The sequence below is a fragment of the Spinacia oleracea genome, chromosome 6, assembly GCF_020520425.1.
Source record: "Spinacia oleracea cultivar Varoflay chromosome 6, BTI_SOV_V1, whole genome shotgun sequence".
NCBI classification, from domain to species: Eukaryota; Viridiplantae; Streptophyta; class Magnoliopsida; order Caryophyllales; family Amaranthaceae; genus Spinacia; species Spinacia oleracea.
In genome coordinates, this window is record NC_079492.1 from 70808341 (window position 1) to 70880429 (window position 72089).

Consider the following 72089-nt stretch of genomic DNA (forward strand, 5'->3'; position numbering starts at 1 on the left):
GGAGGAAGATATTGCTGACCGCCTGTCTAGGCTACGCCTTAAGAAAGCCAAACAAACCACCCTCCTTCCCCCATATCAAAGGACCCTTAACCGGATGTTCGTTCGGGAAGGAGAAGAACACCCATGCTGTGATTTCCCTGAACCCTTCGTTCAGGACGGCTTGCTAAAACCCGGATTTGAAATTTTCCATGAATGCCACACCTTGGATGAGGCACCCCACCTCACCAAGACTAAAACAGCTGAAATATTGGACAACCAGGCTCTATGGACATTGTTTAACGAATCGAGGCCTATGGAGAACGAGACTGCGATGACTACCCTACCTCTACAAGATGAAGGTTTCGATCCAACCCGGTTAATCTCTCCTGCATCAACACTAGAAGAGGTCGTGAACAGATGGGTGAAGACATATCAGTGGGTCAGTGCAAAAGGAATGGAATTCAAGATGAGTACCGGTGAAGGACCGAAGTTTTATGAGACTAAACCCCAGGCTTGAGCCACATAGAGCACCATTAGTAAAAAGCGCCTAGTAGTTCTTTAGATTGATAGAAAAAAAATAATAGAGACTTTAGATGGTCCTAAGGCCCCTTAGAATATGGGTCAGTTTTATTTCAGTGTGTTTTCCTTACTTTCCGAATCAATAAAGGCGTAACATTTCTCCTAAATTTTTTATTCTAACACTAAATAAACACCAAATGTACTTGCAAAATACAAAAATAAAGAGGCGGCCCACTCCAGGCCCAACAAACAAAGCCCACTCGGTTTTGAAATAGTGCCATGGGAACCAAATCCCGAAACCCACAAAATAAACCACACCATCCCATTCATATCCCCACAACCTAAAAAGCCAAACCAGTGTCATCATAAGAGTCAATCCATGCAACCCAGAGTCAAAGGAAATCAAAATCCAAAACAATACAAATGTTACCAAAAAAACAGATTCATAAAACATAGATTCCATCATACCCTTCACTAACAACACCTCAAAAACCTACACAAAGATCTTCATAACTTCCGCACCCTAACCCCATTTTCAAAACTGTTTCGAGTCACGAATAGAAAAAATTGATTCGGACAAAAATGCATTTCACGCTAACAGTCAAAAAGCCTCCAAAGTAGCCTCAAAATTGGCCTTTAAATACGAGCAAAATATCAAGGCACAAAAAAAGAAAGAGAAAGAAATGCAAGAACATGTGAAGCAAAGCGTCAAAAATTGACCGCCCAAGTCATTTTCAGTGCTCAGGGCTGGGCGCCGAAATTTCTGACGCCCCAGCCTGGGCGTTGAAACTCTCTGCCTGACAAAATTTTTTTTTTCAGAAGTGCTCGTCATTTTATCCGCACACAACGGAAAAATAACGAACACTTGGGGGGTACAGTACGTATCCAAATAGGCTTACCAACCAAGAATATAGCCATACAAATTAGTCGAATTTCGAATTTCATATTTTACACGACTTATGGCAAAAAAATGGCAGATGAAAATAATGATAATACTTCACTCATTTGACCGACTAAGTAATATGTTTCCACCTCAGGGCATATCTACCGAAATCCGGCATACTAGAACTAATTCAAAAGCTAGAACTACGCGCGACCTGATTCTGACAAGATACGTAGGCAATCCTTACCAAGGATTCGGTCCAAATAAAAAAAATATATCTTTGTGCAAAAAGTGTTAGACATATAAAATACATAAAAAAGAGGAGAAACAAAAATGAAAATGAAAACTAAAAATACGCCTTTATTAAAATATAATAAGAAGGAAAACAGAGTGCTAAAGATAAAAACAAACACGACTGAAATAAATGGAGGGCACCTACACCCTAGCAAGAACTACACTACTCTAATTCTTCTGGATCATCAAATAAAGTCTTGTAGAGGGCAATATTCGCAGGATCCACCCCCACAGTCTTCTGCGCTGCCCCAATGTCAATCTCCATAAGAACCGGCTCCTGGACACTAACTTCCAAAGATGCCAAGGCTTCAGAAACGTTCTCAGTTATAGCCCGCTCAGCCTCGAGGGCACAGGCAATGGTGGGAGAAGGATTATTATCATCAACTAGACTAGCCACTGTTTCTACAGGCGGCTGAGCCTTCCTAACTCATACATTGTTCCGGCGACGATCTCCGCGAGAGCTTGCATTTCTTTTAACAACAGCAGGCCCCTTCATGTTAGGCATCTTTTTAGGCCTGAAACTGGAACGGGGAGGAACTTCCTTTCGCTTTCGATCAGGACGAGATTTCACAGTCTTAACACTATAGGTACGAGGTTTGGCAGAATCAGAACCCTCATACTTAACACGAATACGAGGTATCAAAAGCTCAGCCGGCTCCCCATTACGAGCCTCGGTCCTCACATCTTTGTCATCGGAGCTCATCCACAACTTGTAGTTTTCAGAAAGACCCACAAAGCCATTTGTAGCTACGGCCCAACGCGGGAGACCATCATAATACTTAGCCCACGCTAAGACCCGTGTTTGTGAAAAGGCCGCTACCTTAGGTGGTACCGTATCAGAAAAGGGGATAGTCTGCCTTAAACCATATTGACGCATCACTCGATAGGGGAAAATATAAATGGGACGAGATAGCCCCAACAAAGAAACATAAACCGATACATCAGAACCCCCTGTCATAGTAGTCAAACCCCACCATGGTACCACCCACTTAATAGAACAAATGCCATAGGTAAAAAAGGAGGTCCATTCGGCCTCGTCCTGGCCTTGGTGCAAGTATTTTCGGTTACCCAAGGCTATAGGGCGATAATGTTTAGGATCGGCAGGAGCTTCCAAAAGTCTAAGCCGTTCCGCAAGCCAAATCTGCAAAAACAGGTACGATCGAATCAAAAGAATGAAAAAATGGTCCCTGGGGCGCAGTTTCAACGCCCAGGACCAGGCGCCGAAAACTCCAGCGCCCAGCCCTGGGCGCTGAAACTCAGCCCCAGGCAAAAAAAAATATATGGCAAAGGGACGTATACGTGCGCAAGAAAAAAATCGATCACCTGCAGTAATAGGGGGCTTCCCTTGAAATGTTCGGATTTGGCATCCTTCTTCAACTCATCCGCACTCAGCAAAGTCTCGGCAACAACCAACGGCATGATAGAATAGCAACTTTCCATCTGGCTAATCAAGGGGATCAACCTTATGTCACCGAACTCACCATTGTTATTCGATAGCAAATAATGATTCAACAAGCAGAATGCAAGGGCTCGAATATTCAATTTATGTTCGGTCATATTCTTACTAGGCCTAAAGTGATGTTTTACAAGTTTTGCCAAGTTAACCTTATCATCTACAATAATTTCAGCAAACATGTTATCATCTAGCCCTAGGAAAGCCCTTATGGTTGTTTTACCCTCTTCAATAGTGCCAGGGGTAACAGGAGTAGCATTAGTAGGATAACCAAGGATCGCAGCAAATTCATCGGGCAAAGGACATATTTCGTTGCCCCGAAAGGCAAAAACATGATGATCGGAGTCCCAAAAGCTTAGGGCAGCATGCAGAAAGTTATAATCAATATTAATTTGTTGTAAGCCTAAAAGTGCCTCTAAGTGGTATTCTTTTAACAAAGCTTTTTCTGTGGGAGTAAGGGCCCGTAGCCAACGCCTAACAGTCCGTTGGAGTGAGAAAGTAGAGATCGACATGGCAAAAGCAATGAATAATTAAAGCACAACAAAAAGAAAAGAAAGAATTTGAGAGTAGTAGAAAATAGGGACGTATCTAGCCCCTATATATAGCTGAACGCACCCAATGACATCCTGATCCCATTCGGAAACGTGTTAGGAAATCCGAAAGTCAAATATTACCAGGAAAGGACTTTCAGCGCCCACGGCTGGGCGCCGAAATGTTTAACGCCTGGCCAAGGCCCAGATTTCACAAAACACGGAACAGGAAAGGACTTAAGACCGTGTTGCTAAACACGAGGCCCTATTGCAAGTAGGATCAAGCCCAAAGCACCTTTAGCTCCCAAATAAGCAAAAAAAAAAAGAACATTAAAACTTGGTCGAAACTTAGACTCGTCTCAGAAAATTCTTATGTACACTTTTCAAAAAAAACAAGTTAAATATCATGGTCATTCTTCGAAACACCAAAAATATGTGTCGTCAAGTCATTGGTTTTCCAAATAAAAAATGTTTGTCTGTCAAAGGGTTAATCCGGGCCAAGCTAAAACCGGATGTCGCCTGAAAACTAAAGTCGCACTCCATGGCTTCGCTAAAGTAGCACACTACTATAAAAGGTCGCTCGCACATACGAGCATGACCCCAAACATGATTACAAGATGCGAAAAACAACCGACGAGCCCCAGTGCTTGGGGGCTCGCGAAAAAAATAGACTCCAACAAGGAGCGCGCGATCAAAATCACATTCTCGGACTACGCCATACACCATATCATGTTTGGATATCTCAAAAAAGAACAACAATAGGTTCGACCTCATCGAAAGAACGTCATTGACACTTGTGCACGGTCCTCTGATCAAAGACCAAGTCGAGCCGTAAAGACTAGCTCAAAATCATGAAAGCAGACGGCCGCAAGACAAAGATCCGTCTGAACACGTTGTCAGCCCACGTTCAGGTTACAACTAAATTCGAGCGTCCCTCGAAAGAATTCGCTCTTGCAAGAATGAATAAAAAGAAATTCTCAAATGAAATCACAAAGAACCAAAGAAATAGGAACTTGCCCATCTTCAGTCGGCAAGATCACGTCACCAACCGCGCGAGTTCCCAAATCGAAAAAACGAATTCAGGGACGTCCACCGGACAGGGCTCACCCACACTCAGCGGGCGGGGTCTGCGTCACTAGCTGCGTAGGTCCTCAGTTTCCGAAAAAATAAAGTCTTCAAAATTAAAACAGTCTCGCCATCTTCAGCCGGCGGGGTCTATGTCACAAACCGCGTAGGTCCTTATTTTCGAAAAAGAAAAACAAATTTCAAAATAGATTCGTCCACTTCTATCGGACGGGGTGTCCACCCTTAGCGGACAAGGTTCGCCATCTTTAGCCGGCGGGGTCTACGTCACAAACCGCGTAGGTCCTTATTTTCAAATTTCAAAAACAGATTCGTCCACTTCTATCGGACGGGGTGTCCACCCTTAGCGGACAGGCTCGCCATCTTTAGCCGGCGGGGTCTGCATCACTAACTGTGCAGGTCCTTAGTCGCTGCAGCGATAACTTTTTCTGGTTTTCCCTTTTCCAAAATTAAAAGGATTGGTTTTCCGTTTTTTCCAAAAAAGAGCGATGTGCTGGATTTTCCTTCGTTTTACATCCCATAAAAACAAGGGGGTTTTCTCGTTTAGCTAGCCCTGAAAATGAGAATCTTTAAAAACACTTTTACCTCGTGATTGGGCTTGGCCAGGCCCAATTACACTTTATATCTTTGATTTCGAAAACATCTGTAGCTACTCCCAATGACAAAGTGAGGGAGTTTCTACGCACCTTTAGATCCTTCCAATGACAAAGTGAGGAAGTTTCTATACTATCAGTTGACAAATCCCAATGACACGTGAGGGATATGTCGACACTTCAAGTGATGACCCTTAAGTCAAATGTTATCACTCAGGGGCTCGTGAGACCCTCGCAAAACAGGTCACATACACCATGGCTTGTGTGACGCACTCCGTCTAATACTTTGACCATCGTCTTACTCCAAGACTCAGTCAAAGTGGGGGCTAACTGTAGACACCTACTTTTGTCCCCATTCCCGAAAGGGAAAGGTTCGATGATGAAAGCATAAATCTCCACTTGACAACACATCTCCTATAAAATAAACGAATCTCAATTCCCCTTTTCATTTAACCCGAAACCTGCTATTTATGGAAACCTGCTAAAAATAGTAACTGCCGTAAAAGGTAGCTTCTAAAAGTGGCAAATCATAAAGGATAGAAACCTGTCAGAATTAGGTGTTGCATTCCAACATAAATCCTAAATGAGATAGAAAAATGCGAGAATCCTATTCCTAATATGATTCAGAAATAAGAGTTACGTATTAATTAAAATCCTAACGAGCCTAGAGTTCGTAACGGGCCCAGACGCATTCAGTCATAAAATTGATACGCGCTAAAAGACTCGATTAAGTCTCAAACTCTACGGGTTTCAGGAATCCGAATCTGACTAAAGAAAACAGCCCAGACCCTATTTTCAACGCCTGGCTCTGGGCGCCGAAATCTTCGGTGCCCAGGCCTGGGCGCTGAAAATACCTGGGTACGTGTTTTTTCCTAATTCTTTGTGGATTAGAACTCTGCAATTCTATCTTTCCACGAACTCTTCCCTATAAATAGACCCCTAAATTCGACGTGAAAAGGACATACAACACACACAATTATATTCTGAGTATTGACTCTAAACCCCTAAGCCTAAGCCTCACGCTGCAAAACTGATCACGCGTTCTGTCGCAATCGATCCATAAATCGAACAGAACGTATCCCGTCCCATAATTTGAGATTCGTTAAATAAAAGGAGAAATAGCAAAGTCAAAGTGGTTAGTTTTCTGAGAACCGTGACGCACCTCTCAAGGGTGCGTCGTAATGTGTCCCTTCTCGATGATTTATTTGCTTTCCTCGCCCTTGAACTGTTAAACTAACTAAATCTGATTGTTCCATCACGCCTAACAAATATAATATTTTTGGGAAATTGGATTATCATGCTAGGTCCCTTAATGCTATTTAAATCAGATAATCACGATCGAATTAGTATTATATGTTACATATTGCTAAAATCAACTCAGATTAGTTTAAAAGTTAACGCATGTTCCTTCAATTATTTATGCTGAGCTAGTAAGGATATCCTGCCTCTGGAGTTATCGACGAGCGAAGTACTCCTCTCGGTAGTTACAGTCCCCCGAACCCTCAATCTCTACCTTGCGGGTGTATGTTGAGAGATCCCCACACCAGGGATCACAAGGGAACCTACGGCCGTCGTGGTCAAACATAATTGCACTCCCTTTATGTCACGATAACCGGGTTTTGTCAGTTTTTCTCATTGTCGTTAAAAACTGAATGGCGACTCCTATATTACTAGTCAATTGGGTGTATACTCACAGGAAATCCAATTACACTTGATTGAATAAAAGAATCGTCACACCCACGAGGGACGAGGTCACGCATTAGCCTCGTGCTTTTTCGACCCCCTCACAGATGGTTCTTCATTGCAAAATGTGTAGAACCACTCTTGTAGCTAGAAAGAATAGATCACAAACTAAACACACTCAAAAGATCTTATCATCCTATCTCGAAAAGACATTCGATGAAAAGGATATTAAGATTGGAAAAGCATGATAACTAAACCTATGCAACAAGTGAAAAGCAACACTCACATTGTAGCACTGGAAATCAAGCATAGCTTTGAATTCCATTAAATGTTTTAAAGATGGGTTAGAGGCCCATGGTTGTAAAACATTGGGGTTGAACATTTATCATATATGAAATATATTTTCATATTCCATTTAATCTTGGTTTAGTATTAAATGATGAGTCCCTTCAATTTGACGATTGTCAGGACTAGTCCTGTGACTAAGAAATGTCTATCAAGTGAATTTGAATGTCAAAAGTTGAAAATGGTCCCTGGTCGGAGTTTTCTATAAAATTGGACGCATAGAAAACGTTAGACGACTAGAATGCAAGATGACTAGTAGTTCTGTTTCTTGAACTATGTGGACATGGCAATGTCATAATCATTTGCACAGATACTTACTTTGGGAAGACTAGTATCGGACAGACCTATGAAACTTTACTGTAAGAGATGAAAATCTGTCATAAGTAAATTTCATTAAAATTATTAGACACTAAATCCTCAATACCTGAGTGATTTGAGATTACTTGTTTGAGAACTGGTTGCTTTGACGTTGACCAACCGTCGCACCGTAAAAGGAGGCTATAAAGGCAACGCTCAGGTAATCACCTATCAAACGAAGTCTAATCTCAAGATCGCAAGATTGGGATTGTCCTCCCATAAATCGGGATGAGATGCTTAAAAGTTGTACAAGGCCACTCGGAGAGCTAGAAAATGTGAAATATTTTCACACACACACAATTAGTTTTTCCACAACCCTAAACCTGATTCTAAATTACGTTGTCCAGTTTTGCTCTCGATCTACTCAAAATTGTTCATCCCGAAAAAGCAAACACTCTTGAACGTTGTCTAAGCTACAATTATCAAGACGGTTCTGAATGTGTCGGTGAACCAAATAGAGGAATGACAATTGGAGTTCTTTGTTCGTGTTCGTTGATACAATACTCGGGAAAACACGCTTCAAATGTTAGTATGCTTAATATGCGCTTTAATCATGTTTCCTGGCTTTGGGGTTGTTCCGCACATGTTATGTATGTTTAACTGTATTCCCCTACAGTTGTGGACGCACTTCTGACTCGTCCTCTGACTCGTAGTACGTCGTGGAGGTTATCTCTTCTTGGTTGAAAAGTGGTGGTGTTTTCAAGGCTTTGTAGTATCATCCCCACAAACGGCGCCAAATTGTTCTAGTGTTTAAACAATGGGCTTCGGATTGAAGGACCTTTAGTTGATGTGGAAGATCTAGCTTGATTGATTGTGTATAATCCAAATATACCAGCACAATGAACAAAGTAACCAGCCTCGGGGTGTTCCGAGGAAAGCCCCTCCGATTCCTAAGTAAGTACTTGGTTCAGATTCTAGAGAGAGTTCTCCAGAGAGTAAGTGTTAAGGCAATAATTTGGACGTACCTTGAGTTATGCTCCTTGACGGCTTATTTGTAGTATTTGTGTTGTAAATGCTACGTAGGGCATTTATTATTTGGTGGGTCGTGGGACGTTTAGATTGGCTGGTCAGCCCTCGATGGGCCTCTTTGATCGACTTTTACACTACAAAATAATCATTTTATAGACACGAGGAATTTCGTCTCTATATAGTCCAAATCCGTCTCAAAATTATGTTTAGAGACAGATTTGAGACATAAATAGGGCGTCTCTATAGAGGGCGTCTCAAAAAAATTTGAGACGGAAATTTTGCGAATCCATTACAAACTTGAGATGGAATTTTTGAAACACTATGTACAATTTCATCTCAATTTTAATTTAGAGACCAAGTTTTAGTAACTCGTCTCAAGTTTGAGACGTTTATTGTATCCGTCTCAAAATCCATCTCTAATTGATGCATAATTTTGTAGTGTTATGTTGATTATAGCCTATTAGGCCTTTGGGCTAAAGTCAATTGGGTACCCAAACAGTAACTTACGGGTGATAATCAAGTTGTCCGGTCGACAAATTCATTCAAACATAAATTTTTCTTTATGTGCCTAACTGTAGGCGTTTTTAAATCCAGATTAATAGTAGTTAAGTACATTAATTAACGTGTGATTTTTTAAAACACACATTCGTAATAGCTTTTCCACTCCGATAATATCCTTTTAGTGATCATACGAAGTATATAATTACTATCTTAAAGAATGTTTTGCTACACTATGTTTTTTTTAATAACATTCTACAATAGAACTAGGAGATTTTGATATTTACTACCTTTTAAGTTTCAGATTTTTGTATTTACCATTTTATAAAATGTAATTTTATATTTACCACCTTAATTTTATAAATGTTTTAAATTCACCACCTTTATTGGGTTTTGTCCAATTTTCGGTCCATGTGAACCCTATTGAAAACCAGATGAATAGGAGGGAAATTAAAGAAGTCGGTTAAGTAGAGCTCACATAGATATAAATCAGACGAAATCATTAAAAAGTGGTGAACACGAAATTTTTCATAAAAATAAGGTAATAAATATGAAAATATATTTTATAAGTTAGTAAATACAAAAATCTGAAAAAGTTGGTAAATATGATAGAACTAAGATACATGTGACTTTCCAATGAAGGGTGTGATTATTAGAGCTCAATATTGCTCATTACATGATAGAGTATCAAATCAATGATTGTTATCCAACTAACTCAAAGTTTCTTGATCACACAACTATACAAATAATTAATTTCGAATCGCATTGTTGTTTTCTGATAATCTCAATCAATTTCTCTATCTTGCTCTTTATTTATCTAATAATAATCTAATATATATATATAAAGGGGAGTTTTTTTGGAGAGCATTTAGAGCGTCTACGTAGGATTTGCACGTCATCACATATAATTAACTTATTAACTGATTAAATAAATTATATTAGAGTCTTGCCATGATTGAACGCTTAATATGATAAGATAGTAAATAATATGATAAAGATAGATTCCAACTAAAATTTATCCTATTTCTCTTCTACTTTTTTGTATATAAATACATATAAGCTTTTGATGGGAATTTATCCTACTTCTGAAATATTAACGCCTGAAAAAAAAAATGTGATGAAATATTGATGGGCAAATATTCAAGTAGGGTTGTAAACTTGTAATGGATATAGACATATTCGGAGTTGTATTGGTGGTGGATGTTGAAGATTGTATAATAATTTTTTGACACGTCTTGCTAACCTGCTCAGAACGACTATGCGAAATATGCATTTGAACATGCTTACTTGAACAACAGAAAGAAAGTGACTGTTGTGCATAAAGCCAACATCATGAAACTTGCAGATGGGCTTTTCTTAAAATCTTGCCGGGAGATTGCAGCACAGTACCTTACCATTGAGTATAACAAGATCATCGTGGACAATTGCTGCATGCAGCTTGTATCCAAGCCTGAACAATTTGGTGTGATGGTATGTCGTACTATTAGAATTAACAAGATGAAAGGAGAGTTTATTTGGATTTTAGTTTAATCTCGATGGATAGAAAGCTAGAAGCTTACCGATATTAGCAATACTCACATACAACTCAAAATACTAATGCATATTCGTAATAGAGTTTATGCATATTCGTAATAATATAAAACACTCTATGCGTAGGTAATTATCAAATATGTAATAGAGTTTTAGTTATCACAAATTCTTATTTACATAGGGCTTTGTTTAATTATTTACATTAAACCTTTGATATTTGGATTAATTCACATCATAACTATTATTAAGTATACAATATAATTCTGTATAATTTATCAAACACCTATCTGTATACGATCATATAAATACTAGTTCTAACCTATTTTCTAATCAATTAGTCATTTATACAATATTATGTTTATTACATATTTGTTTTCAACATGATTAACCACACCCGATTACGTTTAAGTCAATCACAAATTCTTATTTACATCGAGTGTACGATAAATATTGTACACCGAAGTTAAAGTTAACGTAAAAAGCTTAAAAGTTACCCTTATATACGTAAAAGTTATCTATTTTTTACTGATAATTTTTTCATTTTAATAAAAAAATATTTTTTCAAAATCACTAATAATGTATAAAATTTATCATTTAGCCTTTTAAAAAATTTATCTATCAACTTTTTTTAATAATATAACAATTAGAGAAAATTGGGTAAAAGTTAAAGAAAACTGGGTAAAAGTTATGCATATAAATCTTATAAAGTTATGCATGCAAGACCTCTTGTAAATCAATCTTATAATGTTTTAACTTTAAAGCATGGATATAACTATATTATGTTAAAGTCAATCTTATTCATCCTAAAGAAATTTAAATAACTAGAGAAGTTTGGTTGTTAATAAATATTACAATTACCCCGAGAAACTAATAGGACGACGCTAACAACCGATTTGGCGGGCAAATTTTTTGTCGCCCTTATAGCTTAAGAGGACGAGATTTTGTATCACAACTTTCACGCGCTTTAATCTGTTGTACTCCCTCCTTTCTTGAATGTTAGTTCTGTTTCTGTATTGATTTGTTTTTATTTGTTAGTTTCCCTTAAAACTTTTTCTTATTTGTCCAACATTTATCCCCGTTATATACCTTTGTAAATATTGAAATGACTCATTTGTTTACTCTCAAGTAAACCTTTATCTCATGATACCAATTAATTAATTATCTCTCCTGCCCACATGAGTTAAATTTTATTAAGATTCATGTCAAGTGTGCTTAAGTTGTTGTAGAGTTAGTTGCAAAGTTAGTTGGCAACTTGAAATTTGCTTGTATAAATTTATATTAATTTTCCAAATTAGTTATCAACTTTTAATTAAAAAAATAGTTATGGACACTAAAGGAACATTGATCCCCTAATTATACGCATTAATTTTCGCGCTAAAATTGAACATCCGTAGCACTATGTTAGTCAATGCATGCAAAAGCAACAAGTACTATAGTTTGTACGAAAACAACAAGTTGATGCTTCATCTATAATTGGCTTTTGATTAAATGAATTAAGTTAGGTCAAACGTATAATAAAATTTATTGAGTGAATGATCTTCTCTTTCCTATGACTTTTCCATTTCATTAATTTGAAGTTTAATCCATTATCCAACTTGTTTTATTTATTTAGTCAATTGATTCTAACCTCTTTCTCCCTTGTTTTTGTCGGCAGCTAAAGCCGGTGAGCCGTGATAAAATGACGACTTGATGAAACACTTGTTCTTCCTCATATTAATTATAAAAAAATGAATTGTGTTTAATTCCGGGACGATAACATATATGCTTAAACAGGTTAGGTTGCGCCTCTTATTTGTTAAGGAGTGATTGTTAAGTACTACGTAACTTACAATGGTGGCTCTGTTCGTTTTGGGTTAATTACAGTTTCATAGCTTATTTTTCAGTTCAGTTATGTTTAGTTCAGGAGCATTCAGTTCAGTTCAATTATGATAGAAAAAATGATATGCGTTATTTTTGTAAAAAAACTATTCTTATACTCCCTCCGTATTTATTTCAGGGATATACTTGCCTTCTCCGACCGTATTAAGTGTATCTCTTAAGTAAATACGGATGAAGCATAACAATAATTTTTTTTTACAAAATAACACACATCATCGGTTTTCTATCATAATACCATGTTTTTTTAGCCATGCACTTGTACTCTTTTGACGCACGGCCGTGAGAATCGAGCACAAAGAGTTCATGGGCTAGGCTATCTAGGGATGTACTCCCTCCGTCCCGGAATACTTGACCTGTTTTTCTTATCGGGCCGTCCCTTAATACTTGACCTGTTTCTAAAAATGGAAATATTCTAACAATATTATATTATTTCTCACTCCACCCCTATTAACCCACCTACCTCCTACTCCATACAAAAATAATTAAAAATTCAACCCCTACTCTCCCCCAACACAGGATTCTATCTTCCAAACTTGTTATGGTTCGTACCTTTCCCACACCAAGTTTGAAGGCGGGGGTGTTGGTGTACAGAGTTCAAGATCAACAGCTAATCTCCTCACTTCGATTGTCCTCAGTTGCATCAGTTCTACACAGAGGAAGCCACCCCTTATTCAAGCACATCAGTATGCTGACAAGCCTAACCATCTTCTAGAAGCTATGACATCAGCTCTAACTACCTATCCTATATTTTAGGAATTCTGTTAGAAGTTTGTTAGGTGATCTCAGTTGTAATAATGTTGCACTGACAATTGTAATTGCTGATGTGTAAGTTTGTAGCTCTCTCATTGGTTGGAACACATCACCAATCACATTGTATTTATAGTTTACTCAGCTGCTGTAATTCATTCAATTCATTCTTTCAGAAATAAATAAAATTCTCTCTAAAGTTTTCTGATCTCTTTCTCTTTCAATGCTTACTGATAATCAGTTTCAAGCAACAAACTCAACCTAATGGTGAGTTCTAACACCATGTTTTTATAATTTTTACGAATACAAAACTAGAGACATTAATGTCCAAACATTTACATTGGCATGCGTGAAAAGGTAAACTGTCCCCTTATTTCAAAACGGATGGAGTAATTAATACACAAGTTATGTGTTTTTTATACAGCAATAGTTTTTTTTTTTTACGCACGGCCGTGAGAATCGAGCACAAAGAGTTCATGGGCACAAAGTTATCTAGGGATGTAGTACACAATAATTCATCTGAAAGTTGAACAAAAGTAAAAACAGAGTAGATAAAAGTAGTATCTATTTTTTATTGACATTGTATTGAGGTAGGACAAGATTTGAATTCACAAACAAGCAATTGAATTCAATCACTGCCACTAAGTAATCACACAAAAGAAATTACAAAAGATTTTGTATAATTTGTATATGGTAAAAGCAACATATTAATTATAGTTGCTATTACAAATGATAGATTTGGCGGGCAGCTTCAGTGAGAAAAAAAAGAAAAGAAATGAGCACACCTCTGCCTATCATAATCCTGGCTTATTAAACCCACACAGTTCATACTTGATACTTCATGTACTGCAAGCGCGAATATTACTTGAATTGTACACGACTCGAAAATGTTTGACCAAACCTCCAATTAGCAGGAATTACATTATTAAAAGTTTGTGTTTGGCCATCAGTAATGGTGACTCTGAAGGACAAAGATTGTCCATTAAGGTAAGCTAATGACTGCCAATTAGCCCCCCAGTTTCTTGACATACCCATCCAGTTTGTTTTCGATCCCTTTATCGATACAGATTTAATGGATCCTGCTCCGCCTACATTACTAATCAATACAAGCTCAAAGTAGTCTCTTCCATTGATGCTGAATCTAACTCCTCCTCTCTTTATACAAGGAACCCTGCAACAAAATAATAAACTGTTCAACATTTTGAAAAAATAGTGAAAGTTTAACCTGATTAATAAGTATGACAACATTCTAATCAAATAAAAGGTTCAAACCTTTGGAACATGACAGGAATGATTCCACCTCTATAGATGCCAATCTTTTCCCAGATAGGTTGTGCCATGTCGAAGTGCTGGCGAGGTGGGTTACACCAGCCTCCAGCATTGTTTGGCAATGCATAGTTAGGAGGGCAGAAGTTTGTGGCTGTAATAGTGACAGAAGTTCCTTTCCTGCACCACTTGGGATCAGTCTTATAGTCGCACATGATCTTATAGCATTGCCCACAGGCAGCACCGTTGTTGAATAATGCAGTACTCAGAGCCGCAGTACTAGTCCCATAGCCATTAGAGTACAGGTTTCCGTACCCACAAGCTCCCCCTGCATAAAAATATAAACATTCAGTCCTATGTCACTTTAACCTATTAATTTTATCACCTAAATATTTTTGTACGTGCCATTTATTTGACTTCATTATACAAATTATGTTATGTAACTTTTGAATTCTAGCTTAAAACCGAAAATTGAAAACTGAAAACTGAAAATAGACAATGACATACATGATATTGACTAATGAGTAATGAAGTAAATAGTATACACGTACCCATGGTTCCAGAAGCATCACTACCGCCATAAAATGTGGCATGAGCCTTTTGCCAGCCCGAAGCCACAAAGGCGTGAACACTGATGTTTAAGAAACATAATCCTAGCAAAATAGTAGATATGGCTAATGCTAATTTGCTCATTTTAGTTAGCTTCAAAAACAGAGAAAGCGGAAGAAGCTTATTGAATAATGAAAAAGGTTAATAGAATAGAGAATGAATGTTGTTGTATTTTGATGAAATGACTGTTTGAGTAACACTTAGTTATATAGGCGACTAAGGCGAGTTGTGTATTAGCGGTAGCCAAGTACGTAGTACAACGTAAGTCCATAGTAACAACCTCACATGGAAGTGTGGAACGAATATAGCGGTAGGAGAAAGGTCTGATCAATTAAAAACGTTTTAAACTAACAACTGCTGTGTTTGAAAATTGAAGTTAAACACCAACTTCTTTAAATTATTAAATTATCTTTCCAAATTAACTTTTTTTTTCCCAGTAGCATGAATTCTGTTTATGCCAAATTTCGTCTAGGGGCGATCTTTGGCTTAGGTCGACACTAACTAAGCGATAATTAAATAAGGGAAGGCAAAAAGAGACACGACACAGAGAAGTGTTGACGCGGAAAACCCAGGAATAAGGTAAAAAACCGCGGATAGCTATGAGGCTATCAATCCACTAAGTTTCCTATATGATTGTTTGTATCTTATTCTAGAAATCAATGTAACAAAATATAAATAACGAATACAAGAATGATTTGAATGCTTTTATGGCTTGAGAGTATGAGAGCTTGAATTCACGTGTCCTTCGCTTGTCTTCGTCTTCCTCTTCGTCCTTTTATAGGAGATTTCCAACGGTCTAGTTGGTTGAGAGAATCCCACAAAGATAGGGATATCTTTGTCGCACGTCCCTTTGGTCTTCAACTAACTCCACGTTTCTCGCGCGTGCCTTGGACTCGTTCCTGCTGTCATGACGGCGCTGCCCATCGTGGGCTTTAGGTTAGCTTATCTTTATGGGCCTGCCCAGAGACGACGTGTCTCTACGTCTTGCGCTTTGTCGTCTGTCCTTCGTCGTCTATGCCTCGTCATACGACGCCACGTCGGACGTATCTCCCTGGAACTATGCTTACCTGCGACACGACAGAACCTGGTTGACACGACATGATCAAACGTTAGTGCGGTTATGTCGTTAGTCCAAAAAGTGGGATAACAGTTTGCCCCCAATTGTGAATTTGCGGAGTCATACAGAGCGAAAGAAACAATTCAAATTTAAAAAACAAAAAACCGTCTTCAACTGCCTAGTTCGTGGGACAAAACCGTTCAGAATTCCAGAGTAATAAATATCGATTCGCGACATGCAATAAAGTTCTTCACACCAAGATTTTTCAAAAACATTTCTAGATCCGAAAGCAGGAGAGAAAAGAGGGAGAAAGTGAAGTCGATTTTCGCACTGAGTTTGCTCGATTTCAGGTAAAATTTGCTTTCTTTTTTCGATTTTCTTGTAGATTTCTGTAAGTGAGATGGGTAGATCTAAGTCGGTTGTGGTGAGAGGAAAGGGGGAGTCGGGATCCACTCGGGTTAAGTCCCTTAACCCGATATATTCTACTGTGGTGGACCCGGCGGCGTTTGTTGAACTTGCTGGTTTGCCTTCGTCGGCGGAAGTGAAGATTCCCGGCTCGGACGAGGAAGCCTTTGACTGTCCAGAGGGGTATGTGGTTATGTATGAGTATCCGTTCACAATTGGCTTCAAATTCCCTTTCACTCCTCTAGTTAGGTCCTTTATCGAGGTTTTCCATTTGAGCCCGGGTTAGTTGATGCCCCAGATATGGCGGGTTTTCACGGTGGTGCACGGAGTCACTGCAAACTGGCGAGCGCCGTTTGATCTGTCTGACTTGATGTATACTTACGACCTAGCGCTGCAGAAGTGTTGTAAGTATACCTTGGTCACGAAGAAGGGGAAGACGAACTTAGGTGTTGGTTTAGGTGTGAACGACAGGGGTTGGCAGAGTCGTTTTGTCTTCGTAGGCAAAGATTCTCTGGGAGATAAAGGGCGGTTTCTGGTCGAGGGATGGACGACGGAAGGTAAATGTGTTGTTTTGTCTTTGTTTCTCGTCGTTTTACTGAACGTCGCCTTACTTGGTTTTGTTTTGCAGTTGTCAAGGCGTCGTCGTTGACAGAGTTGAACGCTGATTCTGAGGATAAGTATCAGAAATTCTTGGGTTATTCTGTCGAGGATAGGTCTTTTAGTCGTGACGGGGAGTTTTTAGACGAGCAAGAGGTGAACCGGTCAGGCGACGTCGCCGAGGAGGAGGAAGTAGACGAGGAATCAGGTCAACTGACTCGTCGTCGGAAAAGGTTGGATTTGCTTGAAGAGGTAGTGGAAAACTCGTCGTCCGCCGAAGGTGAAGTAGGTGATATGGCTGACAACTCAGGTATTTGTCGTTTGTTTATTTTGGGGTTTGTATATATTTTTTCTTTTTGCTTTGGATAGTGTTTGACCTTGATCTTTTGTATTGGGTGTAGAGCACACTTTGTCGTCTAGGCCTGTGTCGAGGATGTCTCAGAGCGAGATTCAGGAGCGTGCGAGGAAGCGATTGAGGTCGTCCTCGACTTCTGGTGGACAAGGTATGACGGTCGTACCTCGGTTTTCTGCGATAGGTTCGTCGGTTGAGACGCCTGTCGTCATAGGAGCCGAAGGCTTTCATCCGATTGCTTCGCCGTCGCCCCCGCAGCCGTTCAAGGCGTCGTCTGCTGCTGTCGACGTTGGTAAAGTGTCTGCTTCGTCGGCCAAGAAGCGTCCTGCTGAGACGAATCCCGTCGAGGATACGGTTATCACTTTGCCCCCAGGCTTCTTGGGTGATGAAGAGGCGTCTGTTATATGGCCTTTCGCTGATCGCTTGATCTTGCCTATGACGTATCGACGATATCACGAGGTGGATCCTCTTCCTGTTGCGTCGGACGCCGCTGAACTTAGCCTGCGGGTGAGTTTTATTTAGTTTTTTCTTCTTTTCTTTTTTGTTTGCAAAAGATGTGTGTTGTGTAAATCTGTTATGGCATTGGTTTTGCGCAGGCGTCGCAGGCTGCCTTGGCTGTGCGTAGGCAATGTTCGTTGCTGTGCGACGAGGTGACGAATGCGAGGCAGCTGGCGGCGACGGCGAAGAAGGCGGCCGTGTCCTGGGAGGCGAAGTGGAAGGCTGCTGAGAAGAAGGTCGTGGACCTCGCTGCGGTGGTTAAGGCCAAGGGTGATCAATTGAAAGGTAAGGATAAGCAGTTAGCCGACGTGGCTAAAGATTTGGAGAAAGTGAAGGGAGAGCTGGCCTCGACGACGGAGGAGTTGGATGGATTGAGGAGCCTGTACGACGCCCTGCAGGAGGAGGCGAAGGACGTCGAGGCTCTCGCTATATGGAGGACGCGGGCGCAAATGATGTACTCCTGCTTGATTGGGGAGACTAGCATTTGGCCGTGTCAGAAGGAGGTGGACGACTACCTGGCCAATGGCGGTACCATGGCTGATCTGTCGGTGCCCGTGGTGGATTCGGAAGAGTTAGTGAAGACGGCTGACACCGCCAGTACTGAGGCGACAGAGGTGGACGCTGCCTTGTTGGTGGTGGACGCGCCTGTTCTGGAGCAAGAGGGGGAGGTGTTAGCTGTTGGGCGCGAAGAGGAGGCTCTTGTCGTCGTTTCTCAAGACGAGGCGTTGGGCGTGACGTCGGTGGAGGTGCCCGTCGTGGCTGACGTCGTCGTGCCCCTAGAGCAGGAGTCGGAGCAGGAGATCGTGGCCTCTACTCAGGAAGAAGGGATGTAATAGTTTGTAGTTTTTGAATTTCTGTTGGTTTTTGTGTTTTGTTTGTGAATTTCTTTACTCGTCGTCGATGGCGACGACGAGGTGGTTAGGATGACTTGTGTTTTGTTTTCGTGTTTTGGATGTTTTTACTCGTCGTCGGTGGCGGCGGCGAGGTGTTTGGATAATGTTTTGTGTTTGAATTTCAGAAGTCGTGGCCTCAGGGGTCGCGCAATTTGTATTTTGCTATATAAGTGTGTTCCTCTCTTTTTCTTACTTGTATGTTTTTTGTGACTTTTGTGTTTCGAAGCTTTTGTCGTGCGTCGTGTGGCATGTGTTTTACGGGTAACAAATATCGAAATGGTGGCATTACATGTATGTAAAACCGTACCTGCTTCGGTTGCTCGTTGTTAATCACTTGGGATTCATTTTCTGTCATGCGTCGTGTGTTATCTTCTGCAAAAGAAAACATGGGTTGCTAGGAGGATTGGCCGTTGGGGATGCCAACGGCCCTCCGATGCCTAAGTTAGTAACAATTCCAAACAAATAAAGCGATAAAAAATAAGGAAGAAGGTAGAAACGATGGTACGACAATTGATAAAATTGGCTACGACGGATATTTTAAAAGTGATAGAGTTTAAGATGTGTAGCGTTCCAGCTTCGGGGGACCGACTTGCCGTCTTTGGTGACGAGCCTTTATGCCCCCTTTCCGACGATTTTATCGATCAAGTATGGTCCTTCCCAAGCTGGCGCGAGTTTACCTGCGTTTAATTCTTTTGTGTTTTGGAACACTTTGCGCAACACCCAGTCGCCCTCCTTGAACACTTTTACTTTGACGTTTTTGTTGAAGCATTTTGCCACAATCTGTTGTTGCGACGCCATTCTTATCAACGTTGCTTCTCTGAAGTGTTCTGTGTTGTCGAGGTTTTCACTAAGTTCGACGTCGTTCTGCTCTGGCGTCATGAGTCCAAATCGTGCACTGGGCAGCGTCACTTCAGGGGGTAGTACTGCTTCGCACCCGTAAACGAGTGAGAAGGGAGTTTGTCCCGTCGCCGTCCTAGGCGTCGTCCTGTTGGCCCATAAGATGGATGGCAGCTCTTCTGCCCATCGTCCCTTCTTATCGTCCAGCCGCTTTTTTAGCGACGCGATGATTGTTTTGTTGCTGGATTCCGCCTGTCCATTTGCTTGGGGGTATCTTGGCGTTGACGTCTTTAGCTCAATGTTCCACGTCTTGCAGAAAGCCCTGGTCTTGTCGCTGATGAATTGGGATCTGTTGTCGCATATGATTTCTGATGGCACTCCGAATCTGCATATAATGTTAGTCCATATGAACGAACATACCTCTTTGTCTCTTACCTGTTGGAACGCACCTGCTTCTATCCACTTAGAAAAATAATCTGTTAGAGCTAGCATGAAGACCTTTTGTCCTGGGGCGACGGGTAATTTACCGACGATGTCCATTCCCCATTTCATGAAAGGCCACGGAGTTAAGGTGGGGTGTAAGAATTCAGATGGTTTATGTGTCATACCTGCGTGTCGTTGACATTTGTCGCACTTAGCTACGTACCTCATTGCGTCTTTGAGCATCGTTGGCCAATAGTATCCGTTTCTTTTGATTCTGGTTGACAGGCTTCGTCCTCCTTCATGTCCGCCACATTCTCCTTCGTGGTATTGCTTTTGTAGTCTTTCCCATTCTGTTTTTTCTGCGCATCGCATCAACATTCCGTTCGCTGATCTTTTAAATAGTATACCCTGCAAAATAACATATCGTGAAGCTTTGAAAAGTATTTTCCTGGCCCCGAGCTTGTCGTCGGGTAGGGTTTCATGTGTTAGGTAGTCGAGGATGGGCTTGGTCCAGCTGTCGGTGTTTGTGGTTGATAGGACGAGGCTGGCATCTTGTGGTATGTCTTTTTTAATAGCGGGTGACAATAGGTGTACTAGAGGTATGGTCGAGAATGGTGACTTTCTGAGTGCGGATCCTAGGTTGGCAAGGACGTCGGCTTGCGTGTTCAAGTCTCGTGGAACTTGTTTAATGGAGAGGGGTTTGAATTTGGAGGCTAGCTTTTTTGCTTTTTCGAGGTACAAGGTCATTTTCAGGTCTTTAGCCTCGTAGTCGCCGTTGATCTGGTTGACGATTAATTGTGAGTCGCTAAAGATGTTGAGTCCACTTGCCCCCAATTTTTCAGCTAGCGTCAATCCGGCGATTAATGCCTCGTATTCTGCTTCGTTGTTTGTCGCTTTGAAGTCGCAGCATATGGCTTGTGCTATCATGTCCCCTTGTGGTGACTTTAGCACGACGCCTAGACCTGCACCGCGAAAGTTAGACGAACCGTCGACGAAGAGCGTCCATATCTCTTCTACGTTATTGATGAGTTTGACTTCGTCGTCCGCTATTTTCTCCAAGTCGGGGCTAAAGTCTGCCACAAAGTCTGCTAGTGCCTGCGATTTCACCGCCGTTCTTGGTTGGTATTTGATGTCGAAGCTTCCTAGCGCCATCGTCCATTTCTCCATTCGACCTGTTAGTTCTGGTCTACGCATCACAGACTTGATTGGATAATTAGTCATCACCACTATTTGGTGAGTTTCGAAATAATGCCTTAGTTTTCTAGCTGCAGTAACGAGTGCCAAAACGAGTTTTTCGAGGGAGGAATACCTGGTTTCCACTTCTAGTAGTGACTTACTTATGTAGTAAATAGGTAGCTGTTGCGTTTCGTCTTCTCGGGCTAGGACCGCGCTGACTGCTGTGGAGCTGACGGCTAGGTACAATTGTAGGACTTCGCCTTCTTTGGGTTTGGACAGGAGGGGTGGCGACATCATGTATTTTTTGAGGTTTTGCAAGGCTGCTTCGTGGTCGTCGGACCAGTCAAAACCTTTATTTTTGCGCAAGACGTCGTAGAATAGACGACACTTGTCCGACGACCGCGAGATAAAACGATTTAGCGCCGCCACTCTTCCTGTCAAGCGTTGTACCTCTTTTATGTTCCTGGGGGATTGAATGTTGATGATTGCGCGCACCTGGTCGGGGCTAGCCTCGATTCCTCTTTGGGTGACGATGTAACCTAAGAATTTCCCTGCAGACACTCCGAAAGAACATTTAGTTGGGTTAAGTTTCATACCGTATTTTCTCAATATGTCGAAGGATTGTCGTAGGTGTTCGACATGGTCGTCGGCCTTCCTTGATTTTACTAGCATGTCGTCGATGTAGACCTCCATCGTGTCTCCAAGTTGGTCTTTGAACATTTTGTTGACCAATCGTTGGTACGTTGCACCTGCATTTTTAAGACCAAAAGGCATGACTTTATAACAATAAATTCCTCTGTCTGTTACAAAAGATGTTTTCTCCTGGTCGTCTGGGTGCATAAGGATCTGGTTGTATCCGGAGTAGGCGTCCATAAATATTAGTAGCTCGTGTCCAGCAGTGGCGTCGACTAGGGCGTCGATGTGCGGCAGCGGGAATGGGTCTTTAGGGCATGCTTTGTTGATGTCTGTGAAGTCGATACAGACTCTCCACTTTCCGTTCTTTTTACTGACTACGACGACATTTGCTAACCAATCTGGATACTTGACTTCTCTGATTTTCCCGGAGTCTATCAGTTTTTGGACTTCTTCATCTATGATTTTATTTCTCTCAGGTGCGAATTTTCGCCGTTTCTGTTTCACTGGTTTGAAGTTGGGGTCGACATTGAGTTTGTGGGTGATGACGTCTGAACTGATTCCTGTCATGTCCTCGTGCGACCAAGCGAAGCAGTCCGAGTTTTCTCTTAGGAATGACACTATCTGACTTCTGATGTTGTCAGGCAGCGAAGCTCCGATCCTTACTACTTGGTCTGGCTTTGCCTGATCTAGTATAATCTCATCAATCTGTTGGTCGTCGGGGTCATCTACCGTCGACCCTGGCTGTAATTGCTAGATGGATGACTTTGATGGTTTCAGCGCCGTTTCATAACATTTCTTTGCGTCCCTTTGTTATCCTTTGATTTCCATGACTCCCCATTTGGTTGGGAACTTGATTGACTGGTGGTATGTCGACGGCACCGCCTTCATTTTGTGGATCCATGGTCGTCCCAAAATGACGTTGTATGCTGATGGGCAGTCGACGACGTTGAACTTGGTCATCACATTGACACCTTCTGCGTACGTAGGCAGCGATATCTCTCCTACTGTTCGTAGCGATTCTCCACTGAATCCTACTAGGACTGTCGACCTTCTGATTATACTCTTTTCATCTAGTCCCATTTCCTGCAGAGCCTCTAGGAACAATACGTTTGCTGAACTGCCGTTGTCGATCAATATCCTTTTGATGAGAGCGTTGCCTATTGGGAGCGATATGACTAGCCCGTCATGATGTTCCTGTATTGTGTCGGTTGAATCTGAGTCGTTGAAGGTTATTATCATCGCTGCTAATGACTTGTCGAGTGCTACTTCGTCTTCGGCCTGCCCCTCTTTGACGGCTTCAGATTCGCCCCTGTTGATTTTTTTAGCTGCAGAAGAAGTTAGTCCACATATATCTGAACCACCAGAAATAACGTTTACCACTTTTTCGAACGTGGGCGGGGCCGGTCGGTCGCCGCTTGGTGCTGGGTTGGGTTGGGAGCTGCTATCCTTGTTGTACGTCTCCTTTCCTTTGTCGCTCAGTAGGTCCTTCAGGTGGCCTCTTTTCAATAGATACGCCACCTCCTTTTTGAGGGAGATGCATTCCTCGGTTGTGTGGCCATTGTCGCGGTGGAAGTCGCACCACCTGCTCATGTCCTTCGTAGAGTCTGGTCTGTCGCTCTTCTTAGGCCATCTGACGGTACCACCTACATTTTGAAGGGCGTTTACCACGCCTCCGATGTCGACGTTGAAGCCATACTCGGAGATGGGGGGATAAACGACCCGTTCATTCCTGTAAACACTGTTAGTATCATCATATTGATTGACATTTTGTACCTGACTCTGGCGGTTGTATGGTTGGTGTCTCCAGCCGTTGTTCCTTGGGGTGTACGACCTCCTGTCGCTGCTGCCCCCTGTTGGTCGCTGAGAAACCATTCGTGTAATCTCGTCGTCTTCAATCCGCATCTGGGCAGTAGCCCTCGATCTGACTTCTTCGAAGGTTGCACAGGGATATTTGGTTAGTTCCCGGTACAGCTCCGAGTTGGGGACGAGACCTCTCTTGAATGCTTCGATGGCTGTCCTGACATCACAGTTTTTTATGCTAATTTTTTCACAATTAAAACGGTTAAAATAATCGCGTACCGACTCGGTAGGTCCTTGGACCAACCGATAGAGGTCACTTGTTTGTTTCTCCAACTGGCGACTGCTGGCGAATTGTTGGTAGAAGGTGTTGATGAGGTCGGACAGGCAGAAGATAGATCCAGGTGTTATGTTCATGAGCCATTCCAGGGCTGCTCCGTCGAGGATTCCTCCGAAGGATTTGCACATGACGGGCTCGACCAGGTCGTAGGGGATGCCGATCTGCCACATACGCTGCTTGTAGAAGTTGACGTGTCGGTATGGATCAGACGTTCCGTCATACAGGGTGGTCCAGGTAGGGAGTCGGAGCTGGTGTGGTACCGTCACCCTAGCGATCGCTTCACAGAACGGCGATGCTGCATACCCGTCGGTGGGCTCGGTTTCCACGGGCGTGGGTGCCCCGGACAGTTTGGTCATCAGCTTCATCATCAACGAGCATCGCTTCTTCATGTGATTTTCCATCTTATTTAGGCGCTTGGTGACGGGGTCTGGTGTTGCTTCATCCTCTTCCCCATGTGGCTCCTCGCCGTCGGACAGGTCCTCAGAGTCGTCAGTCATCTCGAATATCAACTTCTTCGGTTTTGCACCTGGCTTGTAACGCGATTGATACTTGGTACTTTTCACAGATTCGAGCTCCTTCTGAAGGTTTTCAATGGAGGCCCTTTCTTGGGCCAGCTCTGCTTGGGCCTTCTCGTAGGCCGCTTTCATTTCTGCGAGCGTCATCTCTTCAGTAGTCATGGTGTGTAGGGTGATTTTGTGTGAAACCTAGTTAATGTCACCACAGACAGCGCCAAACTGTTTATGCCAAATTTCGTCTAGGGGCGATCTTTGGCTTAGGTCGACACTAACTAAGCGATAATTAAATAAGGGAAGGCAAAAAGAGACACGACACAGAGAAGTGTTGACGCGGAAAACCCAGGAATAAGGTAAAAAACCGCGGATAGCTATGAGGCTATCAATCCACTAAGTTTCCTATATGATTGTTTGTATCTTATTCTAGAAATCAATGTAACAAAATATAAATAACGAATACAAGAATGATTTGAATGCTTTTATGGCTTGAGAGTATGAGAGCTTGAATTCACGTGTCCTTCGCTTGTCTTCGTCTTCGTCCTTTTAAAGGAGATTTCCAACGGTCTAGTTGGTTGAGAGAATCCCACAAAGATAGGGATATCTTTGTCGCACCTCCCTTTGGTCTTCAACTAACTCCACGTTTCTCGCGCGTGCCTTGGACTCGTTCTTGCTGTCATGACGGCGCTGCCCATCGTGGGCTTTAGGTTAGCTTATCTTTATGGGCCTGCCAGAGACAACGTGTCTCTACGTCTTGCGCTTTGTCGTCTGTCCTTCGTCGTCTATGCCTCGTCATACGACGCCACGTCGGACGTATCTCCCTGGAACTATGCTTACCTGCGACACGACAGAACCTGGTTGACACGACATGATCAAACGTTAGTGCGGTTATATCGTTAGTCCAAAAAGTGGGATAACAAATTCCCAACTAACTTTTGCGTGGATTATTCTTCAAAGTACTGTAACGAGTTTGATTAGTGTTCCTACACTAGTTTTATTTAGATGACTTTTTAAGTTTTATGTTCTAACTTGTGCTACACATGGGTTAAATTTTAAAAAAAAACTCATTCCCTATCCCGATCTCTTTTCTTACATATTTTCGCTCTTTTAGTTCAGTTTAAAATTCTCTATTACATAATTTGTATATCTCACTAAAAGAAATTGTACTATTAACGACGGAAAATTCCGTCGCGAAAGGTCAATAATCGTTGATTAACGACGGGATTTCCTGTCGCGAACCCGTCATAAAAGGGGGTCGTCGTTAATAGAAATTCCGTCGTAAATTTGTCGTAAACCCGTCGTAAAAGACATTTGCGACGGTTATTCCCGTCATTGTTTGGTTGTTATCCCCGTCGCAAATGTCTTTTACGACGGGATTTTTGACCCGTCGTAATTAGTTGTCGTTAAAGATACAAATTCTTGTAGTGTCTCTTATGTCACTTTTTTCTTTAAGTTCATATTTGAAATTAGTAGATCACTTTAATTTTCTCATTTAAAATAAGATTAGAATTAACCAAGAGGAAAAAGTAGCACACACATATACATGTATTGTGGGACAGAAGATTTAAACTCCCTCCATTCAACACAGTGGCATATCTTGAACCATTTTACAGGATGTCCTAACGACATAGCGAAAGACCACCTTCTTTCCCTAAATACGACCACAAAGGGCATCTAAGGCTAATATGTCTCAGCCTAATCTATACATTAAGCTAGTCAACTTAATAGAAATGAGGAGACACGTCAACCTTAAGGGTATGGTCACTATCCTATGGATCACCTGCCTATATAAATGGGTCACCAGCCAATATATATATGTAGTTCCTCATTTATTGTCCATGGTAAGTGAGCCCACAATCAATGTAGAATACATTACTGTACTTAGAGAGATATCAACATTAACTAACTTAAACATAAGAGGAAGATCCTCGAATCATCCCCAAGCTAGTTAACCATATCATTGTACAGGCTATCGTCGACACACAAGACAAAGAAGATCAGATCGGCAAAACACTAATCCAAATCCTCAACCAGAACAACTTTCAAGATCGAGTTCACTTATATAATAGAGATTCCAATATATATACGTCATCAAAAAACCATATTGGTTGTTCATCGATCTTTTTTTTTAACACATAGCCATCCGATTTATCGGAATTTATCTCCAACTACGTCCGGATTCATCTTATTTCACACATCATACTTATAATAGGTGAGTCTCCCAATAAAAGATTTGTGATCAAAAGCTTAAGATTGCAATTTGATACTGCCTACATCGTGTAAAAAACAGAAGAAAACAAAATGAAGTTAAACTAACTTGTACCGACTGCCTATCAATCCTAGATTTATGGTGATTACTAAACTTAAATATTAGACAAAACAAAATGAACAATCTAATTTATTTCAATAATACGTACTATTAGCAATCATTGGTTTATACTACCTTGTCCTTTAATACTCGCATCGCTTTTCTTTTTGTACCGTTCCTCAATACTTACACCGTTTCTATAAATTTTAATTTATTATCAATATTATATTATTTCTCACATTTACCTATAAACCTACATACACCCCTACTGCCTACAAAAAATCATTTAAAAATTCACACCCCCACTACACACTCCCCACTCCCCAACCCTTACACATTTCCCTCTAACTATATTTAAAAAATACCCCATTATCAAATAACACCCATAAAATTAATTAGTCAATTCAAGTGACTTAAATTCCGTATCGGTCAAACCGGTGCGAGTATTAAGGGACGAAGAACGCACGCTATAATGGACCGAAGTTAGTGATTATATATTGTGATGCTAATAAAAATAATAATAAACTAAAAATTTAGATTGCGAGGTGCCATGTTTGGACTAGAGAATGAATGTTGTTGTATTCTGATGAAATGAATGTTGGAGTAACGCTCTTTATATGGGCGACTAAGGCGAGTCATGTGTATTTGTGTTAGCGTGTAAACATCTAGTACTAGTCCTTTGTAACAACCTCACATGGAACAAATATTAGTGGTAGGAGAAGGAACAAATTAAAATTAAAATGTATTTAAAATAAGAACTGCAAAGTTTAAAATTTAAAGTCAAAACCCCAACTTTAAAGAATCGAAGTATCTATTCAAAATAAATTTGCATATGGGTTTGAAAGAATTTTGTAACAGTTATGAAACGGACTAACAAGCACAATGTTAAAACATTATGAAATATTATAAATATGTTTTGATCAGTGCTAAATCTATAATCTATAACCCTAAAGTGGGAGCAATCCCTTATGAATAGTAACATGCACCTACTTTATTTTATTTTTTAATTTTAATTTTATTTTTTATTTTTTTAATATGTTGAGTAAAGTGGCTAGCTACATGTCACGGATTGATATATATATACTTCATCCGTATTTAATTAAATGATACACTTTTCTTTTTTGGCTTTATGATCCCCACTTTCAATTATATTAATATTTTTATCCTTTTTTGTGGTCCCTACACTTACTGACATCATTTTTTAACTACAATAAATCATTCACTCACTACCTCATTTTCCATCTTTAATAAATTCAACTCACTATTCTAAAACTACGTGTCGGTTAAATTGTATCATTTAATTAGATACGGAGGGAGCATATAAATGAGAGAGATAATAATTGTAATGATTAGAGAATATAATGGACAATGCTAGGCTTCAGATGAAGACTCTTTCGTAGTAAAGGAAGATCTAGCTTGTTCTTGACAGTATTTGGGCTTAAAGCATCTGCACACAAGTAAGTTAACTATCCTCGGGGGTGTTCAAAATCATATTTATAGTGTTTGTGTAATAAATGCAGCTGAGCTTATTACAAATGGACAATGGCTCGTTTTAAGAGGTGTAGAACCTTGAGAGAGATGGTTGAGTTATGTTGCATTTTAGCCAAGTTGGGATATCATATCCCAAATATCCAAATTGTACGTTGATTAATATGTTCACTTTTGTGGCATCAAAGCACAATAAATTAATGAATATGACTATTTCATATACTCATAGGGTGCTAGAACACCATCGTTGCCAAATTTCAAATTTCCAGCCACAGCCAGCTACTAGTATGGTTAAAAAGAAGAACATGCCTCCTACTCTCCCTTTACCATATTAACCACCACCATTTTCTTTCCACCAGTGTCCCTTTATTGCATCAGTGCGCCCTTAGACTTACATCAATGGCGAATTACTTAGAGCAATGGCGAATTAAGAAAGTATAGATAATGACTCGATCACTAGTTAAAACATAATGTAAAATTAATTAAAATTAATTAAAATTAGACTCCCTCCACCGGCGTCATTACCTTAGAGTGATAATTGTGAAAGAGGGGAAAAAGGAATGAGTTTTCTGTTCACTGATTTCAGTTTGGTTAATAAAGATGTTTTTCCTAATCGTAAAAGACGATACAAACAAGCTGTATGCATAATCAGAAACCTTTGTTCAGGCCGCCTGACAAGAAAGACCGCTTTCTTGGCACGTGGGCTGACATCAAGATTTTTATTAGAAATTATTTTAAAAAGATTATTTTTTTCGAAAAAATATTTTCAATTTTGTTTTTGGGTACTAACTAAACTAGTATAAAACATAAATAAACATAATGAAATCATAACTAATTGAATAACAAAATTGTTAAGGTATAAAGACAAATAGTAAACTTATGAGTTGAATAGTTATGAATTTTAAACAAACTTATTATTAACTAAAACTCAGAATAGCATTACTAAAACTCATAAAATCGTAACTAATAAGTTCCAATGCTTAACTAATTGGTTCCATTGCTTGACTAATTAGCTTCAATGCTTAGCTAATTAGTTTCAATGCATAACTATTTGGTTCCAGTGCTTCACTAATGTGAGGGGGACGAAAAAGGATGAGCGCACTTTTCCTAAGAAAACGGCTCAAACGAATAGTCTGTAGGAGTTTCAATGCAATCATATTAAGTATAAGAGCGGATCTAAATGTGAGAGTTAGCTTCTTTTTACTAGTCTGTAGGAGTCGCCATTCAGTTTTACAACTACATTAAGAAAACTAACAAAACCCGGTTATTTTGATGCACCAGTAAAGTCGAAGCTAAAGCAAACGCATTTGACCACAACGACCATAAGTTCCCTGGTGATCCATGTTATAGAGATCGCTCAACGTACATCAAGCGGGGTAGAGATTGAGAGTTTAGAGGGCGTTTACTAATACGAGGAGTGCCCAGTATTAGCCCATGCGTCGATCCTTACTAGTTCAACGTGCCGACGAACGGGACATGAGTTCGACTACATTACTAATCCGAGTTGGTTTTTTAATGCAAAAATAATTAACTTAAACAACGTCAAAAGGATGATTTAGATTGATCAAAGGTTCCTAGCAATAACAGATTTGCCCAGGAATATCTGATTAGTTGTGATCAATATAACAGATTATGTGAACAGTTTTATAGGGTGATGAAAGCGATAAATAATGTAGATTTTAGGTTACAGTATAGTTTAGGCTATACTGCGGTTCTCAGGAACACTAACCACTTGTCTTTTCTAGCCTTCCTTTTCTGATTCGAACTTCCAGGTAATTGACTGGCTGTCTGCTGCAATTCTTCCAAAGTTTCCTCTTGGATTCCTTAGTTTAGGCTTGAGAATTGATCATAAATTTGGTAGAATATTTAGTGGGATGAGTGCTTATGCTGGAAGAGTCTGCTTAACAATGAGTTAATACGGCAGACGGTTGCGAATACGGGACAGAGTGAAGCTTCCGTTAATACTCAAGCTTAAGATTTTGATTGATATTTGGTATCGATTACCGTAGTTTAGAGGGTTCTATTGGTAGTGTAGTTGGTCGAAAGAAGATAGACGTTGAAGAGATCAGAGATTCACTGAAAATGGAATGGAAGCGTTAGAAATTTCTAGCGCGAGCCTTGGGCGCGCTGGAATTATCTAACGCGTGTCAGGACGCGCCAGATTTACGGTCTGCTGAGTCATTGACAGCTCATTTCAGAATCTTATATGTGTCGTGATTGGCAGAAAACCGAACTATGGCGGTAGAATATAGTGGCATTAGTGCTGGTGCACTGGAAATAAGCGGCGTGTGTATGTCACGCGCTAGAACTTTCTAGCGCTGGTGTTTTATGTCCGCAGGTTTCCATATTTTTCCAGTGTATTCCGAATTTCTATCTCATTCACGATTTTATCTCTGTAATGATATTGGTTGGAGGACAAATCTTATCTTTTCTCAAGGATTAATTGTAATGCAATATAATCACTCTGAAAATCTATCTCATATGGCTACTATTTTAGGTAGCAGTTGAACATAGTAGTTACTATAAATGGAAGTTACAAAAAATGAAAATGTGGGTTTTAGCATCATGTCAGTCAATTACAAGTCGTCCGATGTATACTTAGGAAAGAGTTGACAAGTAGTACATGTTTGGTTTCATCATTGAACTCACCGCGCGGTTTAGGCCTAGGGACAAATGTAGGCGTCTACACTTAGCCCCCACTTTGATTGCGTCTGGTTAAGACGATAATCAAAGTATTGGTAGACGGAGTGCATTGGAAAAACTTAGTCTAAATGAGACCAATTTCAGGCGAGGGTCTCACGCTCCCCCGAGTGATAACATTTGACTTAAGGGTCATCGTTAGGAATGTCAATAGTTCTCTCACGAGTCATTAAGAATCCATTGACCTAAACTTATATTTCTCATAGAGTCATTGAAGATGTCCAGATGGTGAATGGATTTTTCCGAAAACAGATAATTAACTTAATTTTAAATAATGAGGGTGACATTTTTGTTAGCGAGGAATGTACAAACCTGGAAGTGGAGACGAACTTTAGAGTTCAGATTTCCGGAATAAATAATAATGACAGAATATTTGTGCGCCAGAATTTTCTGGCTTGTAGGACCCGAGCTCTAGAATTTTGTAGCGCGCGTGCCTGACGCACTAGTATTTTCTAGCGCTCCTTCCTTTTATATACGGGATCTACGACTTTGTTCTTCTGCGCTTCTCTCTCGCCGTTTTCATTCGTTCTTGCTCGAATCTTGCTGTTTCTTCCACTAAAGTTGTTCCCAAGTCTTCCCATATCATTAATATGTAAGTCATTTCGCATTTAACGTGGGTTTTGGTTTGATTTTGAATAAAATTTGTGTAGACATTTATGCTCAAATTTATTTGGGGCCTTTTGATTGGCTCAATTTCATGCAATTGTTTGCTTGAATTTGATGTTTTCAACATGTGTAAATGGTCTAGCATGTTGATTTTCACACGTTTGATGATTTTGGGTAATTTTGAGCTTGTTCAAAATTAGCCCCCAAGTGTGCCTACGAATTGGTGTTGGAACACAATATTGCTAATTACCGGAGTAACGAATTCGACTCTGTTTGTCGTGAGTACTCTGTACTCCCTAAATCTCTGCTTTATTCTTTTTACTTTATCATGATTTCTATGATTATAAGTTTAAACCCATGAACTCACAATGTGCGAATAAACTACCAAGCAAGCATCTGACTTTGTGAAATATGATAGTCTCCCTTTATATCAGTTGAAAGATCAACAATTAGGCCATTAAGTGATTAAGATAATTTTTTTTTCCTGTTTTGTAGCATACCTTAATACACCCTTTCCTGATATGAACTGCAAGTAGAGTTTCTTCGCAAAATATCAATGGTTCGACTCGCAACCGGTAAGTATTGTGCAGCACCTCTGAAGTTCTTTCTTTGTTATTGTCTTTACGAAACAGATGATGTCAAATAGACCTTGTAGACGAATGTATGACCTGTTGTGGGATCTTTTACGGTGATGACGTGTCACGCGTTCCTCGGAGGTATCATGTATGAGCTAGCACGAACCTCTGGCAACCTGCAAAACAAGAATATTCCCGTAGGAATATTCCCTCCGATGCCTAAGTAAGTATAGGCTAGAGAGAGAAGTAATTTAAGAGAGAAGGCAGAGCAAAGATAGTTTTAAGGTAGGTGGGAATGAATTGATTACCCTTCTACCTAAGGATCTGCACTATTTATAGTGCTAGGGTTTCCTTGGGAATTGGTCCCTTATTCCTGGCTGCATGATTTGGATGCTTTGTAAGATCGGGACACATGTCCGATAGTAGGAGACTTGATTAGACCTGGTGGGCCTCTTGAGCGTTGGGCCTATTAGGTATAATGGATCAGGATCCTCCTGGGCAAATAGGTCTCATGACCTAGTGATTGGTCTTGGATCTTGAATGCGGGTATGAGCTATGTGATATTTCGAGGTATGCCTGTTGGTGGGCCTTTGGGCCAACTTACTGGGCCATCATAGTACAACCATGTGATGCTTTTTAGTTTAGGCCACATCATTTGCCCCACAAGGAGTATGCCCCTCGCCCATGTGGGGTAGGCTTCTTGACATGGTGGAGTGCCACGTGTGGTTGCTTTTCAGAGCTTGGTTTCTCCTTTAAAACGTTCAGAAATTGTTTATTTTCTCTCATTTTCCTTTTGTTGTTTCAAAGTGATTTTTATGGAGAGAGAAAACGAATTCCTTGTCGAAGATTTTTTGTGTTTGCATTAGGTGTTCTTGGATTCTTCGTTCAGTGTTCTTGGAGCTTGGACGATTTTGTTTAATCTTTTCATCAGTTTGATCACTCTTTGGTAAGTATTTTCAACAACTTCTTGTTTCTGCATGCTTATGAAATTTCCTTTGTTTTTGATGTTTTAATCTCTTGGGGAGGCGTCCTATTAGTTTCTGCGCTCTTTTTTCCTTTTTTCTAACGTCAGACATCATGTTCCCTATGCAGGACAGCATGGCTCGTATTAGGAAAACAACCAATGTGGGTGCATGGGCAGCGCCGCGAGAGAGGGACAACAGGGTTCCTTTTTCAAGGCCGCCCCAAGAAAAAATAGTGAAGGAAATAATGCCCTTGGTCCAAGTATGCATTCAATGTTAAGTCTAATAAATGCGGTTCAGTATTAATTAACAAGTTAATAATTCAGTGAGATCAAGTGAGCTGAATGCCTAGCTAGAGGCCGCTTCAGTTCAAGTGGAATTAATGATATTAATCCACATCTTACTCTTGACTGAACCCGTAGGGTCACACAAATAGTACGTAAACGGATCAAGTATTTAATGGCATTAAATACTCTATCTATGGATATTCGGAATCGACGGATCTTGGTTTCAGTGGGAGCTGAGATCGTCACAAGCAAGAAATGAATACTTCGGAAACGATGATATTGCCGGAAACGGAAATATGAATCGTATCGGAAATATAAATATTATCCAAGTCGTAGATGTTGCCGGAAACGGAAACATGGTACGTATCGGAAAATATTATCGGAAATGGAAATATTGCCGGAAACGGAAATATTGTCAGAATCGGAAATATTATCGGAATCGGAAAATAGTTCCGGAAACGGAAATATTAAATATTTCTTCGAAACGGAAATTAATTCCGGAATCGGAAATATTAAATATTGTTCGTATAGGAAATGAATTCCGGAACCGGGAATTTAATCGGAAGCGTATCGTACGAATAAGCATCGGACGAGGCCTGCCGGACGAAGGCCCAGCACGAAGCCAGGCCATCGCCCAGCAAGCAAAGACGCGCGCCAACGCCCAGCCCAAGGCAGCGCCAGGCCCACCGCAAGGCAGGCCCAGCGCGCCAAGGCAAGGCTGCCCAGCGTGGGCTGCGTGGGCCGAGCGCACGCGTGCGGGCGCCCTCGTGGCTCCGTGCGTGTGTGTTTGTGTCCATGCACAATTCCTAAATCTATTAGGATTTGGTATATGATTAAATTCCTATTCCTATTAGGATTATTTAATTAATTAGAGTCCTTGTAGGATTCTAAGTTTAATTAAATCGTATCCTACTAGGATTCCAATTCCCTTTCCAAACCTCTATAAATAAGGGCCTAGGGTCATAATTTATAAAGACGATTGAAGTATTCAAAGGGTAAGTTTTTGAAAGAAAATTCAGCCATACACTTGCACAACAATAGCCGAAAGTTCCTAGCACCTTAAGGGCGATTCTAGTTGGTCAATCTTGAGGCGGATCCGGACGTACTGTGGACTATCTACGGAGGGACGACATTTGGAGTCCTAAAGACTTGTTCTTGTTCGGTTCGGGCGCAGCTAGGGAGGGCACGCTACAAAGTGTATGCTCCTAAATTATGCTAAATGATTATGTGTAAATAATATGTTTCCTGGCATTAAGGTTTTTCCGCATGATTTATGTTTTGTCATATGTATCATAACCTAACAGTGGTATCACGAGCCTCTTATTATTTTCATAATCTAAATTGCATAAACATGGTTAAATATTACAAATTTGCAAGAATTAAAAGGGGTGATTAATTCTCGTAATTGTTAATTAATTGCAAATTGCGTTTATTTAATTATATGTACGCAGTTTTTCGGCAGTTTCTTCGTTACTCATCCAAATCGAGTGATTTTTGTGTCAATTCCGCATGTAAAAGGCATTCTAAAATTTTGACAAAAGTAGTATTTTTCGGCCGAACCCAGAATTCTCAAATTCGAAGCCTAACTATGACTTTTCGGAGGTTTTAGTTTTTCGAACGCAAAATTTTGTAAATTTAAGATGTTAAATTAAATATTTGCGATTCTTGTTGTTAAATCTTGAATTTTTGATTGACCTACTGTATATGTTTAACAAGTTTGAATGCCTAGCCTTGTTAATTATGCAATCTAATTTGTAATTATGATTAATTTGTTGAAAATTGGAATAATTTAGAATTAATTTGATTTTCATAATTAGTTAATAATTTAATTAGATACCTATGATTAAAAACCACCATAAAAATTGTAAATTTGTGTTAAATTTTAAATTTTTATGACCTAGACTTGAATCCCTGTTAATCGGAAATCAATTAATTAATAAATTTTCGATTTTTCGCCATAAAATTATGAAATTAATATAATTTATTAATTTGTCATTAATTTTGAAAATAAAATTTTAATTTTTATGCGATTCGCTCATATAACTTGCACGCACAAAGCAATGGACGCTACGTGTTACCCTTAAGGGGTGTTGTATAGTGCGGGCATGCGACGACGAGCAAGGGAGCTCGTCGCCCATGCGGTACGAATGCAATGAGCAAGGCTATGGTGCCGAGCACAAGGCAGCAGCCCTGCCTTGTGTCGTGTGCTGTGAGCGATGGGCGAGTGGGCAAGGGCGAGAGCAAGGCAGCGAGCAGTCGCGTGCAACGCGCACTGCATCGCGCAAGCGAGCGATGCCGCGCGCGCAGCGAGCGCTGGCTCGCGTGCGACGAGCGCTACGCCCAGCATCGAACGACAGCGCGCAGCGAGCGATGGCTCGCGTGCATCGAGCGCTGGCGCGCACAGCGAGCAGTTGCCTCGTGTGCTTCGATGGTACCTTGCGATGGTGTGCATCAGCAGATGCGACGCAGCACGTAGGCTGCGCGCACATGGCCAGCGATGGCTGCGTGCGTGTGGCCTATGGCTGTGCGTTGCGTGGTGATGGTGCGTGCCTTGAGTTACGATTAAATCGTTTTAAAATTTTAATTTGAAATTTTCAGTTTACTTAATTTTAATTAATTTTAAAATTAATAATTTAAATTATTTTCTTGGATTTTAATTTTGAATATTATAATTATAATAAATTTCATTTATTCTAATTATTTTACTAAAATTAAAATCATGAATTAATTTAAATACGACTGAAAATAAATTAAATATGTGGATTCAATTATAAATTTATATGAGCTTTAAATTTTAATTAAATTTGTATGTTTCCGGTTAGACTAGAAATACATCTTTATGTTTAAAATTAGTAAAGCATATGAATTTATTGGTTTAAGTGGGAGCCCTTTTAGTCATAAACTCTTGATTAGGTCTACAAATCCTTAAGGTTAAAACAACTTGATTAGAATTAATAAGGACTGAATAATTTGTAGATTATTGGTGCCCTTGATTAATTGCTGCAAATATTTATGTGATGCACAACGTGTTTTACTAACCAGCTATGTGGGCCATTCATGATAATGAATGGGTGAATGGTATATATTGTATATGTACTGTTTTGCAGGTTATGAAGTGACTAGTATGGCCCAAATAGGATAAAAAATATGGTCTGCGTACCATTAATTTGAATGTAATTGATCTAAAGTACCAAAATTGTTTTTCAATTCAAATATGGTCTGCGTACCATCAAATAGTTGTAATTAGTTTAATTATAGCTTATCCTTTTTGAAGAAAATGGTGCCTCCCACAGAGATTTTCGAGACGGACTTTGAAGTTGAAGCTTCAAGATGAAGTCGGGCCATACTAGATCACATTTATCTTATGCATGCTTTAAGTTATTTATTGCTTTAAATATATCTTAATTATGCATGAGATTGTGGCTTGATTATGTTGCATGATTAAGGATTTTAGTTCACTTAAAATCTAACCAACATAGTAAGAGCCTTAAGTTCCAAACTTAAAAATTGAGTTAAAAGGTGCCATGCCAAAATATACACTTGCTTGGATATCCTTTACATCAATCTAGTAATAGTTTTCGCTCAGCGAGGTGTTACTTATTGGTCCTAAAGGGGCAAGGTACACAAATAATTGTGAGTACATGTTAGTTTTGGTGAAACTCAGCGATATAAGTAAGGAGTCCTTTTATGTCGTGGCAAAATCGATAGGTTTACCTAATAAGTTCTTACACGTGCCTATCAACCAAGAATAGTTTCTAGACTATTAGCAAAAGGTTTTTTCTTACCTAAGATGTTTTAGGATTGAGTCGACAAACTGTGCTTAATTCTTCAATGGATTTTAGGATCTTGGAATCATTTTATTCACACCTGCCGGAACAATAAATTCGAATAAAATGCTAATAACTTGTTTGAATTGCATGATTAATTTCAAGTTATTATTCATGATAAATGTTTAGACTTTGCATGCTTCAATGTATGTTTTAATTATTGTTTATAATTAAATATCTTGCACTGCAATAAATCCTTTTAGAAAGGTAACAGTAAATTTCCTCGATTGGTAGTGAATCCAAGAACGATTCACGGAAATGAGAGAAAATGAGCAATTTAAAATGTACGTTTCTTATATCGACTTTTATGGTTGTTTTCGAATATCAAAATCGAATGGCAAACCAATTGGTGCTTGTGAATTCAAAATACAATGTAGTTTTAAGATCATAAAGCATTGATTTTAAAATGCTCAGCCTTACCAATGGTTAACAACCTAATATCTTTGTCCATTTATTTCTCGAATGAGTCTAGTCCCTAGACATTCGAATAGATTGATGCTTAGAGAACTTTAGAAGTTTATGGTAAGATCATCTAGTTGAAACAGAATATTCAACATAAATAAAATGGTAAGAACTCTGTTGGAATGACATCGGACATGTCTTACAAAGTATAAAAGTCAACACTATAGAATTCAATTCTTAAGACTATAAGAAAGGGTACAAGAAATAGGAAAATAAGGAACAAATGAAAGGAATATACGATTCCGTTTCTACCTATAAGTTTATGTTTAAAGAGAAGTGACCTAGCAATCAAACTTCCTTGGTATCATATACCGCTTGAGGTTCTTACTTAGGTAATAACTCAAACAATGGAAGCTAGGCTACACTAATGACCTACAAGTGGGAAATGAAGCATGGCAATGCTACATTAGTTGTAGGGTCATCTAGTTTGTTTTTAAGTCCTTTCAAGACTGGAACTTAATGGCTATTTTGTTCCATAATCAGCATACCTAAATTTCTGCTTCAAACACAGAAAGACTCACATTCAAGAAAAACAAAAACAATGTTTGTTTGTTTATTTGAATGAAATGGTCAATTACGGGTTGAGTCAATATGCTTGATTAAAAACAAACAACTCTTTAACGATAAAACTCTACTAGGTTCAAATCAACTCCTTGATTTGAGTTCCACTAATCTTTGGCATTGTTGCTTAAACCATATCAACAAGTTAACATTCATAAGCTCTATTTCGATGGACTTTTTGAAAGTTGATTGATTTCTAGATCAATACAAGACAAGCTAGTCTTACTTGTTGAAAGTAACAAAAGATATGAACTATTGTTAGAACGCCTAGACAATAGAGTTCAAAGCTAAAGAAAGATTTTATGACTTTATTATTTCACCTAGATTTGAGTTAATATTGGTTTATTTACTCAATGTTATATAAGTTTGAATCTGTTTGGCTAGTTCAAAGATTCAGAAGTATAAAATCCACTTGGCAAGAAATCATAAAGATCTAGGTTAGATCATGTTGATGATTACTTAAGACCAAGAATGATCATCAATGAGTGTGTGTTGTAATTTCACGATCTAGCTCCATAAGATATTGCATATCTAAGTTGGAATGATCGAAGTCAATAAGTACTTGATTCGATCAATGATGAATCATAAAGACTTTTCCTATAATTTCTAAAACAAAATGCTCAACTACCACCAAACTAAACCAAATTCGTCAAAGCTATTGAAAAGTAATTTCAGAATATCTTTTCATAATATATCTAAAGAGTTCCTAAACTCAGTGGGAGCTTAGTGTTTTTTATTCAACAAACTAAGGCCCAAGTGTAGATATATGTTTCATTGTGATTTATTCAAATGAGACACAAGGGTATTGTTTCTACCACGAATTTTTGAGAACATAATGTTTGTTTGCTCGAAATAATGTCCTTTAGGAGACTCGTTTCCAAAATGACAAGTGGGAGAAAATAGACCTCGAAAGTCTTCGAGGCGAACAACAAACATAAACGGACATTCCAGAGGCTTTTCGAAGTGCTTCAGAAAATCCGAACTTATTCTTTAAGGACTTTAGAAGTGGCTTTAAAGAATAGACATCTCTTAGAAGACTTTACAAGTGCTTCAAGGAGAACAGAATATTCAAAGGACTTTCAAGTGGCTATTGATATTCTATTGTTTGATGTTCTATACCCAAGTAGGCATAGATTTCAAATCACTGAAACTATGAGATTCTTCTATTAGATAGTGAAGAACATGGAGTTCAGGTCACTGAAACTATGCAATTCTTCTATTAGATAGTGAAGAAACCTACAACTTGCAGTCAAACTATTATCATGTAGATTAATGAGTTTGTGACCTGTAAGAAAGCTATGACGAAACCCAGATTCCCTAAATTGGTTAGAGGCCATATATAGACTCAAATGTTTTAAATGGTTAGAGGCCATAAAACATACTCAATATTTTGATGACAAAATTGAAATTTTGTTGATTTGCAAGAATAGTTTCACACCTATTGGTTGGAAGTTTGTTTTAAGGATAAAAACCATCAAACATAGAATTGTGTTCACTCACAAAGCTAGATTAGTTGCTAAAGGTTACAAACAAATTTACGGCGTGGATTGTGTTGAAGCCTCATGCAAAATCGTAATGCTTAAGTCTATAATTCAAGCAATGATTGCATATTGGTACATATGGCAATTGGATGACAAAACGTATTCCTCAATAAAATGTTGAAAGAAAACTATGTACATGACATGTCATAGGATTTGTGGATTCAAATAAATGCTTGAAAAGGAATGCTAGCTTATGAAATCTAAGTACAGATTTAAGCAAGCAATTAGGAATTGGAAATGTATTTTAGTGAAGCTAATAAACATTTTAGTTTCATAAAATGTACATGATTCTTATAGATGTATAAGAAGTTTAGTGGGAGTACATAAAAACTTAATTGGTCCTATGTGTATCACACACATATCTCTCTATTGTGAAATAACATTCAAATGCTAATGACTCAGGTTTGAAATTATTCATCAATGATGGACCAAGGCGAAACTTAGTGCATGCTGGGTATTAAGATCTATTTACAAAGATCTTATAATATTGTTTTGGATTAAGTAATGGCATTTACTAAATCAAACACGAAAAACTCCATTGGAGATATTCGACCCATGTGAATAAATCTAAGTAATGAATGTTTGAACTATGTATAAGCATTTACTAAGTTAAACATCAAAGGATCTAAGTGAGATTCTTAACCTATATTATATGTCAAAGAATTTAGCTGGATTCAGTATCTACTGAAATTGAATGAGCTAAAGTTACATGAATAGAATTCAATTGGGAATTATTCTGCAAAAATTTTTATCATGTATGATATAATATGAGGATCGCCAAAAACGTATCGTATGACTTTAGGCATGACGAACATATACCAATCTCTATTGATCTAAGTGAAGATCAACTAGATTGAGATCAAGAATACTTATGGTACTTGAAAAGGTACATAGGAATAGTTCTTGATTCAAGGAAATAAAGATATGCTAAGTATTGATGCTACATGCATAAACACTGGCAAAGGATCAAGCAAGACCCTTTGGAGTTAACCATTGATAAGGACGAGCTATAGAGCATCGTGTTTTCAAATGGCAACATGGATTGGAGACCATGAGTTGTTGCGTGGGAAATTAAATATTAATTTCTATGTTCTGAGATACAGCTGGAAAGTCTTCCACATATCTGTGAACTGCTTGGATAAGTAAATCCAAACAAAAGCATCACTAGCAACCTATACAGTTGAAGTAAAAGTACTTATTGCCTAAGATGCAATTAAACAGGGTTGTTTATGTTAAAGAGTTCTTCATTGAACTTGGGTAGATCACATGTCTGCTGACTTGATGGTGTAGACACCTACTTTTGTCCCCATTCCCGAAAGGGAAAGGTTCGATGATGAAAGCATAAATCTCCACTTGACAACGCATCTCCTATAAAATAAACGAATCTCAATTCCCCTTTTCATTTCACCCGAAACCTGCTATTTATGGAAACCTGCTAAAAATAGTAACTGCCGTAAAAGGTAGCTTCTAAAAGTGGCAAATCATAAATGATAGAAACCTGTCAGAATTAGGTGTTGCATTCCAACATAAATCCTAAATGAGATAGAAAACTGCGAGAATCCTATTCCTAATATGATTCGGAAATAAGAGTTACGTATTAATTAAAATCCTAACGAGCCTAGAGTTCGTAACGGGCCCAGACGCATTCCGTCATAAAATTGATACGCGCTAAAAGACTCGATTATGTCTCAAACTCTACGGATTTCAGGAATCCGAATCTGACTAAAGAAAACAGCCCATACCCTATTTTCAACGCCTGGCTCTAGGCGCCGAAATCTTCGGCGCCCAGGCCTGGGCGCTGAAAGTACCTGGGTACGTGTTTTTTCCTAATTCTTTGTGGATTAGCACTTTGCAATTCTATCTTTCCACGAACTCTTCCCTATAAATAGACCCCTAAATTCGACGTGAAAAGGACACACAACACACACAATTATATTCTGAGTATTGACTCTAAACCCCTAAGCCTAAGCCTCACGCTGCAAAACTGATCACGCGTTCTGTCGCAATCGATCCATAAATCGAACAGAACGTATCCCGTCCCATAATTTGAGATTCGTTAAATAAAAGGAGAAATAGCAAAGTCAAAGTGGTTAGTTTTCTGAGAACCGTGACGCACCTCTCAAGGGTGCGTCGTAATGTGTCCCTTCTCGATGATTTATTTGCTTTCCTCGCCCTTGAACTGTTAAACTAACTAAATCTGATTGTTCCATCACGCCTAACAAATATAATATTTTTGGGAAATTGGATTATCATGCTAGGTCCCTTAATGCTATTTAAATCAGATAATCACGATCGAATTAGTATTATATGTTGCATATTGCTAAAATCAACTCAGATTAGTTTAATAGTTAACGCATGTCCCTTCAATTATTTATGCTGAGCTAGTAAGGATATCCTTCCTCTGGAGTTATCGACGAGCGAAGTACTCCTCTCGGTAGTTACAGTCCCCCGAACCCTCAATCTCTACCTTGCGGGTGTATGTTGAGAGATCCCCACACCAGGGATCACAAGGGAACCTACGGCCGTCGTGGTCAAACATAATTGCACTCCCTTTATGTCACGATAACCGGGTTTTGTCAGTTTTTCTCATTGTTGTTAAAAACTGAATGGCGACTCCTATATTACTAGTCAATTGGGTGTATACTCACAGGAAATCCAATTACACTTGATTGAATAAAAGAATCGTCACACCCACGAGGGACGAGGTCACGCATTAGCCTCGTGCTTTTTCGACCCCCTCACAGTGGCGACTCCACTGGGGATAGTGAAGAAAATACTCGTGCTTGTAGGTAATCAAAATAGCCGAAGGGTGAAACGATCCTACCCCGCGTTTATTTCCCCATCAAGTTGGGACGACCTGAAAATCAGCATATTAATGTGAACGGGAAGAACCGCATAACGAATTTCGGCTCCCTCGGGAGTTGGGACTAAGGATACCTTTTCCCGCCAATAGGGGGGTGCATACGCCGCGCATGTTGCCCACTCGGTACTTGTGCAGGCAGTACACCTATCCCGAACCCAATCGCTCGCTCATTAGGTCCCTCTCGCCTGCATGCCCCCTTGGCTTGCACTTGCGGGTTGGCCTCTTCAGCGAAATTCGTCTGTTGAAGACACTACCTCGACCGGGGCATGTGTTGGATCTACGATAGAAGCGGTACCAAGCCAGGCGCAAATAAACTACCCATAGAAGCCTATCATAAACTACGTAGCATATTTAATTTTCAAATCCATGTTTGTAATGTAGTTATGTGTAGCGAAATATGTGATTGTGTGCGACAAACTATCCTAGAAAACCAACGACCTTAAAAATTGCCCAAACATTCATAGACTAATTTGCCAAAGAGTTATACCGAAACACGTGTTCCGCAAACCCGAATGATCGCCACAAAAATGAGCGACGCTCGGGATGGCCTGTAACGAATCCCACAAACGCTGCCACGCGTAAAGGACGTTATTAGGCAAGCACGTAAATCGAAGTCGCATAAACAGAAGACAGGAAACGAGAACCAGCCAGGGACGCATTTTCAACGCCCCTGGCTGGGCGCCAGAAATTCTCACGCCCCTCGCTGGGCGCTGAAGTTGCTGCTTGGCCTTCAGGTCAAGCGCAACAGCCTCGGTACCCGCGCGAAAGGAAAATACGTAGCACAAAAATGTTCGTAAAAAGAATTGCTACGAGGGCGTAAGAAAAGCACTCGATTTCAAAAGCGACTCGTAAAAAAATTAATAACTCTTTGTGTCGTTGTTAGGCCTCCTACGACGACAATACCCGGCACCAAACCCGAACGTGCTAATAACTATGAATGTCACACGGGCAAGTGTTTCGAAAATCCAAAGAATGAGCAAAATAAAAAAAAAACCCCAAAAAGTGTACCGACAAAAGAAAGAGTGAAAAACCAATTTAGAGAGTCGAAGTCTAGACTAAGTAATGCTTGAAACTTTGGGAACCTAAACTTTAGCTTATCTTATGCCTAGGACTGGTCCTGCCACTTGGTGCCGATCAGGGAATCAACGGTTAGTGCGTCTCGAAGATACATCGCCAACACCAGGTTTAGTGAGTCCAAGCTCCGTCCGTCATCCCTCATTTCAAGGATCTCCGCTTCCCCAACCTCGATTCGCACCTTCAAACATGTCCATCGAAGATTTGCAAGAGCAGATGACTCAAATGACCCTACTCATGGGCCAACTAAAAATGGAAAATGAAGCTTTAGCGGCTGCGCAAGCTAAAAATGACCTCGATAACGAGAAGAGGATTGAAAAAATGGTCCTACAGCAAACCATGGGGAGCAAATACTTCTCCCTCGATCCTGAACCTTTTCCTGGCAAACTACCAGAAAAGTTCAGTTCATCTGACTTACCAAAGTTCAAGGCCACGGACAACCCCCGTGATCATCTACTGAGCTTTGTGAATGCCATGAACTTGAAAGGCGTGGACAAGTCCATGTACTTACCTGCCTTTCCTTTGTCCTTGGAACCTGTGCCGCTCAAATGGTACTATCACCAGGACCCTAAGCTCTTCCCCACTTGGGAAGGCTTTGTCAATGTCTTCATCAAGCAATACTCGTCGAACTTGGATTTCCAAGTCACCATGCGCGAGCTGGAAGTTCTCTTCCAAAAGAAAAACGAGGGTTTCACGACCTACTTTGCTAGATGGAGGGACCAGGCGGCCCAACTAATCAATAGGCCTCCATGCTGTAGAAGAGACTCCTGTCCGAAGAAACCCTGGAAGATGGGTCCGAGACCGAAAGTTTGCCCCACTCGGGTCGACTTTGGTACAAGCCTTTGAAAGACTAACCAATCAAGGAAAGTTGAGACCTATAGGCCCCACCCGTGACCCTCCTGTCAAAAGCAAATATTGGGTCGAAGGTACTTACTGCAAATTCCATCAAGGAAATGGGCATGACACTGAAAACTGCTAGAATCTAAAACATACGATCCAGGACATGATAGAGGATGAAGTGATACCTCTCCCTAACGTTGGCAAACCCAACAACAACAAGAGCCCACTCGGCTCTTGTCACATCTCTCTCGACCAACCAGAGAATTTCGACCCCACGGTGTATATTACACCTCAAGGTGCACCACTCGCTGTGGTCCCTATGGATCGAATCGAGAGGGAAGTGTGCGGTGTGTGGAATGATGATGCTGAAGATATTTACCTATCTCAAGTGTCGGGCCAGGACCTCTTCACTGAAACTTGCCCCGGGTATGCTCTCATTGACACCACCCCTCAGGAGCCCGAGGTCGACAACCTCACCCGATCCGGAAGAATATACCAACCGGATATTCACCCACCTCCCATGGACGACATCCCTGTTAGGCAAACTCCTGAGAATGGACGGCACGCCATCGTCGCGGAAGTCATTGAAAATCCTCTCCTGAAACAACTAAAAAGAACCAAGGCCGAGATTACCATTTGGGATCTTATGTGTACTTCAAAGGAACATCGCAAAAAGCTCATTCGCTCACTTGACCTCATCTCAGTACCTACAGATATCACACCTGACTCATTGGTTAGCCATGTCACGAGAGATGCCGGAGAAAAGGCCATAGTTTTCACCGATAAAGACTTACCCAAAGAGGGGGGTGCTCACAATAAAGCCCTTTACCTAGTGGTTGGATGCAAAGGACAAAACATCCCCCTAACGCTCGTAGATAATGGTTCGGCGGTTAACGTCTGCCCATTGCGAACCGCCCATTGCTTGGGGCTAGGAAACGATGACTTCCAAACCTCCACGCAAGGGGTACGAGCTTATGATAACTCCCGAAGGCCTGTATTGGGAAAAATCAACCTTACCATACAAACCGGACCTGTGGCACGCACCACGGAGTTTCAAATAATCGACATCAAGCCCATTTTCAACCTCCTCTTGGGGCGACCTTGGCTCCATGACTTAGGAGGTGTGGCTTCTACCTTGCACCAAATGGTTAAACTTAACCATAACGGGGTAATACTAGAAATCCGCGCCCCTCCTCTCGACGTGAGTTGCACTATGGTTGGAACGGGCGAAACTGCAGACGACCTTTACGGGTTTCAAATGGAAGAAACAATCCAGTTAATCGAAGATTATGACCCAGCATTCCTAGACCCGCATGCATCCCGAGTCATCCCTAGAATGCTGTTAGCTCAAGGTTATTTCCCAGGAACCCCATTGGGCATAAGGAAGAAGGAATACACATTCCATCCTTTTCCCGACAAATCTACTCCCTTTGGCTTAGGTTATGAACCAACGGAGGAAGATATTGCTGACCGCCTGTCTAGGCTACGCCTTAAGAAAGCCAAACAAACCACCCTCCTTCCCCATATCAAAGGACCCTTAACGGGATGTTCTCTCGGGAAGGAGAAGAACACCCATGCTGTGATTTCCCTGAACCCTTCGTTCAGGACGGCTTGCTAAAACCCGGATTTGAAATTTTCCATGACTGCCACACCTTGGATGAGGCACCCCACCTCACCAAGACTAAAACAGCTGAAATATTGGACAACCAGGCTCTATGGACATTGTTTAACGAATCGAGGCCTATGGAGAACGAGACTGCGATGACTACCCTACCTCTACAAGATGAAGGTTTCGATCCAACCCGGTTAATCTCTCCTGCATCAACACTAGAAGAGGTCGAGAACGGATGGGTGAAGACATATCAGTGGGTCAGTGCAAAAGGAATGGAATTCAAGATGAGTACCGGAGAAGGACCGAAGTTTTATGAGACTAAACCCCAGGCTTGAGCCACATAGAGCACCATTAGTAAAAAGCGCCTAGTAGTTCTTTAGATTGATAGAAAAAAAATAATAGAGACTTTAGATGGTCCTAAGGCCCCTTAGAATATGGGTCAGTTTTATTTCAGTGTGTTTTCCTTACTTTCCGAATCAATAAAGGCGTAATATTTCTCCTAAAATTTTTATTCTAACACTAAATAAACACCAAATGTACTTGCAAAATACAAAAATAAAGAGGCGGCCCACTCCAGGCCCAACAAACAAAGCCCACTCGGTTTTGAAATAGTGCCATGGGAACCAATTCCCGAAACCCACAAAATAAACCACACCATCCCATTCATATCCCCACAACCTAAAAAGCCAAACCAGTGTCATCATAAGAGTCAATCCATGCAACCCAGAGTCAAAGGAAATCAAAATCCAAAACAATACAAATGTTACCAAAAAAACAGATTCATAAAACATAGATTCCATCATACCCTTCACTAACAACACCTCAAAAACCTACACAAAGATCTTCATAACTTCCGCACCCTAACCCCATTTTCAAAACTGTTTCGAGTCACGAATAGAAAAAATTGATTCGGACAAAAACGCATTTCACGCTAACAGTAAAAAAGCCTCCAAAGTAGCCTCAAAATTGGCCTTTAAATACGAGCAAAATATCAAGGCACAAAAAAAGAAAGAGAAAGAAATGCAAGAACATGTGAAGCAAAGCGTCAAAAATTGACCGCCCAAGTCATTTTCAGTGCTCAGGGCTGGGCGCCGAAATTTCTGACGCCCCAGCCTGGGCCTTGAAACTCTCTGCCTGACAAATTTTTTTTTTTTCAGAAGTGCTCGTCATTTTATCCGCACACAACGGAAAAATAACGAGCACTTGGGGGGTACAGTACGTATCCAAATAGGCTTACCAACCAAGAATATAGCCATACAAATTAGTCGAATTTCGAATTTCATATTTTACACGACTTATGGCAAAAAAAATGGCAGATGAAAATAATGATAATACTTCACTCATTTGACCGACTAAGTAATATGTTTCCACCTCAGGGCATATCTACCGAAATCCGGCATACTAGAACTAATTCAAAAGCTAGAACTACGCGCGACCTGATTCTGACAAGATACGTAGGCAATCCTTACCAAGGATTCGGTCCAAAAAAAAAAAATATATCTTTGTGCAAAAAGTGTTAGACATATAAAATACATAAAAAAGAGGAGAAACAAAAATGAAAATGAAAACTAAAAATACGCCTTTATTAAAATATAATAAGAAGGAAAACAGAGTGCTAAAGATAAAAACAAACACGACTGAAATAAATGGAGGGCACCTACACCCTAGCAAGAACTACACTACTCTAGTTCTTCTAGATCATCAAATAAAGTCTCGTAGAGGGCAATATTCGCAGGATCCACCCCCACAGTCTTCTGCGCTGCCCCAATGTCAATCTCCATAAGAACCGGCTCCTAGACACTAACTTCCAAAGATGCCAAGGCTTCAGAAACGTTCTCAGTTATAGCCCGCTCAGCCTCGAGGGCACAGGCAATGGTGGGAGAAGGATTATTATCATCAACTAGACTAGCCACTATTTCTACAGGCGGCTGAGCCTTCCTAACCCATACATTGTTCCGGCGACGATCTTCGCGAGAGCTTGCATTTCTTTTAACAACAGCATGCCCCTTCATGTTAGGCATCTTTTTAGGCCTAAAACTGGAACAAGGAGGAACTTCCTTTCGCTTTCGATCAAGACAAGCTTTCACAGTCTTAACACTATAGGTACGAGGTTTGGCAGAATCAGGACCCTCATACTTAACACAAATACGAGGTATCAAAAGCTCAGCCGACTCCCCATTACGAGCATCGGTCCTCACATCTTTGTCATCGGAGCTCATCCACAACTTGTAGTTTTCAGAAAGACCCACAAAGCCATTTGTAGCTACGGCCCAACGCGGGAGACCATCATAATACTTAGCCCACGCTAAGACCCGTGTTTGTGAAAAGGCCGCTACCTTAGGTGGTACCGTATAAGAAAAGGGGATAGTCTGCCTTAAACCATATTGACGCATGACTCGGTAGGGGAAAATATAAATGGGACGAGATAGCCCCAACAAAGAAACATAAACCGATACATCAGAACCCCCTGTCATAGTAGTCAAACCCCACCATGGTACCACCCACTTAATAGAACAAATGCCATAAGTAAAAAAGGAGGTCCATTCGGCCTCGTCCTGGCCTTGGTGCAAGTATTTTCGGTTACCCAAGGCTATAGGGCGGCAGGAGCTTCCAAAAGTCTAAGCCGTTCCGCAAGCCAAATCTGCAAAAACAGGTACGATCGAATCAAAAGAATGAAAAAATGGTCCCTGGGGCGCAGTTTCAACGGCTAGGACCAGGCGCCGAAAACTCCAGCGCCCAGCCCTGGGCGCTGAAACTCAGCCCCAGGCAAAAAAAAATATATGCAAAAGGGACGTATACGTGCGCAAGAAAAAAATCGATCACCTGCAGTAATAGGGGTCTTCCCTTAAAATGTTCGGATTTGGCATCCTTCTTCAACTCATCCGCACTCAGCAAAGTCTCGGCAACAACCAACGGCATGATAGAATAGCAACTTTCCATCTGGCTAATCAAGGGGATCAACCTTATGTCACCGAACTCACCATTGTTATTCGATAGCAAATAATGATTCAACAAGCAGAATGCAAGGGCTCGAATATTCAATTTCTGTTCGGTCATATTCTTACTAGGCCTAAAGTGATGTTTTACAAGTTTTGCCAAGTTAACCTTATCATCTACAACAATTTCAGCAAACATGTTATCATCTAGCCCTAGGAAAGCCCTGATGGTTGTTTTACCCTCTTCAATAGTGCCAGGGGTAACATGAGTAGCATTAGTAGGATAACCAAGGATCGCAGCAAATTCATCGGGCAAAGGACATATTTCGTTGCCCCGAAAGGCAAAAACATGATGATCGGAGTCCCAAAAGCTTAGGGCAGCATGCAGAAAGTTATAATCAATATTAATTTGTTGTAATCCTAAAAGTGCCTCTAAGTGGTATTCTTTTAACAAAGCTTTTTCTGTGGGAGTAAGGGCCCGTAGCCAACGCCTAACAGTCCGTTGGAGTGAGAAAGTAGGGATCGACATGGCAAAAGCAATGAATAATTAAAGCACAACAAAAAGAAAAGAAAGAATTTGAGAGTAGTAGAAAATAGGGACGTATCTAGCCCCTATATATAGCTGAACGCACCAAATGACATCCTGATCCCATTCGGAAACGTGTTAGGAAATCCGAAAGTCAAATATTACCAGGAAAGGACTTTCAGCCCCCACGGCTGGGCGCCGAAATGTTTAACGCCTGGCCTTGGGCGCTGAAAATGCAGCCCAAGGCCCAAATTTCACAAAACACGGAACAGGAAAGGACTTAAGACCGTGTTGCTAAACACGAGGCCCTATTGCAATTAGGATCAAGCCCAAAGCACCTTTAGGTCCCAAATAAGCAAAAAAAAAATAGAACATTAAAACTTGGTCGAAACTTAGACTCGTCTCAGAAAATGCTTATGTACACTTTTCAAAAAAAACAAGTTAAATATCATGGTCATTCTTCGAAACACCAAAAATATGTGTCGTCAAGTCATTGGTTTTCCAAATAAAAAATGTTTGTCTGTCAAAGGGTTAATCCGGGCCAAGCTAAAACCGGATGTCGCCTGAAAACTAAAGTCGCACTCCATGGCTTCGCTAAAGTAGCACACTACTATAAAAGGTCGCTCGCACATACGAGCATGACCCCAAACATGATTACAAGATGCGAAAAACAACCGACGAGCCCCAGTGCTTGGGGGCTCGCGAAAAAAATAGACTCCAACAAGGAGCGCGCGATCAAAATCACATTCCCGGACTACGCCATACACCATATCATGTTTGGATATCTCAAAAAAGAACAACAACAGGTTCGACCTCATCGAAAGAACGTCATTGACACTTGTGCACGGTCCTCTGATCAAAGACCAAGTCGAGCCGTAAAGACTAGCTCAAAATCACGAAAGCAGACGGTCGCAAGACAAAGATCCGTCTGAACACGTTGTCAGTCCACGTTCAGGTTGCAACTAAATTCGAGCGTCCCTCGAAAGAATTCGCTCTTGCAAGAATGAATAAAAAGAAATTCTCAAAAGAAATCACAAAGAACCAAAGAAATAGGAACTTGCCCATCTTCAGTCGACAAGATCGCGTCACCAACCGCGCGAGTTCCCAAATCGAAAAAACGAATTCAGGGACGTCCACCCTTAGCGGACAGGGCTCGCCCACCCTCAGCCGGCGGGGTCTGCGTCACTAGCCGCGCAGGTCCTCAGTTTCCGAAAAAATAAAGTCTTCAAAATTAAAACAGGCTCGCCATCTTCAGCCGGCGGGGTCTATGTCACAAATCGCGTAGGTCCTTATTTTCAAAAAAGAAAAACAAATTTCAAAATAGATTCGTCCACTTCTATCGGACGGGGTGTCCACCCTTAGCGGACAAGGTTCGCCATCTTTAGCCGGCGGGGTCTACGTCACAAACCGCGTAGGTCCTTATTTTCAAATTTCAAAAACAGATTCGCCCACTTCTATCGGACGGGGTGTCCACCCTTAGCGGACAGGCTCGCCATCTTTAGCTGGCGGGGTCTGCATCACTAACTGTGCAGGTCCTTAGTCGCTGCAGCGATAACTTTTTCTGGTTTTCCCTTTTCCAAAATTAAAAGGATTGGTTTTCCGTTTTTTCCAAAAAAGAGCGATGTGCTGGATTTTCCTTCGTTTTACGTCCCATAAAAACAAGGGGGTTTTCTCGTTTAGCTAGCCCTGAAAATGAGAATCTTTAAAAACACTTTTACCTCGTGATTGGGCTTGGCCAGGCCCAATTACACTTTATATCTTTGATTTCGAAAACATCTGTAGCTACTCCCAATGACAAAGTGAGGGAGTTTCTACGCACCTTTAGATCCTTCCAATGACAAAGTGAGGAAGTTTCTATACTATCAGTTGACAAATCCCAATGACACGTGAGGGATATGTCGACACTTCAAGTGATGACCCTTAAGTCAAATGTTATCACTCGGGGGCTCGTGAGACCCTCGCAAAACAGGTCACATACACCATGGCTTGTGTGACGCACTCCGTCTAATACTTTGACCATCGTCTTAATCCAAGACTCAGTCAAAGTGGGGGCTAACTATAGACACCTACTTTTGTCCCCATTCCCGAAAGGGAAAGGTTCGATGATGAAAGCATAAATCTCCACTTGACAACGCATCTCCTATAAAATAAACGAATCTCAATTCCCCTTTTCATTTCACCCGAAACCTGCTATTTATGGAAACCTGCTAAAAATAGTAACTGCCGTAAAAGGTAGCTTCTAAAAGTGGCAAATCATAAAGGATAGAAACCTGTCAGAATTAGGTGTTGCATTCCAACATAAATCCTAAATGAGATAGAAAAATGCGAGAATCCTATTCCTAATATGATTCAGAAATAAGAGTTATGTATTAATTAAAATCCTAACGAGCCTAGAGTTCGTAACGGGCCTAGACGCATTCCGTCATAAAATTGATACGCGCTAAAAGACTCGATTAAGTCTCAAACTCTACGGGTTTCAGGAATCCGAATCTGACTAAAGAAAACAGCCCAGACCCTATTTTCAACGCCTGGCTCTAGGCGCCGAAATCTTCGGCGCCCAGGCCTGGGCGCTGAAAGTACCTGGGTACGTGTTTTTTCCTAATTCTTTGTGGATTAGCACTTTGCAATTCTATCTTTCCACGAACTCTTCCCTATAAATAGACCCCTAAATTCGACGTGAAAAGGACACACAACACACACAATTATATTCTGAGTATTGACTCTAAACCCCTAAGCCTAAGCCTCACGCTGCAAAACTGATCACGCGTTCTGTCGCAATCGATCCATAAATCGAACAGAACGTATCCCGTCCCATAATTTGAGATTCGTTAAATAAAAGGAGAAATAGCAAAGTCAAAGTGGTTAGTTTTCTGAGAACCGTGACGCACCTCTCAAGGGTGCGTCGTAATGTGTCCCTTCTCGATGATTTATTTGCTTTCCTCGCCCTTGAACTGTTAAACTAACTAAATCTGATTGTTCCATCACGCCTAACAAATATAATATTTTTGGGAAATTGGATTATCATGCTAGGTCCCTTAATGCTATTTAAATCAGATAATCACGATCGAATTAGTATTATATGTTGCATATTGCTAAAATCAACTCAGATTAGTTTAATAGTTAACGCATGTCCCTTCAATTATTTATGCTGAGCTAGTAAGGATATCCTGCCTCTGGAGTTATCGACGAGCGAAGTACTCCTCTCGGTAGTTACAGTCCCCCGAACCCTCAATCTCTACCTTGCGGGTGTATGTTGAGAGATCCCCACACCAGGGATCACAAGGGAACCTACGGCCGTCGTGGTCAAACATAATTGCACTCCCTTTATGTCACGATAACCGGGTTTTGTCAGTTTTTCTCATTGTTGTTAAAAACTGAATGGCGACTCCTATATTACTAGTCAATTGGGTGTATACTCACAGGAAATCCAATTACACTTGATTGAATAAAAGAATCGTCACACCCACGAGGGACGAGGTCACGCATTAGCCTCGTGCTTTTTCGACCCCCTCACAGATGGTTCTTCATTGCAAAATGCGTAGAACCACTCTTGTAGCTAGAAAGAATAGATCACAAACTAAACACACTCAAAAGATCTTATCATCCTATCTCGAAAAGACATTCGATGAAAAGGATATTAAGATTGGAAAAGCATGATAACTAAACCTATGCAACAAGTGAAAAGCAACACTCACATTGTAGCACTGGAAATCAAGCATAGCTTTGAATTCCATTAAATGTTTTAAAGATGGGTTAGAGGCCCATGGTTGTAAAACATTGCGGTTGAACATTTATCATATATGAAATGTATTTTCATATTCCATTTAATCTTGGTTTAGTATTAAATGATGAGTCCCTTCAATTTGACGATATATTCAAGATAGACTGTCAGGACTAGTCCTGTGACTAAGAAATGTCTATCAAGTGAACTTGAATGTCAAAAGTTGAAAATGGTCCCTGGTCGGAGTTTTCTATAAAATTGGACGCATAGAAAACGTTAGACGACTAGAATGCAAGATGACTAGTAGTTCTGTTTCTTGAACTATGTGGACATGGCAATGTCATAATCATTTGCATAGATACTTACTTTGGGAAGACTAGTATTGGACAGACCTATGAAACTTTACTGTCAGAGATGAAAATCTGTCATAAGTAAATTTCATTAAAATTATTAAACACTAAATCCTCAATACCTGAGTGATTTGAGATAACTTGTTTGAGAACTGGTTGCTTTGACGTTGAGCAATCGTCGCACCGTAAAAGGAGGCTATAAAGGCAACGCTCAGGTAATCACCTATCAAACGAAGTCTAATCTCAAGATCGCAAGATTGGGATTGTCCTCCCATAAATCGGGATGAGATGCTTAAAAGTTGACAAGGCCACTCGGAGAGCTAGAAACTGTGAAATGCATGGCCGTGCTCAGATGAATCATAGGCTATGCTTATCTGTTTATTTGATCAGTTGAACTCTGAAACCGAGAAACACCTCTGGACATAATAAGGATGACAACTCTTACCTTATGTTCAAGAGCAAGCATCGAGTAACAAAGGAATTAGAAAATGCACACTTGTCCCTAAGGACAAGTGGGAGACTGAAGGAAATAATGCCCTTGGTCCAAGTATGCATTCAATGTTAAGTCTAATAAATGCGGTTCAGTATTAATTAACAAGTTAATAATTCAGTCAGATCAAGTGAGCTGAATGCCTAGCTAGAGGTCGCTTCAGTTCAAGTGGAATTAATGATATTAATCCACAGCTTACTCTTGACTAAACCCATAGGGTCACACAAATAGTACGTAAACGGATCAAGTATTTAATGGCATTAAATACTCTATCTATGGATATTCGGAATCGACGGATCTTGGTTTCAGTGGGGGCTGAGATCGTCACAAGCAAGAAATGAATACTCCGGAAACGATGATATTGCCGGAAACGGAAATATGGATCTTATCGGAAATATAAATATTATCCAAGTCGTAGATGTTGCCAGAAACGGAAACATGGTACGTATCGGAAAATATTATCGGAAAAGGAAATATTGCCGGAATCGGAAATATTGTCAGAATCGGAAATATTATCGGAATCGGAAAATAGTTCCGGAAACGGAAATATTAAATATTTGTTCGAAACGGAAATTAATTCCGGAATCGGAAATATTAAATATTGTTCGTATCGGAAATGAATTCCGGAACCGGGAATTTAATCGGAAGCGTATCGTACGAATAAGCATCGGACGAGGCCTGCCGGACGAAGGCCCAGCACGAAGCCAGGCCATCGCTCAGCAAGCAAAGACGCGCGCCAACGGCCAGCCCAAGGCAGCGCCAGGCCCACCGCAAGGCAGGCCAAACGCGCCAAGGCAAGGCTGCCCAGCGTGGGCTGCGTGGGCCGAGCGCACGCGTGCGGGCGCCCTCGTGGCTCCGTGCGTGTGTGTTTGTGTCCATGCATAATTCCTAAATCTATTAGGATTTGGTGTATGATTAAATTCCTATTCCTATTAGGATTATTTAATTAATTAGAGTCCTTGTAGGATTCTAAGTTTAATTAAATCGTATCCTACTAGGATTACAATTCCCTTTCCAAAACTCTATAAATAAGGGCCTAGGGTCATAATTTATAAAGACGATTGAAGTATTCAAAGGGTAAGTTTTTGAAAGAAAATTCAGCCATACACTTGCACAACAATAGCCGAAAATTCCTATCACCTTAAGGGCGATTCTAGTTGGTCAATCTTGAGGCGGATCCGGACGTACTGTGGACTATCTACGGAGGGACGACATTTGGAGTCCTAAAGACTTGTTCTTGTTCGGTTCGGGCGCAGCCAGGGAGGGCACGCTACAAAGTGTATGTTCCTAAATTATGCTAAATGATTATGTGTAAATAATATGTTTCCTGGCATTAAGGTTTTTCCGCATGATTTATGTTTTGTCATATGTATCATAACCTAACAAATAGGGGTAGAGTTAGCTCCTCCCATCATTCAGGAGACGGGGCTTTAAGGGCGGCACGTTCTTCAAGAAAAAGAAAGAGTGTAGCTAGCCGTCCTCGTGTCCCGCGTGAGGATTTTGAGGATGACTCCTCCAGTTCTTCTGACGAGGAGTTTGCAAAAAATCTTCCTCCTATGGTTCGGGGGAAAGAAGATGTAGATTTGCTTCCTTCTACCATCTTCCCCAACATGAAATGGTTGAGGTATCTGCGGGAGCAGGGACGTGACTTTGAGCGTTTCTTACTCCTGCCTCGAGGTTTTAGTTTTAGATGCCCTCGTCCCCATAATACTGTAGACCGACTCTCTCTGGGCGAGGTTGCTGTCTATACGGCCGCTTTTAGATTGGGTCTTAGGTTTCCTCTTCACCCTTTTGTGATGGACGTTTTGGAGGGATATGACATTGGCTTAGCCCAGGTGACCCCTAACTCTTGGGCGAACGTCTTTGGGTATATTTCCAAGTGTGCACTGAGTGGCGTCACTCCTTCTTTTCCTGCTTTTATTAGGCTTGTAGATATTCCCCCTTCCTCTCGTTCTCCCCTGGGATGGTTCACCCTATATAGCCGGCGGGGATATAAGACGGTAGTGGGTAAGAACTCTAGCTGGGTTTGGTGGAGGAAGAAGTGGTTTGTTATCCGAATGGAGGACCTCTCCCTTTCATAGCGTCTTTCACGGTGGAATTACCGACCCCGCTATTTGTGTAGGGATGACGCCTACCTTCGTCTTTTGTCAAAGGATTGGAGGCTCATAAAGCCTTTATTTCAGGCCGAAATGTATCGGCTATCTTCGAAGAGTCATGCGTGGGTGCCCAATACTTAGCTTCCCCATGTGGGTCAGTTTACCAACATGGTCTTTCTCGCGGCCGTCGGTCTCTGTCCCTATTTTAGTAGCGGTAGTTCTTATAGACTTTTTACCAAAGCCTTGTTTTCTTTTCTTTTACTAACCCTCTTGGTTTTGTGTAGATTCTGCCATGAATCGTCTGTCCCCTAAAGACAAGGGTTTGGTGGACGTACCTACCTGGTTGTCCCAGGTGTATACAGATGATATCCTCAAGGCCGTGAAGGCTAAGAAGAAGGACTCCTCGAAAAAGTCCGACGAGGGTGTCTCTGGTGATGCTGCCAAGGTATGTTATGTTTATTTTTGATATACTTCTGCATTCCTCTAAGGTCTATGCTTGGTTTCTCACCTGTTGCATTTTCAGGAGCCCACTTCGTCGGCTACGAAGAAACATCATGTGTCTTCGACGGTGGCTCCTAAGCCCAAGCGCCCATTTTTCAAGAAGCTGGGCACCACTGATGCTGCAGCGAAGCCGTCACTGGTGAGGCTGTCCGCCCCTCTGGCTGGGGAAGAAGGAGTCCCTCCTCCTCAGGCGTCCACCCTTCCACCTGAGCACAAAGAAGCATCTCCCCAGGTGGCCGCCGAAGGAGATTCTACGGCCAAAACGGCAGTTGAAGAGGTGGTAGCTGACCAGGTTGACGCCCCTGGTGCTGCTGCGAATGTTGGAGGAGCTACTACTTCCTCGTCAAGAGAGGGAAAGGGCAAGGAATCCGAAGGTCCTTCTGCTGGGGACGCCCCCATGCCTCCACCAGCTCCATCGACTGGTTAGTGTCTTAGTACTTAGAACGTCATGATAACTTGGTATTTTGGTATAATATTTGACATTTTGATATTGATTCAGTTGACATGTTCAAACGGATGCGGCGTGTTGAAGTGGCGAATATTACCCCATCAGGCGGGTTTAGTTTAGAAGAAAAGGATAAGATTCTTTTGGACGTCTATGATGCAATTCCTGAGGAATATGTGAGCTCGCTTCCTGGAATTGATCTGGGGTATTTTGGGGCCATGCAGTCCCTCGTACTTGATGTAAGTCTAGATGTATCTTTTTTATTTATTTATTTTTTTTAATACAAAAACTAAGTCTATTTTTTGTCACGGCAGCTCTTCATCCGTTGTACCGAGGGTAGACACTACCGCTTTGACATGCATAAAAACCAGATTGAGAATCATGAGAAGTATGCTAAGAAGAAAGCCAGGTTCATCAATGCGGATGCGGACAAGAAGATTAAGTCTAAGGCTGAGAAAGACGCCCAGGACTATGAGAAGAAGTTGCTGGAGCATGAGGAGAGGCTGACCGTGCTGAGAAAGGAGTATTCCTCGGTCTCAGAGCGAGGTGACCAATTTCTCTTCCAAAGTGGACGCCTTGGAGAAGAAGCACAAGGCTACCCAGGATGAGATTGAGTCCGTGCGGGGGGAAGCCGCTAGCTCTTTCAAGCTTGGGGAAGAGTCCATGTTGGAGAATGCTCGGCGGGCATGGGATCACTCAATGGATGGGAAAGACTTCTCCTGGTTTAAACGTCGTATCTCATACCAGATGGCCGTCTCGACAGCTAGACGCCTTGGCCTGGATCCTCCTGAGTTTTTTAGCGAGGGGGAGGATGAAGACGTGGAGGAAGAGGAAGTGAATTCCCCTGAAGGCCAGGATGTTCAAGACGGGAGCTCCACAGCCCCTCATTCATAGATGGTATTTGTTAGTTGGTTTAGATGGTGCCGCGGGTGCTTGTAATAACTTTGATGCTTTTTGGCATTATTTATTTTGGTTTGTTGCGCCTTGTGCGCATGTATGAATATTTTTTGCCTCCTATGCACTTGTTTTTTTATTCCATTTCAGTTTATTACTGATTTCTTAGGAACTCTCTTTTTGGTCCATTGGTGGACGGTTACCCTAGTGTTTTAGGTGATCAGCCTAATTTGGAGCGCTAATCTAGGCCACTTCTCAGGCCGTCAACCGACTAGTCTTTTTGTGACGCCTTCAAAGGAGAAGGCGTCATAACTGCTCTTGTTGAGTCTTGCTTTGAGTTTTTTACGTCTTTTTCAATTCAGGCCACTTTTCAGGCCATCGTTCAATTAGCCACTCATGACGCCGCCCCTTAGGGCTCGTTAATGTGGTGGTATTTCATTTAGTTTTTTTTTTTTTTTGTGACTATTGAGCCATGAGTTCAATAGATAGGGAAACATTATCATAGATCTTATAATTTTACTAAGTAGCAAAACTAAATTGGCTGCTTTGTAGGCAGGCATTACAGGCCGTTTAGTAGGCTCGAGTTACATAACTTATCTTAATTTAATGACATTCTATTTCTAGCCACTTTTTTCTGTCTTGACTGGTATACTCTCATTGGCGGTAGGTAGTTCCTCCTCATGCTTTCTCTTGCCTCATGCTTCGGCCAAATCTTTCTTCCATGCTAACAAGTTGAGGGTTGTGAGTTAGCAGTCTCTTGCCTGCTGTTGGTCTCCAGGTATAGTCCCTATCACCCCATCATCACATACAAATTTTAGGAACATGAGATGGGTGACGACTACCGCTTTAATCTTGTTCAGGGTGGGACGTCCTAAGATGACATTGTATGCTGTCAAGTCCTTGACGATTAAGAAGTTCACTCCCATCTTCGGTCCATCTTTTCGATCCCCGATCCGAACCGGCAAGTTGATGACGCCTACATGATGTATAATGCTTCCTCCGAAACCAATGATGGGATAATGTATGCTCTCTATGGTTTTGGGGTCGTTGGCTAGGCGGCCGAGGCACTCCATGCTCATTATGTCGGAGGAGCTCCTAGTGTCTATCAGGATACGCTTCACTCTCATATTGGAGATTTTGATCTCGACCACCAGAGGATCATCATGCGGAGTGGTTACTCGTCCACCATTCGACTCACATATCTCTATCCGAGGGAATGGGTCCACAGGTGACTTTCCTGACAGCATCACTTGCCCTAGGCGGCGGGCATAGTCTTTCTGTCCCTTCATGGTGGGTCCTCCAGCGGCTGGCCCCCCAAATATGACGGCTACAAATCCCCCTTGTGGTTTCCCTATGTAGGTGAGACGGGTGACTTGTTCTTTTTGTACTGGTTCTTTCCCGAGCCGTGAGCACTTTCTGCAAGTAGTTTTTGAGGTGTCCTTTGCAGGCTAGGCCGTCTAGGGCTCTCTTCAAGCTTCTACAGTTCTTGGTGTCATGCACTATATCCTCGTGTAACTGGCAATACAGCTTAGGGTCTCGACTCTCAGCAGGAGACTTCATGGGAAAAGGTCGTTCAAGGTCAAACCTGGTCCCGACGTCTTTCGGTATCGTGAGGAGATCTGTGTTGTACTCGAAATATTCTCTTTCTTGTGGGCATTCTCTCTTGTGTCCAGGAGAATTGGTATCATGCTCTTTCGAAAGAGCCCAAATACCATTTACTCGTGGGGCCTTTCGGTCTATTTTGTCTTTCTTTCCTGAGGAATCTATTGCTTCACCGGTCTTTCCATCTTTGGACGCGCTGCATATTTCTATTGCATGGATGAATGCTTCAGCCTCATCCAAAACTTCGGCCATACTCTGTACACTCTTCTTGTAACAGCCCACCCTTAACGAGCTGCTTTCTAAACACACTTAGTCTCAATTTAAACAAACTTAATATAATTACAACTTTAAACCCTGCTAAACAAACTTTAATCCTTCAAACAACTTCAAGGATTTAATCACGGTTTAGCCTATCTCAAAGACACTAATCAAGACCCTTAAACTTAATTAGTTATTAAAAAAAAAAATTCGGCAGCACTTCCCCTAATTATGGACGACCTAAAATACTGTTTAAGAAATTACGTCAAATTTTCTTTCACCTGCTATTACATCATTCCAGCATATAACATCTCCCAAAGACATCATTGGAGTGACACCAACTCAACAAGGATATCTAATCCATAAATAATAATCAAAAGAAGAAAACAAACTCTAGAAACAAATAATACAACCCATTAATAAATTAGGAAGGACTTAAATTCACTTGGAGAATCCATATGCCCGCCTTGAAACATATAAGGCCTCTGGAGGACTCTACGCACCTTGAACCTGAACTGAGACTTGATTCTCGCTGCCTGCAAAAAGTTTTAACTCTGCCCCCACCAGGACAGGTTCATTGAACAAAATCAGCGGAAAGCTGAGTACACACATCCAACCTAAAATGCATTTGATAGGTGGCTCAAAGTAATTTTTGTTTTAGTTTTATATTTTTGGTTTGAAAAGCAACTTTGCTTATAAAACCCATTTGGAAAGTATACCTAATAAAATGTTATAACTTTATTGAAATCGATTTCACGAAATCTTTATCATTCAAACAAAAATTTGGGAAAGCGATACAATAGTAATGCTCGCAATAACTTCAGCCCTTACTTACCATCACAGATAGTTTTCAACTTCCCAATCACATCACATAACTAGACTCACAACTAAGATTCATTACTCTTAATTGTTTTCATTCCATACCTTATTTGACAATTAATCATAGAGATAGATCAAGTATTTCTCCAGAAGCAATTCCAAACCATCATTTATGATGCAAGGTGGAACTCAATGTATACACATGTTCGTAACTGAATGGGGAAACTCATTGATACAATATTTCCAAAGACAAATAATTCTCTTCGTAAAGCTCTCATAAAAATTCAAATGCAGATATAGACATTCATAAGAAATTTATAACTCGTTGCCAAAACATACTACTCAACACAGCATAATAGCTTACACAGTCACAACATATTAGCTTACTGTTGGGGAAAGTTAACACGAATAGAGAGGGGTTATTCAACCAGCTGTCTCTATTTGGTGGGGGTCGTCACCCTCCTGATAAACATACGCTTGCAAGACTCAACTAGGACATGTCCCTAATTACGGGTCTATCCCGCCTCTACGAGTCTACTTTTGTAGCACTCGCTTTACGGTCAAGCCGCTTTAACGGGTCTATCCCGCCGAACTACGGGTCTATCCCGCCTCTACGAGTCTACTTTTGTAGCACTCGCTTTACAGCCAAGCCGCTTTAACGGGTCTATCCCGCCGAACTACGAGTCTACGATTTTAGCACTCGCTTTAAATGTTTTTCATCACCGACGCATGTGAGCACTATGCAACACATACACGGCTACTTTCCCCTACTTAAGAATTTTATTACCAATTTACGCAATTTCATTCTCAAAATATCATTCGCATTCCCATACTCCTGTATTAGCTTCACTCTCATCATATCTCAACTCACTTTATTTCTCAAAATAAATTCTCAACCCAATTAAATATCAATCTCAAGACTTGCTGACACTTTCTCTTACTCTTAATCAAACTGTAACGATATAATTAAAATTTGGACACTCTTCTCAACTATTTCCTTTTAACTTAGAATCACTCCTTATCCTTGGCTATACCCTTTAAACCATTGATTAATAACTGGCTGCTAGTGAGTGACACTCATTTACATCCCAAGGTTATCAATAGGCTATACTCTCCTCGAATCCGAATTCATTATTTAATAGCTTAGTGTGCCTGAAATGTGTTTTAAAAACATTTATATAAAACTCAATTACTCAAACTAAACTTTATTATTCATACAAATGCCCACTAGTTATATCTTAAACTAATAGGTTTCAAAAATATGAAAACTTAATTATTTATTTTAAAGTATATCGTTATTCTTTACAATAGTTTCTTTTATAAAACTTGTCAAAGATTTACTTATTTGCAAACTATATGTATTTAAATAACTTAAAACAAAACCGAAAACATCTTTAATTTATTGTTTCAACTCTTGAGTTCATTAAACACTTTAATATCGTTCAAATCTAGTTCAAGTTCCATAATTCATAGTTTTAGGAAAAACATGTGACTTTTAGGAAATTCCAAAATAAATATGGCTTGTAAGGAATGATTACAACCCTTGAAACGACTCATTCAAGAATCATTAAAGAATCATTAAAGACTCAGCTTTTGTTATACTTAAAATAGTTTAGAGATTTCTCATTTACTACATTAAAAGAATTCTTTTATTATTAACACTTGATTAAGAAACAAGCGTCTTTTAAGAAAATTAAAAACAAGTATGACCCAGTTGAAAGAAAACAGAAACCTTTATTTAAAACAAGAATTTAGAATTAGAGTGGTGTCTTTGGTTCCACTAAATCTTATCTTAGGATCTCTTATATAGTTTTAACACCAAGACCTCAACTCCTTAGAACTTAAGTAGGATTACTCTATTATGCAAGGACTTTCACCTGATCATTAACGTATTCACTTATGATTAACTCTTAATTAACACAACTTTAACCTTTTGAGTCTTTCACACATTTCACGACTTCCAAGTTCGACCTCAAGATACTCAATGGAATCAATTCTCTAGCCGCTCAATGCCTCAACTCAAACCATCTCTCACTTGGGTTCTCATTGACACAAACATTCGTTTAAAAGAATCATTATTCTTAAAGCATTACAAACCACGTTAATTCGCAAAGAACAAATCAATATGCAAATACAATTTGGTTTTGCAAAACACAATTTAATTCACAAAATAACATTAAATTTGCAAAACAACATTCAATTTATACATTATATATATACATAATACTTAAACACAAGATATATTTCCAAACATTGAAGTTCGTTGGACGATGTGTACCTCGATTCACCACATAAATTTCAAGCCTCATTCGATTATCATTCTCCGCTTAATTCCATGACTTGAATCTCCTTAACTCTTCTCTAGTTATTTACCTCAACAAGAAAGACTTGAATTAACAAACTACTCACTAGAATCAAATAGAAGTTAATGAACTCTTTAGAATCTTAAATGATTTCCGAAAACTTAGTTTGAAACCCATCATAACACATATTCTACCTCAAGAACAGATTTTGGTTATTAGACATGGATTATGATTGAAACTATAATTATACTATTTGTTTGATTAGTAAACTAAATTTGGAAAACTAAATCATATTTCATTTAGAAACTTAGTTTGACTTGCTTAATTGAATTATCAAATTTGTTCAATCAACTTAAATAAAACCATCTCATATAATCAAAATAATAATTCAATAACAAATTATTTCCATAAGCGTAGGACAATTGAATTAGGATAATTAAAATAGATGAAAATTTAATTGAGTTGAATTCATACCCTCAAGGAAATTGGAAAAGCATGAAGGAAACAACAACAATGACAAGCAACAACAACAGCTTGCATGCAGTAGCAGCTACGGTTCCTCGAGCCACAGAGCCCCGATGGGCAAAAGAGGAAAAAGGGAGCAACGCGAGGCAGGGGAAGCCATAGGAAAGGGAATCATGAGGAAGAACTCAACAACTAGAACAACCTCAATAACAAAGCAACCACCGACAGCTTCTGAGATGGTGGCGAGCCAGCAGAGACGGCGGCACGGCCTCTCGCCGGAGGGGAGTGAGAAATATAAAGGAAGAGAAAGTTAGGGTTTTCAGATTCCTCAATTAGAATTGAATCATAAATTAATTAGTAAAAGAGTTTTAGGGAAGTTACCAATGAGTAACGGAGTACTAGTGGCGTCAATCAAGGCCTTCAATTGTGGCGGCAGCAGCGGCCACACGACACAAGGAGAGGAAGCTGAGAGCATAGTCAAGAGAGGGAGAAGAGCGGTACTAACAAAATCACACCACAGCCACGGCAACCGCATCGGCTGCGCCAGCAGAGAGAAGGTGGTGGTCGGCGGTGCTGAGGAACGAGGAGAGAGAAGATCGAGTATGAGACACAGGGTTGCATGAGGGAGAGGGAGTCGGAATAGAGAGGGAGGAAGTCAGTGTGAGTGAGTGAGGGAAGAAGGAAGACATTTCCTCTTTTTTTTTGAAGTCTTGGAAACTAAAGGGTGACCCATCCTTCTTTGGGCCGACATGTGGCTCCCCAAAAAGGGTGCTTTGGTACACATGAGCAAGAGAAAAGAGTTAAGCAAGGCTTGATCAACAAAACTTAATATGTTTTGAAAAATTAAATTACTCACAATTATTTTCATTTGGAAAATATTTATTTGAAGCGATTTAATTTAATTTTTTTTTTGAAACTAACTATTGTTACTAAATTAATGAAAATAAAATAAACATAATGTTACAACTTACATCAAATTCAGGATAAAGCTTTTATTTTATCTTTAATCATCTATATTTTCAACAATTCAAAAATTAATGTTTAAGTAGGCTTAATAGATATTAAGTGATCAAAACTTAAATTCACTCGTCAAAATGGTATAATTCTAAAATCTTAACCCTAAACTAGTTTCAAAAGCAAATTTGAAGAGCGGTTTAAGATGATAACATAATTAGCATGGGATTAAGAGCTTCTTAAAATATGGCTGTTACACTTCTTGACTAAGTCAAACTTGAAGGATCCTTTCTTCAATCCCCTGATAAAATTATCGAAAGAGACGCCGTCAGGTAGGTCTGGGATCTGCCCGGCCTCTAGATTGAAACGTTTCACATAGCTTCTTAGTAATTCATCTTTTCCTTGTTGAATGCGTCCCAAATGCATACTTGTTTTCCTTTCTTCCTTGTGTGCCATGAACCTGGTGGAGAACAGGGTTTGCAGCTCGTTGAAAGAGGCAATTGATCCTGGGGGCAGTCGCTCAAACCATTTGGACGCTACTCCTTTAAGAGTGGCAGGGAAGTATTTTCACCAAGTGGCTTCATTGGTTCCTTGAACATACATGTGGTGACGGTATGCAACTAGGTGCATATCTGGGTCGGTGGTACCGTCATAAGCTACAATGGTGGGAGTTTTAACCTTGGGTTGTTTCGGGGCGTTCATTATGTCCTCAGAGAAGGGAGTACTCATGTGCCTTAGCGTCAGATTTTTAAACCCTTGTTGGATGTGATAGGTTGGTTCACGGCGGCTGGAGACCATGCGGTACTCTGTTAGGCGTCATCTGGGTCTGCCCTCGAGCAGAGGGGTAAAATGGAGGATCTTCCATCACTGGGGTTGACCCAGTGTCTGATAGTTCAGATTCAGCTTCATAGTATTCTTGACGTCTCGAGGAGGGCCACAAGATGGCCGGTGGGTTTCCCCTAGATGGTGGTCGCGTGGCTTGGTCCCTCCGAGGCAGAAAGGCTTGATGGCCGCGGTCAATCTCCGAGCGTTCTGCCTGGGACTGACTCCACGGCTGGCTTGTGAACGGGAGCTTTCTCCGGCTCTCCACACATTGGATCTAAGTGGCATTATGTTTATCCGATTGACGCCTAGAGTTAGGGGCCTCTGCGGGGTCGTCCGTTCAGTGATGTAGATTAACATATTCTTTCGTATTTCATCCTGCAATGTGGTACTCATCTGCTGTCGAAAGGTTTGATTCATTTGCTGTTGGAATCGTGCTAAAATCTCGCGCAGCGATCCCACTGAGACTAGCAAGTCCAAGTTCTCATCCAGCACGGCATCTCGGACACTGGGGCTTAGGTGGCCGCCCGGTGGAGATGTTTCCAGGACTAGTTCTTCCTCTACGACCACCTCAGCTTCCTGCACCCGACGTGGTGTGTTTCTGGCATTTGCGACTCGATTGGCTTCTTCTATATGACGCTGACTCCTTTCGCGAGGCCGTCTCTCTTCTCCTTCAACATGCTCTCTTTCAGATTGTGGTTTGGCCATGATAATATACCTCCCCACAGACGGCGCCAAATGTTGTGGGATCTTTTACGGTGATGACGTGTCACGCGTTCCTCGGAGGTATCAAGTATGAGCTGGCACGAACCTCTGGCAACCTACAAAACAAGAATATTCTCGTAGGAATATTTCCTCCGATGCCTAAGTAAGTATAGGCTAGAGAGAGAGAAGTAATTTAAGAGAGAAGGCAGAGCAAAGATAGTTTTATGGTAGGTGGGAATGAATTGATTACCCTTCTACCTAGGGATCTGCACTATTTATAGTGCTAGGGTTTCCTTGGGAATTGGTCCCTTATTCATGGCTTCATGATTTGGATGCTCTGTAAGATCGGGACACATGTCCGATAGTAGGAGACTTGATTAGACCTGGTAGGCCTCTTGAGCGTTGGGCTTATTAGATATAATGGATCAGGATCCTCCTGGGCAAATAGGTCTCATGACCTAGTGATGGGTCTTGGATCTTGAATGCGAGTATGAGCTATGTGATATTTCGAGGTATGCCTGTTGGTGGGCCTTTGGGCCTCCTTTCTAGGCCATCATAGTACAGCCATGTGGTGCTTTTTAGTTTAGGCCACATCATGACCTACAATGTTTTTATGCCCTTATAGACTATTCTTGGAAGGACTTCTATTTTCCGGCTGAGCTTATTTACTGGTCTGGCATGGTTACTTTTGCTTGATCATTGTTTATCTAAATTTGTGAATATTTTTCATGAGTAAACCACCAAACCAAAATCCCATGACAATCAACTTAGTTATTTGTATCGTATCATGTTCTTCTTCTATTCCAACAATCTTGAAATATATAGTAGAATATAGATATACGCCAGTATGTTCTTTTTTTTTTATCAAATATGTCAACCTTAGCTTGTTTATATCTTCTTTTTATTATTCCTAAGTTTGATAGATGACTTGTTTGTCTTTTGATAGTCAATTTGAATTCTTGTAAATTTTGTGCGACAAATCCACGACAAAAAGTTATTTGGGAGACTTTGTATGCCGGCGTCATATCTTACTATAATACTTCTTTTTTTTTCATGTGTATCATTATTTGACACCCGCGTATGCTAAAATCGCCTGCATTTTTAATATGAAAGTACAGTTGTACCCTTGTAAAAATTAACCCCGCTTGCGAGAAACTCTAGGAGCTTGCACCCAGAGCCAACCACCATCTTCTTCCCTTCACACCATCACCATTAATCCTTCACTCCACCATTAGATAGTAGCCATCATAAGCTTTGCGCCACCATGAAGCTCCTGCATCCACCATAAGCTCTACCCCACTGTCCTATCCTTGAAAAACTTGGCCAGTCAAGCAGCACCATCAACATATATAGAGCAAGCACCATGACCATTAACGTTGAGAAGCACCATCACCAAGAACAGAGCTTGGTGATGGTGCTTATTGATTTCGTAGTTCTTAGACTATTTATTTGAGAATACTATCAATAAGATATGTAACTAAACTGCACCTCTTATTTTTTTAGACAGTAAGGAATTTTCTTTTTTGTGCTATTGGAGTTGTCGCGAAACAACATAACAAGCTCTAGACTGTCGAGGTAATTACTTGTGTTTCAATCTCTCATCATTTTATTTTTATTTTTTATGTGCATACTATTTTTTTTGTGCATGCGTATGTTTTGAGATATCTTGCAGGTTAAACACATGACAACAATACCGTTACGATAGGTCACTAGGTCGTTTCGGATGAACCTATCGGGGATGTTAAGTCATCTGGCTTGTCCGGTGAACTTAGCATGTTTTATGAAGGTCCCCCTTTTGAGTTTATGAGGAGACAAATGGTGATGATACTGTCACGATAGGTCACCAGGCCGTTCCGGATGAACCTATCGGGCATGTTAAGTCACATGGCTTGTTCAGTGAATTTGACGTCTTATTTATGGCAGTTCTTTTCTCTTTTGAGTTCGCGATAAACGTTAATAGATGTTGTTACAATTCTTCCTTTTCCCCCTTTTGTCATGTTATTTAACTATTTTTTTTATTTCTTTTAGATCCGCGAGCATGGTGCATATCAAGGATATCCATGATAAAAGGCACAACTACTTATGCATTAGCGACGAGGAGGAAAATGATCCTAATTCTAGTACTTGGTTAACCATTCATCCTTCATTCCGTCGCTTGGGAGGCTTAGAGCCCTCTTTTTATACAAAGTATTTCATGAGTGAGATGTCCAAGAAGACAGGACCCTTTACAAAGGGTGGTTCTACGTTTTTTACTCTCCGAAACAGTTTTCAAGAGAAACCGACCACTAACGAGTTGTTCCCTATGCTCGGTCGTTCAATCATTGCTAAATCCGTGAGATGGGGGTCACATGTTCATAAACTCCTTTGCGATTCTCCCTTTATTGTGGGATATTGGGAGTGGACTGAAGATGTTTTGTTTTTCTTTAAGGAAGCTCTTATCGTGTGTTCAGTATATAATGCTGTTTATGCCTCCTTGTACTCTTATACCAAGGACCCAAATGTAATGCGTGCCTTTTGTGAGAACTGGTGTCCTACTACAAACACGCTTCACACTATGGTTGGGGAGTTGTCTATATCATATTGGGACCTTTACAGGCATGGTGGCTTACCTATCGTTGGGGAGATCTATGATGAAATAATCCCTCACTATGACGAGTTGTTGAAGCAAGATGATCAAGGTAATCGACTCATGTCTTGAGCTTTTGATCATTTATATGGTGTTCACCACTATCTAGCGAAGCGACCTGAGTCTAAAAAGGGTGTGTTATCTCGACAATGGACCAACTTTTGGTATAAGGGGGCCATAACCTATGAGGATCCAGCGAAGCAGCAAAGGTATACTAACTCTTGACAGAAATCCAAACATAATCCTGATGGTGAAATAAAGGATCGACCTTTTGAGTGGACCAAAAAGGAAGAAGCTAGTTGTGTTCGCTTCGTTGGGAGTTTCTGGAGCCAACAGGAAACAAGTTCTTTACACTACGGCTTTTCTTGCTTGTTGGTTATGCGTGTTTGTACTCCTCGAGGGCAAAGATAGACCCATACGACCTAGCACTTTCGAGATTGTTGTTTTGATGACGCGAAGTGATACTTACATTCTTGGGGTACCAGTACTTGCTAGCATCTATCATGGGTTGAATGTTATCACGAGATCTTCAAGGCCTTCATACTCTGGAAATTATTTTCCTACTCATTACGTGCACGGCTGTCTTGGTCATTATTTTAGCATTCATCATGCTGTAGAACCCCCTTCTCCGGGTCCCTTGATGGTTTTATTTTCAGGAGCTCAAAGTTCAAAGTATTTTATTGATGTACAGGCGGGAAATCTCATTCATGGTGGGGAGCAAGCAAAAGTTAGTTGCACCATTCTGAACAAAAATAAGAATGAAATTTCGTTTGATGATGGGAAACTTTAACCCCTCCAGTTAAGCTATCTACTTTCCTTTCATTCATGCTATCTCCCTCTGCGTTGTGTCGATTCTTTCCATATTAAAACTTATGCTCCTTATCATTTTGATAGACAATTTGGTTTTGTTCATGGTATACCGACTATGTTTCATCGTGGCCTTGCTGATCGAAAGGTGACGAATTATGAAGCCTCCATTGAAGTCGACTCAAGGGAGAGAGAAAGAATTGAAAATCACCTAGGACAAGGTTGACGATGGTGCTTTGAGTCCATTGAAGAAGGATTTGACTATCAATTTGTCTTCTCTAACTCAAAGTCAGCAGTAAATTGATGGTGCTAATTCTCTTGAGGTTGCTTCTAGAGATCTTGGTGCTCAACCTAAAGTGGTGGGTATTTCTCACAACGCAACAAGAGGTGTGAGTGTTCCAGCTTTATCTGCTAGTACATTTTTCCCAAGCCCTAATTTTTCTTTTATCTTCACCAATACGGTACGGCAGATAGGTGAATAATATCTAGGAATGTTGCAACAATCACCATTCTCAGAAGTGACCAAAAAATATGAGAAGCTCCAAGCCTCCAATGGTGTACAGAGGTATATAACACCTCAAGGGTGATCCAGGTGTTAGATTATGATACATATAACTGAATACTCCCTCCGTCCTAGATTAGTTATTACACTTAGCTTTGCACAAAGTTTTAGGTGATAAGTGGTTGTTTGGTTATCAATTGTTATTTTATTGAAAAAGTAGATGTGATAGGAGTTAATGGGGTATTTTTTTAATTGAATGAAAGAGGGTGTGGGGACAAAAAACTTTTAGTGGGAAGAGAGATACAATATAATAATTGTGGGGTCATTCCTAATTTAGAAGTGTAACAACTAATCTGGGACGGACAAAAAAGGAAAGTGTAACAACTAATCTGGGACGGAGGGAGTATAAATCATGCGGAAAAACCATTAAAGCCCAAATTAATTGCCACAAAACAATTAGCATAATTAGGATGCATACTCTTTGTAGCGTGCCCTCCCTTGTTGCGCCCGAACCGAACAAGAACAAGTCTTTAGGACTCCAAGTGTCGTCCCTCCGTAGAAAGTCCACTGCACGTCCGGATCCTCCTTAAGCTTGACTAACTAGAATCGCCCTTAAGGTACTACAAATTTTCGGCAATATGAGGCAAATAGATGACTGAATTTTTGCTAAAAAATTCTCTCTTTTGAATACTTAAAACTCGTTATAAATTGTGAGCATTAATCACATATTTATAGCTATGGAAAAAGTAATCGAATCCTGCTAGGAAACGAATTAATTAACTAGAATCTAATTAAAACTCTATTAATTAATTTATCCATTAGGAATAGGAATTTAATCTTTAATCGAATCCTACACGATTTAGGTTTCGTACGGAAGCACAAACACTACACGAGCATGACCCGCATGCGTGCAGGCCATGCTCGCGCAAAGCCCACGCGAGCTACGAAGCCCACGCGAGCTACGCAACCCACTTCTCGCAGCCTGCTCGCAGCCACGGCCTGCTGGGCCTGGCCTTACGCTGGGCCTGGCGTGGCCTTGGCTGTTTATGTGGTGCGCAGGCTTGCTGGACGCGGGCCTGGTTTCGTGCTGGGCCTTTGTCTAGCAAGCTCGTCCGATGCTAATTCGTACGACGCGCTTCCGATTAATTTCCCTATTCCGGAATTCATTTCCGATACGAACAATATTTAACATTTCCGATTCCGGAATTAATTTCCGTTTTAACCAAATATTTAATATTTCCGTTTCCGGGATTATTTTCCGATTCCGATAATATTTCCGATTCCGACAATATTTCCGTTTCCGGCAATATTTCAGATTCTGGCCATATTTCCATTTCCGATAATATTTTCCGATACGTACCATGTTTCCGTTTCCGGCAACATCTACGACTTGGATAATATTTATATTTCCGATAGGATCCATATTTCCGTTTCCGGCAATATCATCGTTTCCGGAGTATTCATTTATTTACCTTTGACGATCTCAGCTCCCACTGAAACCAAGATCCGTCGATTCCGAATATGCATAGATGGAGTATTTAATGCCATTAAATATTGATCCGTTTACGTACTATTTGTGTGACCCTACGGGTTCAGTCAAGAGTAAGCCGTGGATTAATATCATTAATCCACTTGAACTGAAGCGGCCTCTAGCTAGGCATACAGTTCACTTGATCTCACTGAATTATTAACTTGTATAATTAATACTGAACCGCATTTATTAGACTTGCCATTAAATGTATACTTGGACCAAGGGAATTATTTCCTTCAGTCTCCCACTTGTCCTTAGGGACAAGTGTGCATTTCCTAATTCCTTTTTCTCTCG

At 40.6% G+C, this 72089-nt stretch overlaps 2 protein-coding genes and 1 long non-coding RNA gene across 3 annotated transcripts; 1 reads left to right on the forward strand and 2 right to left on the reverse strand.

The window, feature by feature from the left end:
* Positions 1–13889: 13889 nt before the first annotated feature.
* Positions 13890–15515, reverse strand: LOC110792146 (expansin-A11-like). The gene is made up of 3 exons (XM_021996960.2): positions 15159–15515; positions 14614–14935; positions 13890–14512 (listed from the first exon to the last, which is right to left on the reverse strand). Exons 1-3 carry the CDS (start codon positions 15298–15300, stop codon positions 14203–14205), a joined length of 774 nt encoding a protein of 257 aa, XP_021852652.1. The 5' UTR covers positions 15301–15515; the 3' UTR covers positions 13890–14202.
* A 1332-nt stretch (positions 15516–16847) lies between these two features.
* On the forward strand, positions 16848–19100 carry LOC130464326 (uncharacterized). Its single transcript, XM_056833852.1, has 3 exons — positions 16848–17585; positions 17677–18134; positions 18224–19100. The coding sequence occupies exons 1-3, from the start codon at positions 17240–17242 to the stop codon at positions 18956–18958; spliced, it is 1539 nt and encodes a 512-aa protein (XP_056689830.1). The 5' UTR covers positions 16848–17239; the 3' UTR covers positions 18959–19100.
* A 41420-nt stretch (positions 19101–60520) lies between these two features.
* Positions 60521–64486, reverse strand: LOC130462382 (uncharacterized). The gene is made up of 3 exons (XR_008922474.1): positions 63858–64486; positions 63359–63441; positions 60521–60815 (listed from the first exon to the last, which is right to left on the reverse strand). It is a non-coding gene; the product is annotated as an uncharacterized lncRNA (long non-coding RNA).
* Positions 64487–72089: the final 7603 nt, after the last annotated feature.

Bases quoted from the DNA above. Each gene is read 5' to 3' on its own strand.
- LOC110792146 (XM_021996960.2), bottom strand. From the start codon at position 15,300: ATGAGCAAATTAGCATTAGCCATATCTACTATTTTGCTAGGATTATGT. The intron at 14,936-15,158 runs GTACGTGTATAC...ATTTTTATGCAG, and splicing joins TGATGCTTCTGGAACCATGG to GGGGAGCTTGTGGGTACGGA. The intron at 14,513-14,613 runs GTTTGAACCTTT...ATTTTGTTGCAG, and splicing joins ATTCCTGTCATGTTCCAAAG to GGTTCCTTGTATAAAGAGAG.
- LOC130464326 (XM_056833852.1), top strand. From the start codon at position 17,240: ATGTGTTGTTTTGTCTTTGTTTCTCGTCGTTTTACTGAACGTCGCCTT. The intron at 17,586-17,676 runs GTATTTGTCGTT...TATTGGGTGTAG, and splicing joins TGATATGGCTGACAACTCAG to AGCACACTTTGTCGTCTAGG. The intron at 18,135-18,223 runs GTGAGTTTTATT...GGTTTTGCGCAG, and splicing joins CCGCTGAACTTAGCCTGCGG to GCGTCGCAGGCTGCCTTGGC.